This window comes from Amblyomma maculatum, chromosome 11, assembly GCF_055883805.1.
Source record: "Amblyomma maculatum isolate TAMU_Amacu chromosome 11, ASM5588380v1, whole genome shotgun sequence".
NCBI lineage: Eukaryota > Metazoa > Arthropoda > Arachnida > Ixodida > Ixodidae > Amblyomma > Amblyomma maculatum.
The window spans coordinates 15,478,796-15,550,884 of NC_139354.1; the positions used below are offsets into that span (position 1 = coordinate 15,478,796).

The following is a 72,089-nucleotide window of genomic DNA, read 5'->3' on the forward strand; positions in this document are numbered from 1 at the left end:
AAGCCCCCCTATTGCAGCAGTACAGAAAATGTTGCGGATTCCGTACGTTTTTCGCATCACACTTACAGAAAACAAGCGGATTTCATACGTTCGTTACGGAAGTCCTTGCGGAAATTACGGATTTCATGCTGCGGATGCGGATGGTCGTGTGCGGAGAGCATATAGACGTCATGCGATTGATACGGATGTTCTAATAGAGTGTACGGAGCATGTACGGCGATTGCGGACGGATGTGTGCGGAGCATACGGATTCCTCACTGACATGATGCGGTAACTACGGAGTGCGTACGGTTGATGCGGATACTCCGTTCCGCGTAAGCGGAAACCTCGCTGTACAGGCCGGCAAATGCGGAAGAAACGGACTTCACCACAGCTACTCGCTTGAGCCACGTGTCCCGAACGCAGTCGTTGCAAATAATTAATGAGGCTGTTTCGCTCACTTTTTATACATTTATTGAGAGAATCATACGTATATGTATAAGCCATGTAAAGACTAGCTATGGCTCGCGGTGACAATTAAGACGCACCAAAAAATGGCTCGCGCGGCGGTAATAGCAGTTGCAGACGCACTGCAGTCGATCGGTAGCATGAACGATCGCCACGCCTTGGCCGCTATCACTTTGCATGTTATCAGCGTTCATTGAACGCACGGATATGTACCGAAAACAACCGCGAACTTCGGAAGAAAACAATAGCACGGTACTATTCATTCTTCTCCGCAATCCGTTCGCGGGTGATTGTGTCATTGCCGATGTTTGCTTAGAAGCGTTTTTTTGGTGACGCTGCGCAATTGTGATGAGTTGCTTGAGCCTGAAAAGCTGAGTGACCGAAGGGATTTGAAAACAGTGCTACATGTGTTTTAATAGAGGTTCACAAGAATATCAGCATGCATGTGAGCCTTCTGAAAGGGTTCATCTTCTGCAATTTAATTTCATTTATTTTCCCCTGAGGGCATTACATAAGGGGGGAGCAAACTTAATATGCAATGCGAGCAAGAACGGGAAAACATTGGAACAACAAGAAAACAGAAACGAGAGAAATAGTGCATGGCCGGGTTAAACGGAACAATATGAAAAGTAAAAATAACAACATACCATAAGTAAATGATGCCGAAACTGTTATATAAATCTATGTTATATGCATGAAGTATTAAACACGCGAAAAAAGGCAAGACAATGTAAGCGCTGTCTCCTGCCCCCCACCCCCCCCGCGCGCCCACAATTCCGCCGACGTCACCATCAATGCCTTCACAAAAGTTGGTCGTTCAGTTTTACCCTGAATGATTTACAATCAGTACATGATACGATGGTGTTTGGCAGGGAGTTCCACATATTGCGTCTGGAAAAATGAAGAATTTAGTGCTAATAACGTGCAACAGTTAATACGTGCGATGCTATGATTTGGTAGCAACTTTACTGGATTAAGTGAGTGATGAGCATTTTGCATTTTGGAGGTGCTAAAATTCTTCAAAAACAAAGTCAATCTTGTTTTAAACAATACTCTGATGCCCCCCAGGTTCTTTAGCTTTTGCAAGTCAATTCACAGTTTCATCTCACGTTCATAAGTTTTTTAAAAGTTCGTTTGAAGGCAGGTTGTCTCACACCAATACAGTCAGAATGGCTCTGGATGTTATCACAAAACACAAGTCCGGCTACATAAAACAGGAATCTAACTTTCTTAAGTGAAGGGGGTTCTGAACACATACAGAGCATGAACAAACAGCAACTTTAATGATAGATGAAATGCAACTTGAAGCAAATTTTGATCGCAAAGCTGGCTTGGCTGCTATTTAGTTGTGAAGCCCTGCGAAAGCCGTCCACATATTCATGCTCCAGGGGTTCTTCAAACAGACGTACACATTCTACCTGTGGCACAACTTGATGCTAAGGTGCTGCATGACTTTCTTTGGAAGCTTATTATTGACCTGGAGGCATCTGCTTTTTGAATTAGAGCATTGATATCAGACAATAACTTCATAAATAGGAAAGCTATGTGAATCTTTGCTTAGCCTGCAAGGCAATAGCATTGTGTACCAGCATCCTGCCAATCCCTCATGCCCCCTATTTCTTCTAGTAGACCTAATTTACTTGCTTAAGTGTAGTTTTGTTTAGCTAAGTGTATAAGCTTCATTTTGCAGGCACTACTTCAAAATATCTATGGCATATTTATTGCTGGGTACAAGTAAAGAGAAAGCAGCAGCTGGTATTTAGCTACAGTTAGAAGCACCCTGTACCCTGTAGAGTATAATGACAATGTGATTTACAACATGCTCAAGAAAACAGTAACCAGCTTGAACTTTAGAGTAGTTAAATGCACCTTAATACAAAACAGCAAGACACTGAAAATATTCTGTTAGCAGCTAGCAGCAAAGTTTTGCCATCGCTGCACTCCCACGTTTATTAACAGTAGCTGCGTCTTAAAAATTGTGGGCCATACTGAGTGACATTTCATCATAATCTAGTCAGAGTGCACTGTACAAAGCATATGCTCACTATGATGGCTCAGTGCTTACAGGGCTTGATATAAACCCAAAGACGAATTCAATCCTAGCCACAGTGGTTGCTTTTCAATGGAGGTGAAAAGAATGGTGCCTGTCTACTGTACAATTCCACTGCACATTTAAAAAAAAAACCACAGATGATTGAAATTGCCATAACCATCAAGAGGGTTTCTAGTTGGGCTAGTTGGTGACTGACATGTTCAAACATTGTTGTGCTTAAGAACAACTGACGTAAAGAACGATGTGAAACACAAAAGTGCAAACTATCAACTGAAATTTTATTGCGATGAACATACATATATAGCATTACACATAACAACATCACAAAAATCGACAAGTCAGCAAAGTAGCTATTGTCTCAAGGGTGAATGTGATATCTCCTTCACAAAAAAAAAGAAAAAAAACCATTTGTCTCCTTTTCTTTATTTTCCCAAGAATTCCCTTTCTTTTTTCGATAGAGAGACCGAAGGGTCGCTTACACATGTCCCATTCCCGGATTCGATACAGTGGGCCTCCCACAGTTCCCTTGTTAGCTTGTCTTTAGATTTCAGAAGAACTGCCGTCTCATTGAAAAATGGTGCACAATCTTTGCATCTAGCGCAGTGTGGCACCAGACTTCCAGATACACTAATTTGGTTACAGTTGTACCTGTGCTCTCTGAGCCTTTATTTAAGGCATCTTCCCGTTTGCCCCACATATGCACGACCGCATGAGAGCGTGCATATTTTTTTGTGAAGGAGATATCACGTTCACTCTTGAGACGATAGCTACTTTGCTGACTTGTCGATTTTTGTGATGTTGGTATGTGTAATATGCTATATCTGTGTGTTCATCACAATAAAATTTCAGTTGATAGTTTGTGCTCTTGTCTTTCGTGTCGTTCTTTACGTCAGTGTTTCTTAAGAGCAACGATGTTTAAACATTGCCATAACCCATCATGGCAGCATCTCTCATAGACTAAGTCACTTTGGGATGTTAAACCCTATAAGCCAAACTGAGAGTACAAGCAAAGTATTAAATCTTAATCCCGCTCAATAAGGTTTGGCAAATCACATACATATATGCTGTGTCATCAGCTGGAAATTCAATGAGAAGGCATGATGCTGCAATATCATTCAATTTCAATATTGACAGAGCAGTCAGAAGAGTCAAAAAGCACTCAGTAATGTGTCTTCGCAGCCTGTGTGTACTATCAATGCAAACCAGTTTCTTACAAAGAAAAATAGTACTAGTACCATCAAAATGATGGCCTCTGCTGACAGGCTAGGTGTGCAGTTGGCATGACCAAGAAGACATGCTCCATCAATATGTGTGTAGCTGTAGCAGTAAGTGGATTAGCTAGCATGGCAATAATGAGGTCTTTCACTTATCTCTCAAAGGAATGAAGTGTTGAGCTACAGCTGTTGTAGCATTACCAGCTTCTCCACCACCTTATTTGGCACCCATTTTGCACCAGTTATCATTTTAATGAGCCTGCCACTCCCATTCTCAAAAACAAAAACACTATGTCCCCACAGATATCCAAAGTTTCTAATAGCTGTTACGAGGTGAAGCAATTGATGCAGATTGAATATCATCATTTGCCGGTTATAGAGTCTTCATCCAACAAACTCCTGTAGCAAGTGACCTGCACCACAGAAATGAACAAATAAAGCATGTATTAGCCCTGGCAAAACATTCTGTGCAATAAGCAAAACAATTGCAAAGGCAGGAAAGTTGGGTTTGTTCAGCCTGTTGTGATAGGATCTGCTGTATTTGACTGGGTGCCCATTTTATTTTCCTGGGGAATATTATTCATTTTAGCTATATGCTAAAATATGACTATAAAGCATACATTGGCATCTTCATGCACAATCTCACACATGGATTCTGGTTAGTTCAATTGTCCGACAAATATCAAATTTGATACTCTGCATGGATTAACAAATTTTTTATCCCTATTAAAATGAAGTGATACCTTGTTAACTGAAATCAGGCCTTGTAAAATGCACTGCATTATTTAATGCGCAATATCCACAATGGTAGACGTATACCAGTTAACAGCTCCGTGTCATTTCAACCCCCTGGGGTTCTTCAAAGTGCACTGGTGTCATGCAGTACACGGGTGCCTTGCTTTTCATCTCCAATGAAAAGCAGCAGTCATGTCCTGTGTTTGAACTTGCATCCTTGGGCACAGCGATCAAGTGCCCTAACCACTGATCCTTTGCAGAGGGGCAAATCCACGAAGAGTGCAAGCTCAACTGTTACTTAGTATTTGAACAGCTACTATTATTATGTTGTGACATATTATGTTGTGACATCCAGCAATTGCTTTGTCTGCGGAATGTGTAAATGACAATAGTTACAGCTCTCATTTAGTTTAATTGAAGCCAGTGATTGCAATCCCTGTACATTTTGAAATATGTCGTATGTATCTTTCTTATTAATCTCTTTTAAGTCATGCATAATTGTTAGAAAAGTGTGAACTATTAAAATATTGAAACAACATAGCTGAATAAAATTTTTCAACTTACCAGTATGCTATAGCTGTTCTTCACTCAACTCTTCTAAAAGTAGTATGAATACTGCACCAACAAGCATCATGAAATTCGGTTAGGGAAGGATGCCTGAATAGCACAGCACAGTATAAAATAGGAGCCACATCTTGCCACCAGTTGGTAGTGGCATGTACATCTCAGGTCAATAATGTGTGAGAGCATATACTACAATGATAACAGAGTTGTATAAAACAGTGTTGTTTACATATATGTATATGAACTTCAACTTGTATTATTTGCTCCCTTGCCTTGTTTCAGACAGATGTGAAAATATTGCAAGAGAAAATTTCACATCAAAAGTTGAGAAATAAATTATTGTAAATTTGACAATTTTTAATCATGCCACCCCCCCCCCCCCCTTATCATGTCCTGCATTTCACTAGTAGGAAAATGGTCACCCAGAAGTGCACTCATTTTTTTTTATTATTATTCAAAGGCTTGCAATGTGGCATAGAATGAGGCTGTCTTCTTAAAGGAAGTCATGCAGTCTATTTTCTTCAAGAAACCGGAGCAAGCTCCGGCTCTTAATATTGTCCATTAGCCACACGTATAAATGTTCCTCCCTCGTAGCCGACAGTCCAACTTCTTGTAGTTGTCTTATTCTTGACGGCTGCATTCATGGGCACGTTCATAAAAGGTGGCGAAGACCCACCTCGGCAGTTGGCCTTGTACACTTAGGGCATGTACTCTGCACTGCATCCTCTTCAGAGCCCCGTCGGCATGTCACCGATGGGGTAAGGGCCCTAATCCTTGTAAGGGACACCTCTCTCGTTATGTTATGAGAGAGGGATTAAGTATAGTAACAGGACGTATAGTAACTGCATACGTTGTTTTCCTGAGTTAATGCTGAATGCAATGAGACAAAATCGAAGTAGGAGCATTTAATGTGATGGTCATATATTTGCAGAGGAAACCCTATGGTAAAAAATGTGTGCTAATATAATCGGGCATACAGGGCTTGATATGGCTTCAAACTTTCATTTTTGTGCAGCTGTATGGTCATATATCAAGTGGTAGTCTGCAAGTCGGACTTGAACATAGCAGCATTGCATGCAAATAAAGCTATATATTAAAGGCATGAAACGCGACAACACTTCGTCTCCGGGCCTCGTTACAGTTTGCGCCATTCTAAGACCATGCTGGGGACCAACCCTTCGATTTTAGCTGTGATGGTATTGGACTGTACATTTAATGCATGGATACTGAACTTAACATATGCTGGGGCACTTAGATTTACTGCAAAATTACGCTGGTAACGACGTTAGGTCGACGTACTGTGCCACAAAAATTAAACAGTAGTATGTGGTTATTTATCATTAGATATCAAAAAGGGAGGAAAAGATGTTTGCTATCCCCGGCAGCACCTGGCTGAGGCGGCGAAAATGAAAGGATAGTAAGGAAGCGGTAGAGGAAATCAAAGAAGAGCGACAGAGAGAAAGGACAGGGTAGGCAAAAATAAGAAAATAAAGATATATACACTATATATGGTATAATGTACAGTAGAATCGCGACCGCGCCTTTCGCAGTAATGTGGTGGTCACAAAAAAAAAAAAAAAAAAAAAAAAATTAATAGCACAAAATTTGCATCACGTGATATAATAATACCGCGGTAGTATGTATGCTGCTATGAATGCACACGTTAATGAGCAACACGTCCTCCACCAAAGCGCATAGAAAATGGGGTAATGTGAACGCGCGGTTATGTTAACCTCCGTGATTATGAGAGTGTATATTTGTTTCCTTTGGCCATATGACCACGGTGGACATCAGTAATAAAATGATAATTTTCTTTATTTTAAATAGCAGCAAGTGCTTCCTATCTGTTAAAACTACATGACAAATATCTGACCTAACCGGTTTTCCTGTCTGAAGACGATAATTTACTAGCAGACGATATCACGTCGCAAAACGAACGAAGCCAGAGCCATCCAAAGCTTTAGGCATTCCTGTAGCCAAGATAGTCTGGGAGGCTGCGTTAATGGCGGTGTTTGTGCGCGGTCACGGTGTGCGATGCTCTTGTTGTACGCAAGTATTCATTGTTTCATATCTGCCAGTCACTGCCTGCAGGCAGTTTGTCGCGTGGCATGGAAGCTCCACAATAGCCTATGCGGTATGCGACGACGAGGGAAAGCTTTCGTGAACGTATCGCTTGTGAAAGCATACAAGCCACAGACTACAAAGAATGTTGCGAAGGGCAGGCTTACTGGTGTCGGCAGGCCAGGAGATGACCGCAAGAGAAGAACTTTTATCATGGAAATGGCGAAGAATTGGCAGGTAAGTGCTGTAACTATGTTTACACGGGCGTATGTACCTTTTCCCTATTCCTGTTTCTCATTGCAATGGCAGTAGGGCTAGCAGTAGCAGTATCGGCAGTTGCGCGTCACTAGAGAAACAAAACTTTATTGTCGGAAGCTGAGTTACGGGGTACCCTAGTGGAAGAGCCAAGTAGCCGTCAGCTGGGGGCTCGCTGTTTACGGCGCCTAGTTGTATGTATCGGGACGCACGTTACGTAGCACTGGGCGGCAAGTGGCCGTCAGCTGGTGGCTTGCGGCGACTTTTTCAGAGCGGTGCGCACGGCGCCCAGTTGTATGTATACCTATCGGGGTTCGTGCTAAGGCAGCAGTAGGGGGGGGGGGGGGGAGGGAGGGAGGGAGGGAGGACAGCCCACGGCATCATCAGATGTGCCACCAGTTTTGCATTTGATGCGGCCATCTTCAGTGAATAGAGGCTTTGTCTGTGTACATTCATCTTTCATGGCCTTAATATTTAAATTGCCTGCACACCTCAAAGGGCAGTGAGACATTTCCAGTAATGCTGAGGATGACGCTTAAATCAGTTGCGCAAATTCAAGCAAGGTATCAAACTATTGCAAAGATGCATTCAAAAGACTTATTGCTTCAAATAGAATACAGCCTGGTTCACTCCTGTGAATGCGTTCCGAATTTGCGTCCTGCGAGGGAAAATCAAAAGGTTCACATTCCAAAAAAAAAAAAAAAAAAAAGCACCCAGCACGCAGTTGATAAATTCCCATTTTAGTTTTTGATCAATTCCATTTGGTATGTATGGGTTCAAGTCATTGAAAAAAAACAACAGCAGCAGGATTGGCTGAAAATACATTTTATCTATGTTGCGTCAACAGACGCTTTGGCAAGAAAAAAGGAAACGCATGTCCCATAGATGTAAATACGTCAGTATTTTTTCCTAGTGACAATGAAGCAAAAAAAAAAAAGGAATGGTGCACTTGTGGTAAATTTCGCTGACCTTCCTGTGCTCCACTGTAACCTGGCGCTGACAATCCATGCATCCGATGGTAACGCAATATTATAAATATTTCAAAGGCATGTAAGCTCTCAATAAGTGTGCTCATGCGCGTTAATCTGACTGAAAACTAAGCCAACAGGCGAGAGCACAGTGAGCTGCTGCCAGGGACGTTACTCGTGATGGTGAGTTTTTGAGAAAAGAACAGCAGTGAAAACATTGCAAACTATTATGTATGAACATGGATAGGCTCCGATCGGAACGAGCCTTCACTGCTCAGCTAATGCGCACGATAGTTACTTTTTTCAATTGATGTTTTGTGTGAGTGCCTGCCACCGCCAGCACCGCGTCGCATCGTTGCCGCCGTTGCTTGTAGCCAGCGAATGCCGAATTGGTGAACCTTCTAAGGAGTTTCGAGGGCGTGCTCGAGTGAAATGTGCTGAGCACACCCGCCGCGTCAGGCTCGTGAATGCCAAGAACTTCCATCCATATTTTTTTCGCTCATTCTGAGAGGGAAATATATAAAAAAAAAAAAACATTTTTCCACTGCCTTCGCTGCTCAAGTAGCATGGTGCTGCCTAGTTTTCGTTCTCATGGCAGCGCAGAATTCAACGAGATATCACCTACGAGAAACCAGCTGTTTAGGCAAGAGTTTGCATGTGCATAGAGGGTAGCTATACTTGCCAAAGCCATTTATGTAGAGAGACGCAGAGTTCTCCGAGGCAGAACAATAGCCAGAGCCTGTAGCAATGATTACTTTTTTGTAATACTTTGGAGTAATTTGACGAAAGCAAACATGCTGGTTTTGTAGATACTATAGAAAATACAAAAATATGACAGAACATATATCTACTTATGAGCCCTTTTAGCTGTGAATTTATTGTTCGTCCAATCATCAAACCCCTACCCAGTGATAACACATCCGCTGCCAAAAACGGCCATTGTGTGCCAGCACCCTCAGTGGCCCGAACTCATTTTTCGCGACCAACTTAAAGCATTAAACGCTGGATAATACACAAAACAACCAGCAGTTATTGTGTCACTATCTACGTAACCAAAAGGCAGAACAATGTGCTTAACAAGCATTTCGAAGCTCTTTTAAGGCTTTCTCTTTGCTGTAAACAATGTTTTTCATTGTAGCTTGCATGCAAGGAGTTGTCAAATGTTGGTCACTTGTAAAAAGTGTTTAGCATTGATGCAGTGCAGTGCATGAAGGAAGCTTGCAAACATCAGCTTCTTGTTAATTACCTATAACGAGGTTGCAAACTCTACTTGACTTGTTTCTGTTTGCATGTGTTCGCAGAGAATATTGAAATGAAATTGGATACCCACCTTGCACATGGCGGAAGGGCAGGGAGAAGCAAGAGGTAAAGGCACTGAGGATTGAAACCCCTGTGTTTATCTCTGAATATTGCCTTCTGCTTTTGCTGTTATGTAAGAAGTGGTACCTGCAGCAGTCCCAAAGATGAGCTGCTTGGCAGCTGGCTAAGCCATGATGTTGTACAGCTGGAATACCTCTTTTGAAGGGCTTTTGGGGCCCCAGTGTTGAGTTTTACCTGTCTCTAAAGATTAGAAAAACATTGTTACAGGATGGGAAGCTAGTGAAGAAAGAGCATGACCTATGGTGATGGGATGGGATGGTTTTTAATAATGGGAGCAGGCCTGGATCAAGTGCTCATGCCTGTGCCACTGCTCGCTTCATCTTCATTGTCCTTAGCAATATTCAGTGTCGAAAAGAAATTGAAGATGTTGGTTACTTTCCTAAACTTGACTTGCTGCTCATTAATTAGATATCTGCACATACTCTAACAGTGAGACGCCTTGTGACAAGGCCAATGTTGGGAGCATGCCCAATCCTTCCCTTAAAGCATGCCAATTTTCATGCTTCGGGTTGTTTCTTATTGGTCGTCAAGAATGTGCTTCTAGTTTCTTGTTGCACTACTGGCACCCCGCTGACTAATTGGCATGGTCAGGCGCGTCTCATGCACTTACCCGGGAGCTTTAATGCAATTATGGTTATGCTTACCTTCAGCACTTTTAACCGCATCTTATAAAAGGCCATATTAGGAAAATAAAACAACAAATGCAGTCCTGTAAACAGCGCATTTCTAAAATGGCAATTTACTGTCTCCTTACATTTTAAGGGCCAGGTGAGAACTGTGGTCTCGATTTAGTACTTGGGATCTATATACAAGCAGAAACCATAAGTTAGTGTAACATTGAGGAGAACAATAGAAAAATTCTCTGAACATTGCACCCACATTCCTTTCCCCGCTCTCCCCTTCTGGTTGGTCTGTTTTGTCTGTTGTATTCTGTTGTATAATACCCCCGAAAAATATTTCTGGCTAGGCCACTGGTACCAAGAGTACTGTCACCAACTTGCCCAAGCTTCCTTATCTGCTAATTTGATTCAAATGTTGCAAAAAGCAGTTGTGCCTTTACGAGCCACCACACTCCATGCGTATCATATGAGTGGACACTGCCACAGTTCTCATGAATGTAGTTTTGCAATAGAGCTGCATATTAAATGATCTACCAACAAGGAAAATGGTTGGTATATTTATTGCATCAGTTAAGGGGTCGTCGCCAAACATACAGCACCTTAGAGAATTCGGCACCAGGTGTTTGCATAAGTGATAACTCATGGACAGATGCAATTGATATCTTGAGCAAGTATGAGCAATACCCACACAGCTAGTTTTCTATATTTTGTTTTTATCTACAATATTACTCTGATTCATTGGTATTGTGTATAGGTGCTCCCCAGTGCATGCTCAAGTTTGCAACATCTTGTCTGCCTGTGCAAATATAAAGAAGCAGCGACGTGCAGACCGGAACTTTTTGTAATGAATGCGTTGCATGCGGCAGTGTATTTATGCTAATACACAGTACCGAAGATGTGCATTATCACAATGGTGTGCAAGTGGCCGAGCAAGGGAACAATAGGCACCTGCTCGCACTGGTGAGTCAGCAGAATGCCACTGCTGCAACAGTGCCTTGCAGCATGCCCCTGGCAATCAATAAGCAGCTACTCAGTGACAGAAAAATAGCATGCTTGTTGGTAACGAAGGACACGCATGGTCCTAGAGCCAGTCTCGTCACCTGGTGTGTTACCATGAGTGTGTGCATGATATGCTGCTGTGGAGTGGTCCAGTAAATTTTGTCCTTGATGGCAGACTTCTGTCCATAACACTTAAGAAGCCAGAAGGTAGACATGGACAGTATCTTTGTACATAGTGTAGGCACATGAAGTAAACATTCCACTGCATGATATTTTGTGCAGTCTGCTACACATAAGCATAGGGCTTTTCCTTCACTTCCTTTTATTACCTGTTTATATAGCTTGTGGTCATGGAAGTAAAAATATTACAAAGAGTATTTTCTTTTGCATTGCACGGCCAAATAAATCAACAGAAATAGGAAATGAGAGCTTCACTTCTTAATTTCAGTTGTAAATAGCGGCTAGTGACTCTATTAGCTAAAGATGCATTGCTTAGTGTGTTATTTGAGTGGCTGATTTTTGGGGTGCTCAGCTCTTGATCTGAAGCTTTTCTAACTGCATTCAACTTTCTGGTTGGCTTTTAACTATTTGTATAACAATGTTCAAGTAACTGTGTTCTATTTGCTTCTTTTTGCACCCCAGGTTTTTATGTAACCCCCCCTCACATAATACTCCAGTTGGAGCCTGTGAGGTATGTGAGTAAAAAAAATACAGTAAACCCTCGTTAACACGGACTCGCATATCTCGAAAAATTGGTTAAGTTCAAAATTTTCCACGTCGCGCTTTCACCTCCCATAGGTACTATGTACTGACTCCCGTTTATCTCGAAGCATTTTTCGGGCATAATGCGGATATGTCGAAATTTTGACCGCAAAGATCGAAGACACAGGTCATTACCAAAAAGTGATAGGGGCTCCAAGCGAGTGCTTTGTTCTTATATTAAGTGCTGAACGCAGTCACGTTTAAAGAGCGAATACAAAATTCCCGCAGACGCAGCCGTTTTTCACCTTGGGAGCAGTCACGTAAGCACCGATCGCACGCGGGGGCTGATGGGTCTTATTGGGCGTGGTTCGGTCAGCTGCCCTCCGCATGTGCATACCGGCAAGAGCAAATTAGTGATTGTGGGGTTCTGTTTTGTCGCGCCATATTCACGAAGCGTTGACTGATTTTTGTTGTATATGTGGTGTCCACAACAAAGTTGAATGCAGCGGCGGCAACCAACGGCTTATGCGATGCGTTTAGCAGCTAGAGGACGCTTTTGTCGGGCAGAATGCCAACGCGAAGCTGGCAAGCATTACCCAGTTCTTCCTTCAAAAATCATAAGGTTGAGTTTTTCCTGAGAGTTCTTTTCCGTTAATTACAAGAGCTCCCTTAGTGCAGTGGAGCGTTGACAGGCGTGACAGGCCGAGGGACGCCAAAGCATTCCGCTCGGCGCTGTCGCGCTCAGGTTCTGGGTTTGTAGAAAATTTCGCGTATCACCCAGAAACAGCTCGCTAGGCAGCCAATCGCAGAAGGCTTTGGGCTACTCAATTTTCGTCCTGGTTCTTTTTTTTTTTTTTTGTGAGCGAAGTTGGTTTTCCTAGTCCGATTTGAGCGAAGAACCTGCAGACGCTCACTTCGTCTGATCCGTGCATATATGAGCGCATCGAGACAATTCAGTAAAAGCTTGGTAGGGTAGTAAAGGAAAATAAATATGCTAGTGTGGGTAGATATTAATTTTCTAAAGGAGCAAGAGGAAGTCATTGCTTCCATCGCAGTGTAGTAGCGCACCGCTGAGCTGTGACCTTCTTTTTTTTTTACACGCAATGCGCTACAAAACCATTCATCACTGTTTTACCATACGTCATGCTGTTTAGTGTTAAAAGCTGGATATAGCATAATTGTACTCCCCCTGACAGGCCCAATTGACCTTCATTTCCCCAGCTAGGGAACTGGAGATTGCGGACGCTTTATTAATGTGTGGAGCTATCCATGGTAGCTAAGGAGTTCAGCTCGGTTCTGCTCTCCTCGTCTGAGTTTTTCTTCCTGTTTTGACATGTAAATAATGTATATAAAACTTCTTTGCCAGCTCTACCTGCTGCTCCCCGTCCGATGTCTTGTCCACCTGATCACGCTACCCAGAAGCCTTGGCCCCGAACCTGATCGCATCAAGTGGATGGCTGCGGTGTAATGGTCTGCGCCTCCAGTCCTGACTCTGGTACAGTAAGTACATGGTCCTTCTCTTGGAACATTGCCAGGTTTTACAACTTGTAGATATTTGTAAGCTTCGGCAAATGAAGGGTGGTTTTAGAGGCAGATTGGTTTCCTCTAACCATATAGTGCAGGGACTTGCCATTGCTGCAGTAGTCATGGACTAAAAAAAGTTGCACAAACTGGAGCTGGTTTTAATCTTTGGGGAATTGGGCATTGACTGTGGGCCCATCCGCAGAAAACCAGAACTGATTAGGGCAATTGAGGACATCGGTGCGGACGCGGAGGAGATAGCAGAACGTTGGGAGCTTATTCAAGAAGAGTTAAAGAAGGCTGAGGAACAGGAGAAACTCAAAAAGGATCTTGAAGACAAGTAGAATGAAAGGGGGATCGAGAAAAAAACAGCTCGATCTGCAGTTAGCACAGGCAAAATGCACTGGGAGACACACACCAAACTCCGTTGTGAGTCAGGAAGCATCAAGTGTTAAAATAAAAAACCTCTTGCTACCATACAAACTAGGAGAAGACATAGGGTTTTTTCTCGTAAAGTTCGAGTGGGCGTGTGAAAATGTTGAGTTATCATCCGAGCTTTGGCCCCAGAAGCTGCTGACCATCCTCCCATGTGAGGCAGCCCAAGTGCTTGCTCGTCTGACAAAAGAAGGAGCAGCCGACTATGCTAAAGCAAAGGCAGCGCTTCTCAAAAAGTACCGCCTATCCCTCAGATGCGTTTTGCTGCCATTTCAGGGAAACCAGGTAACAACGTAATCAGTCGTTTCCGCATTTCACTTACAATCTGAAGGCAGACCTGACAGAATGGTAAAAGAGGAGAAGAGGCTTTCGGAACTCATGACAAAATAATAGAAGTGAATAACGGCCTGGGGGGCCAGTTGGTGCATGATGGAATTGAACGGCGGCGCAACATGGAAACGGACACAGACAAGAAGGGGACACCACATGCGCACACTACCAACTATTTATTAAACGGAAAGGTGGCATATTTATAAGTCCATCTCAAGCATCAGACTCATCGCCACAGTCCGCGTGAACGCCGAGCACCACCAACAGGAAATCAGACAAGATATTTCTAACCTCAGTAGATAAACTATCAAAAACGGGGGGAAAAAAAAGTTTTTCTTTTTTTAAAACGGAAGGTAGGCCATATTTCATAGCAAATGCAGTGTGGACCGAAAACAGCAGAGTAAGACATGAGAAGCGACCAGCCCGAACCCTAACAAATAAAAAATAAAACTATAAAACAATCGTAGCAAAAGCAGAGTCAAAACAGTTAAGCAAAAGCAGTCAGAACCCTAAGCCAACAACAAAAGACGATCGTAGCAAAAGCAGAGTCAAAACAAAAGAAGCAAAAGCAGTCAAAAAAAAAAAAAGCTAGGCCAACAACAACAAAAGACGATCGTAGCAAAAGCCGAGTCAAACAAAGGAAGCAAAAGCAGTCAAAAACCTCAACCAACACCAACATTCGTAGCTCAAGGAGAGTCAAAGAAATGAAGCAAAAGCAGTCAAACACAATCGTATACCAAAGGCATAGTCAAAAAAAGGGGGAGCAAAAACAGTCAGGAAATCGTTGTTTTAGGCTGTTGTTTTAGGTTTGACCGCTGTTGTTTCTTTTGTTTTGACTCTGCTTTTGCTACGATCGTTTTTAGTTGCTTTTAGGTTCCTGACTTTTTGCTCCCCCTTTTTTTGACTACGCCTTTGGTATACGATTGTGTTTGACTGCTTTTGCTTCATTTCTTTGACTCTGAGCTACGAATGTTGGTGTTGGTTGAGGTTTTTTGACTGCTTTTGCTTCCTTTGTTTGACTCGGCTTTTGCCATGATCGTCTTTTGTTGTTGGCCTAGTTTTTTTTTTTTACTGCTTTTGCTTCTTCTGTTTTGACTGCTTTTGCTACGATCGTCTTTTGTTGTTGGCTTAGGGTTTTGACTGCTTTTGCTTAACTGTTTTGACTCTGCTTTTGCTACGATTGTTTTATCGTTTTATTTTTTATTTGTTAGGGTTCGGGCTGGTCGCTTCTCATGTCTTACTCTGCTGTTTTCGGTCCACACTGCATTTGCTATGAGATATGGCCTGCCTTCCGTTTAAAAAAAAAAATTTTTTTTTTCTTTCCCGTTTTTGATAGTTTATCTACTGAGGTTAGAAATATCGTGTCTGATTTCCTGTTGGCGGTGCTCGGTGTTCACGTGTTGGGTTTGGAGCGGACTGTGGCGATGAGTCTGATGCTTGAGATGAACGTATAAATATGCCACCTTTCCGTTTAATAAATAGTTGGTAGTGTGCGCATGTGGTGTCCCCTTCTTGTCTGTGTCCGTTTCCGTGTTGCGCCGCCGTTCAATTCCTTAATAGAAGTGATCTGCCTGGAACAATTCTATAGCTGTCTAGGAGCATGAACGTGTGTGTGGGTGCAAGACAGGCCGGGAAATAAAAGCTTAGAACGTGCAGCAGAGCTGGCCGAAGAATTCCATGCTAGGTGGGAAACGGAGTGATCGCGTTCTCGGGGAAACCCTAAAGCAAACTAAAACGTGAACCCAGACTGGAAACCTAGCAAGCGGCACCTTGGAGCGAGACGAAAGCCACAGGGCAGAGTCGAGTAACTACCCTAAAGTGACAGCCGACAAAGGGAAGGAAACAGAAAGAAAAATCGGTCTGTTTCCGATGCAACGAGCCCGTTCACTTTGCCAACACATAGGAAGTTGAAGGTTTTGTTCTCTTCGGCAGATGCAGATGAAAAAAAAACATGCGCCTGCTAGAGCCATACCTAAAAGATGCAGGTTAATGGGAAGCATTGTCGGGTTCTGAGAGATTCCGCGGCCATCATGGACGTAATCCACCCCACATACGTGAAGGCAGCTGACTTAACGGGGGATTGTGCATGTATTAAACAGGTTCCCGTAAAGAATAGCCCATGTTTGCCGGTCGCACGTGTCAGAATAGGCCCATTTGGCATTCTGGAAATAGAGGCAGCGGTATCACGGAACCTGCCAGAGCAGTTTCCGTACCTCTTTTCGAACAGGTCAGAGCAGATGCTGCAGGAGGAAGGTCGTAGCTTCGGTGACCGAGCCGTCCAAGCGCTCACTTGATTGAAAGCCCGCGAAATTGCAGCTGAACTAAGCCGAAAGAAGAATGAGCTTTCTCTCGCGATGGGCCAGGCAGTGGCAAACCAAGGTAGTATCAGATTTTGGCAGAGTGGCTCAGGTCAGTGACAGAGAGGACTTTGAAGGCAAGGAATCGGGCACCGTGTCCCCGAATGAATCAAGGGAGATAGCGTCTATTGTAGTGCAGCCACGTGTGGAACCTTTGTTAGCTCTGGCAAAAGTCGATAGACGATAGCAGCCGAGCCGTAAAAGACATGGTAAAAATGAAGATAAATACGAAAAGCATTTGTGGCGAACACCCTTCCTCCCAAGTGTGGCAGAGCTTCACAAAGGCCAACCTAGAATGCCCCAAGCTAGGGTGGCTGCGGGAAAAAAAAAAAAGCTGCGGAGAATTGAGCGGCCGAGAAGGATAGAATGAGTATGGGAGAAGAATAGGAAATAATGAACGTACTGTATGCATGAAGTGCACGTCATAGCCATCGTACAAAAATTTTGAAACCGAAGCAGCGATCTACGTATTCTAATTCTATAGGAAACCATTTGGGAGTAGAAAAGAGCAACTTAATAAGATGTGCATGGTTCTTAAATGAACAATATGTATACAAATGGACGGTTGAATAGTTACAGTAATGGAGTGTTGTGCTAGAATTCTTTACAGCCGTGACCGCAATAAATATTACTCATATTGCTCTTAGCTTTAAGCTCTGGCATTGACAACTCTATCCAAAGAACCGACTGGTAGTGACAGGTTGTTTACAGCTGTTGATGAAAACATAGGCCATCATGATATTATTGCAAGCATATTTGCTCCTTTTTGTACTTGGTTATTACAAGCAAACTTAATTTTGGTCCCTATTCCTAGGGACGCTGCACCTCTTACAACACCCACTGTTCAGTCGCTTTCATTTAAGGTACAAACGCGCCACTGCTGCTCGGTACCTTGGATGAGGTTTTCAATGGGGTTACCTCTGATACCTAGCAATTGCTGTAATATTTATACCAACTACTGCAGTGAAAAAAAAAGTAACACTGCATCACTGTAACTGCTGCATGCACCTTTAAACGTGCCTTAATTTTATTGCCTATTCTTATGGACACATGACCTCTTGCTATTGCTTTGTTCAGTAAGCAATCGTCTTTCATTGCTTCAATTTCTATCTCTCCACCACTTTCTTGTTGCTCCGGGTGTGATCATGTGATTTCATTGTTCAAATCGTATTGTTTTATCACATGTGAAGGATTTAGCCTATACATAATGTTTTTTTTTTTTTTTTAAATGCGCATCGGGAGTGTTTTCTACATAGAAATGAATCGATTGAGTTGTATGACTAGCGCGAAAACCGACACAGTTTGGCACCCCCAAAAGATCTGTGTCCTGTGGTTGGAAGGGGAATAAAGAAGAGGATAATCAGCGGAAAAGCCTGCCTAACAAAAGGTAGCACTGCATCACTGTAACTGCTGCATGCACCTTTAAATGTGCCTTATATTTATTGCCTATTCTTATAGACAGTGGACCTCTTGCTATTATTGCAGTAGGCAACCGCCTTTCAAGCTTTAATTCCTATCTCTCCACCACTTTCTTGTTGTTTCGAGTGTGATCATTCGATTTTATTGTTCAAATCATATTATTTTATCACGGGTGAATGATTTCGCCTACACATACATGCTTTCATTTTTTTTAGGTGCGCACTGAGAGTGTTTTCTACGTAGAAATGGATCGATTGAGTTGTATCACTGGTGCGAAAACCAACACTTCGGCACCCCCAGAAGATCTGTGTCCTGTGGTTGGAAGAGGAATAAAGAGGATAATCAGTGAAAAAGCCTGCCTAAAAAGTTACAAAGATGACGCAAAACCGAAATGCTGATCAGAGTGAGTGATTACTTCTGGTATCCCACTTCACTTGCTATGTGATGTGACTGTATATGAAGCACCTTAGTATATTTTGTGGTATACTCGCTGAAAATTGTGTAAATACTAAATTTTTCCTTGTTCAATTAGTTTGAGTGACGCACAAATTGGATTAAAACGAAGTCATTCACACATCTAATGCCCATAGACATTACATACGTGGATGACCCCATAATTGTGTTCATGCAATAGTTTGTCGAATACATTAATATGTTAAAAGTCGCCTTTTTTACTGTTAACCGGAGTAATACATATGCTCCATATCATAGCATTATTTGCCTATAGTTTGTAACTGCTCTTTCTTAAATTGTATTCTACAAAGTATACGTGTGTCATCTTTTACGTCTATTTAACTCACGAACAATTTGCGATCGAATTCCTTTTGTGATGTTGTTTCAGCTACAAATAACGAATAACAGTTGTGACAATATAGGTGGCTTTAGGTATAACGCGTAGCGCAGAAATCTTTAATATATGCGATGATATTTTTATTCACCGCATTGCCTAAACGAACATGTTTAAAGAGACGAAATGAAAACAAATATGCATGTCTTCGGACACGAACAGTAATCGAGGTGCCATCACCATTTTATTTTAATTAAATTTTCCTATGTCGTGGGCTAATGTCTCGACACAAAGGAAAGACCCTTAGGTTTGCAAGATGCAGCATAGTTTTCCCGAAAAAAGAAAACAAGAACGCCTATCACTAAAGAAAACACCGTTTTTTGTCGTTTCAAAAAGTTGCACATTTGGAGGCCTGCTGCTTGCGCACTAAAATTTTGTCATCCATTGTTTTTTACTCACCAAATCAACATAACTTTTATTTGTATAAGAAGTATTAAAAGCTTGTTTCATTGATTCAGTTGATTTAGTAAAAAATCGCAAACTTTGCTTCAGGAGCAACGCGCTACAAAAATGTTAATTTTCGACCTTACATACTGGCGTAATGCGTTACGTTATTTGCACTAAAACATTGTGTTTATTACGCAGGTTATATTGTTATTTTAAGGCAGAATCTGGAGCTCTATGCTGGTATGTGTGTTCTTTGTAACACCTCCAAAATTATTATGCTGGAAAGAGATTTGCTTATGATTATAATTATAAAAAATTACACATTGAAAAATGACCTTCAAAATTATATGAAGGAAAGAAGCCAACAGTCGGCGAGGCCGAGGAAAGCGTTGGGGCTGGTACTTTTGTCTTTTTTTTTTAATGTTTACTTGGATAATCACAGAAATTATTAATGTAATCTGATTAGGGGAAAGATAATTAAACACAAAGTAGAAGAAAAAACAACGTGCCGATGGTGGGAACCGAACCCACGACCTCCGAATATTGCGTCCGGTGCTCTTCCAACTGAGCTACATTGGCCGCTGTCCCCCCTGCTACTTTCTTGGGTATTTATGTTGTCCATATACGAACCTTGAGAGTGTTCACCGGCGCCACCCTCAACCATAGCGGTGGACGTGGAACGGCCTTTGTTACCGCCAGCGTCACATAGAACGTGATCAAGAGCGAGGGCGAAAGCTGTGCTAGAACCCTGTTACGCTACCTATGGCTTCAAGACTGCCAGAACCGAGACCTCCGTATGCTACAAGCAGATCAATTAAGGGGAAATGAGGGTGCTCGTTGTAATACATGAAGGAAAGAAGCGAATAGTCGGCGAGGCCGAGGAAAGCGTTGGGGATTGTACTTTTATGTCTTTTTTTTTTAAATGTTTACTTGGATAATCACAGAAATTATTAATGTAATCTGATTAGGGGAAAGATAATTAAACACAAAGTAGAAGAAAAAACAACGTGCTGATGGTGGGAACCGAACCCACGACCTCCGAATATCGCGATTATCCAAGTAAACATTAAAAAAATAGAAGACATAAAAGTACCATCCCCAACGCTTTCCTCGGCCTCGCCGACTGTTGGCTTCTTTCCTTCATGTGTTATAACGAGCACCTTCATTCCTCCTTAATTGATCTGCTTGTAGCGTAAGAGGGTTCTAGCACAGCTTTCGCCTTCGCTCTTGATCACGTTCTATGCGACGCTGGCGGTAACAAAGGACGTTCCACGTCCGCCGCTATGGTTGAGGGTGGCGCTGGTGAACACTCTCAAGGTTCGTATACAGACAACATAAATACCCAAGAAAGTAGCAGGGGGGACAGCGGCCGATGTAGCTCAGTTGGAAGAGCACCGGACGCGATATTCGGAGGTCGTGGGTTCAGTTCCCACCATCGGCACGTTGTTTTTTCTTCTACTTTGTGTTTAATTATGTTTCCCCTAATCAGATTACATTAATAATTTCTGTGATTATCCAAGTAAACATTAAAAAAAAAGACAAAAGTACCATCCCCAACGCTTTCCTCGGCCTCGCCGACTGTTGGCTTCTTTCCTTCATGTATTATAACGAGCACCCTCATTTCCCCTTCAAAATTATAGTATTGTTAGTTATGGTCAATAATAAACTTGATTGAATACTACTGCACCTAGCAATAAAAAAAGAGTGCAGGACAGAGAAAAAGTTCAGCCTTCACTTGCGTTCTGTCATGAATTTGACAGAAATAGGGAATAATTCAATTTTAAGCTATATTAAGTCTTTGCCGACAAGCAGAAAAAGGGTTTATAAGCTCTGACAAGGCTTTAAATTTTACAAGACTGTAACTAAATTCAGCAAATACTAAATTGAAGATTTGATGCCTACTCCATGAGGTGGAGCCATATAAGCACATCTATAGAATAAAAACAGGCATTTTTATGTTTCTAATAATTCATTTTGCAGAATTGAATATATTTACTGACTCGTATTAACAAAGTAGTTTGCATTGTTTCCAGAGATTTTGATACAAATCGATGTTGTGGCAGTTTCTTCAATTCTAATCAGTTTTCCTTATTTTACCATTTTTTTTAAATTTTGCCCGATTTCAATATAATATGCAGAAAAAAACAAATCTAGAGCTTAAAATTTTTTTAGAAATAAAGAATGGAACCTTGATAATCTAGAGATAGTTTCAGTGCCACAATATTATTGGATCTTGCAAGAATGCAGACTGAATTTGGCCATTATCAGGACAAGCACTCGGTTTAATATTCAACGTTATATTTTTAAACAATATAACGCAACACATTTTAGTCCGTGATATTTTTGAGGCACTGAAGATTCTTGACCGGGATTTGAATGAAAATTGAATATGATCCTTTTTTTATTTGCAGCAAATTTACACTTTACTGCTGTTTTCGAATTTTGGGCAATTTTGATAAGTTGTGGAGAACACACCTTGCGGTCTGGAGCTCCAAAAATTGCTTGGAATTAAGAACATGCGTTAGGAAGTGAAAACATATTTAGTGCAACCAACCTAAGCATCATATTCCAGTATATAAGATTAAAAATGAATATTTTTGCAGCCCATTGCTCTTGAAGCAAAGTTTGCGATTTTTAATAACTCAACTGCAAAAACAAGACGGATTTCTAATAGTGTTTGTAAATGTAAAACCTGCATATATTTAGTGAGTAAAACATACATGACAAAATCGTGGTATCCAAACTTGCAACATTTTGAAATGACAAAAACAGCGTTTAATTTCTACCTCTAAAGATATACCGTACAATTTTTTTGTTTTCAAGGAAACTACGCCGTATCTTGCAAAGCTAAGGTTAATTCCTTTGTTTCTGATATTTGCCCATCACATACAAAAATTTAATTGGAAACTAAAGATGGTCATGGGACCTCGATTATAATTCTTATCTAAGGCACCCATATATATGCTGTGGGAAAGCTGCTATCAAGGGCTTATTTTTAAAATTACATATTTCGAACGGTTGTGCCATCTAAGAAAATTTGAAAGCTAGGCGCACCTTCGGTGTCTCCAGCCCTCACTTTCTGTTACAGCTGCATTTGCGAAGCTGAATTAATACGTTGAGTACTATATTTTAGCCACGTATATTGCACTGTTGCGTGTCAATTTTAAGAAAGGCCGCAGTGACGCGATTCTCGTAGTATTTGTAAGTGAAATCTGTAAAGCTTACAAATCTACCCATTAATATGCTCTCACGCAGATTTTATGCATGGTACATTACACCTGGTGTGTCCGATAGCTTGAGACAAGGGTTAGAAATAAACCATTGGAAACAGGCGATGGAAACCGGGGGTGCATTGCTGGCAGCCACTTCGCACAGCGCAGTACATTTTTATTTTCTGCATAGGAAAGTGAGGTTATTCTCTCCAAGTACTAAATATTCACTTTAGACAATAAATACCTTAGAGTCGGCGAGCACGTTCGGAAACCCCTGTTTCAATATTTGCGGTTAGAACCCTCATGTGTAACTTTTTATTCGTCTGCAGAAAAATTCCGGGTTATGTAAATACCGAAACCGTTACCAGCCCATTCGCGCACCTCAATTGCGCTGCTCTCAACATGATTTTGAGCGGACGAAACAACCTGCCGCTATGATGGCTGGCCCCATGCATGAGTAAGGGTGATATGCTGGCAATGGTTGCTTCACGTCGGCCCTTTGGCACACATGAAGGTGCGAGTTACAGTGAGCGCACCGAACTTTGCAATGCGGATAACGACTACAAAGCGGTAAGGATATAAATGAGTGTGAAATGGGTTTTACTGAGGGTTCAACAGAATATAGTCCTCTGTAAGCTGCACGGCGAAAGCACAGGAACACAGTCTGTCTAGGCACAAACCAGCGAGCTCGAGCAGCGCAGCGGCACTTCGTTGTTCTCTTCCTCGTGTTTCGTGACATCTGCTCTTCGTTCACTACAATTTCCCGGGAGCGAAGAGGAGCCACCCTGGCGACCTATGGTGAGGGCAAGACGAGCGGGTCGTAGTATGTTTTGAGGCGGCTCACGTGCACAGTTTCGCGGCCGCGAGGACGCATGTCCGAAGAGGGAGTGAGTGGCTCCACGATATAATTTACAGGGGAGGTTTGGTGAACGATGCGGTAGAGGCCGTGGTATTCAGTTCGAAATTTCGATGACAATCCCGGTGGGGTGCCAGGAACCCAGAGCCAAACGAGGGACCCTGTAGGGAAAACATGTGGCGTCTGATCTTTGTCGTGACGATGCTTTTGGCGGCCTTGAGATTCCGATGTTAAACTGCGGGCCAGCTGGCGACATTCCTCCGCATGCTTTACAGCGTCAGAAAGTGGAGTCCACTCGGAGGAGTCTGGACGATATGGTAATATAGTGTCCATCGTGGACAAAGCCTCACGCCCATAAAGGAGGAAGAAAGGGCGAAATCCAGTGGTTGACTGCGTGGCGGTGTTGTACGCGTACGTCACGAAAGGAAGAACAGCGTCCCAGTTAGTCTGATCGGCGGCAACGTACATCGTGAGCACATTTCCAAGAGTATGATTGAAGCGCTCAGTCAGCCCGTTAGTTTGAGGGTGATAGGCTGTGGTGGTTCGATGTATGATGCGACATTCGGCCAGTAGAGCTTCAACGACATTGGAAAGGAAGACTCGGCCTCTGTCACTGAGCAGCTCACGCGGCGCGCCGTGGCAAAGGACAAAATGATGAAACAAGAACAGGGCGACCTCACGGGCAGTAGCGGCAGGTAGGGCAGCGGTCTCCGCATATGGGGTGAGGTGGTCGATGCCGACGATAATCCAGCGGTTCCCAGAGACCGTGCAGGGAAGTGGCCCGTAAAGATCAACGCCAATGCGATCAAAAGGACGGGCCGGGCATGGAAGGGGTTGTAAGGGGCCAGAAGCACGAGGTGTGGATGGCTTGCGGCGCTGACAGGCGATGCAGGAGCGGACATATTTGCGAATATAACCGTACATTCCGCGCTAATAGTAGCGTTGAGAAATTCTTTGAAACGTCTTGACTACACCAGGATGGGCACACTGAGGGTCGGCATGGAAAGGGGCGCAAATTTCATGTCGTAAATGGCGGGGAATGACGAGAACCCACCGTCGACCATCAGTCATATCATTGTGGCGGTAGAGAAAACCATCTCGTAGGGCAAAGTGTGGTGCTTGACGGCGTAAAGTCCGAGAAGGCGCAGCGTTGGGAGAAGTGGACATGATGTCGATAAGAGATGCGAGCCACGGGTCTTTGCGCTGCTCCGCAGGCATATCGGCGATGGTTAGAGTCGACAGGACGGGATCAGCTGCCGTGGAGCAAGCAGGTTCGCTGGATAGGGGAGAACGAGACAGAGCGTCGGTGTCCATGTGTTTACGGCCAGAACGATATACAACTCGAATGCCAAATTCCTGAAGGCGGAGGGCCCATCTTGCGAGGTGGCCGGACGGGTCTTTAAGAGAGGACAGCCAACATAACGCGTGGTGGTCCGTGGCGACGTCAAACTGGCGACCGTACAAGTAGGGTCTGAATTTCGTTAGTGCCCACACAATTGCCAAACACTCCTTTTCTGCAACTGAGTAGTTGCATTCAGCTTTAGAGAGAACACGACTCGCGTAGGCGAAGACGTATTCCTGAAAGCCGTTTTTTCGTTGAGCCAAGACAGCTCCGAGGCCAATGCCACTCGCATCAGTATGGACCTCAGTGGGTGCGGTCGGGTCGTAGTGGCGAAGGATTGGTAGCGATGTCAAAAGATGGCGCAATGCGGTGAACGCTTCGTCGCACTCGGCTGACGAATCACTTAACTCACTGTTTCCCCCGAGTAGCTTCGTCAGGGGTGCAATAATAGAAGCAAAGTTCTGTATGAAGCGTCGAAAATACGAGCACAGACCTATGAAGCTTCGAAGTTGCTTGAGTGAGAACGGTTTAGGAAACTCTGCGACTGCGCGCAGCTTGGCCGGATCAGGACGAACACCTTCCTTAGAGACGATGTGACCCAAAATTGTCAACTGCTGGGCACCGAAGTGACAGTTCTTAAGATTCAATTGTAGGCCAGCGTCAGTAAGACAAACCAAGACTTGCCGCAAGCGCTCTAGGTGCGTAGCGAAGTCAGTGGAAAAGACAACAATGTCGTCCAAGTAGCAGAGGCAGATGTGCCACTTGAACTTCCGCAAGATGTTATCCATCATTCTCTCGAATGTGGCGGGCGCATTGCACAGACCGTAGGGCATCACATTAAATTCATAAAGGCCATCCGTCATCACAAATGCGGTCTTAATCTCGTTCACAGGCGGCCATTGGTACTTGCCAGTAACCGGAACGTAAATCAAGGGATGAAAAGTACTCGGCACCTTGGAAGCAATCAAGAGCATCGTCTATACGCGGAAGGGGGTAATTGTCCTTGTGGGTAATTTTGTTGAAGCGTCTGTAATCGATACAAAAGCGAAACGAACCATCTTTCTTCTTGACTAACACCACTGGTGAAGACCAGGGGCTTTGAGATGGACGGATCACACCACGTAGCATGTCCTCAACTTGCTTATTGATCACGCGGCGCTCTGCCGCTGACACACGATAGGGCGCTGTCGAAAAGGCGTTAGAGCCGGTCTGAATGTGATGCGCGACTGTGGAAGTGTGGCCGAGAGGTGTGTGGGCGGCGTCGAACGCGGAGCAAAACGTCTGTAAAAGGGCCGCAAGCTGCGTTCGGTAGGTGGAAGGAAGGGCGTCATCGATGGCGGTTCGGAAGGAGTCGTCTGGCAACGAATCAGGCGTCGAATCGGACTGCAGAGCATCAATGTAGTTACCACATTTGGTCTCGGAGGCATCCAGGTCAGAGAGAAGGTGGGCTGGTTCAATGGAACTGGGAGATTCCCCACGTAGCAAAGTAATCGGGCGCGGAGACGGATTGTAGATGAGTAGCTTCGTGAACATCGAGAACAGCAGACGACAGCGGCAGGTGCTTGCGGTGGATGAAGGATGCAGATGGTGTAAACAGAACACTAACGGCTGACACGGCAGGACACGAAAGAGGTACAAGGGCACAAGCTTCTGGAGCTACGTCGACATCTTCAGCGATGGTAAGCTTTTGAGGACACACTGAACGGTTTTCGTCGTGCAGTACGTCGCACAGTGCAGAAAATTCCACTTCAGCTCGGGCGCAATCGATCACGGCGTTATTTTTAGACGAAGCCCCATCCAAGGATCACATCGTGAGAACAAGACGACAAAACTACGAACTCGACACTGTATAAAAGACCTTCAATGACGACACGCGCTGTACCGTCTGTTGCAGAAGTTTGCGGCCCAACGCGCCGGGCAGAGGAGCAGTATCGCTCCCGAGAGGCGGCGCTGCGCCCGCCGGCGCTGCCTGGTGACGTAGCTATAAAGAGTGAGGAGGCTTGTTCTCTTCCCCTCATCCCGCGGCTGAGAGCAAAGATGTGCGATATCAACCGCGGGATAAGGAGAAGAGAACAAGCCTCCTCACTCTTTATAGCTACGTCACCAGGCAGCGCCGTCGGGCGCAGCGCCGCCTCTCGGGAGCGATACTGCTCCTCTGCCCGGCGCGTTGGGCCGCAAACTTCTGCAACAGACTGTACATGCTGCTAAAGGTGCAATCCTCTCTTCGCTGGCAGTGCGGAGCGACAAACCGTTAAATGGCGTTGTAACTTTTCGTAATCATCGGCAAAGTCGCTCATGAATCACAGACACTGCAGCACCTGTATCGACCAGCGCATGTACAGGCAGACCATCGATAGAGATTACTATAACGTTCGTGGGCAAAATATGAGGCCTTGAGCTTTTCGCAGAGCAAGCAGTTCTCGCCTCATGAACCGCGGAACTTAGTTTCCCTCATCAGCAGGGGGTGGTCGCCAGCGCATTGGTGACAGTGACCTGCGACGTGGAGAAGGAGAACGATGGGTCGTGTACGAACGCTGTTCGGCGTCGTATGCAGGTGAAGACGGAGCAGAATGAAGCAGCGGTGGGGAGTCCTCCAAAGACGCAGGCTCGGGACACGCAGCCATGTGGCGACGGCACCGACGAGCCACGTGTCCAGGGCAACCACAGTAGTAACTTGGGCGATTGTCCGAAGTGCGCTACGGGTTGTAATAGCGTGGAGTCGCAGGATGAAGCGGAGCCTTTTGAGGAAGCGGTGCATGACGTAGGACAGGCTGCACGGGTGGTAACGGCTGAGGCGGAGGCCGCGCAGCTACTGCCGCGTAGGTCAAAGGGGCTGGGACAGAAGGTTGGCTATATTGTAGTGGTCCTCCGACGTATGTCAAGGGAGCGACAGCAGGAGCTTCAGGAAGCGTGGGAAGTACTGAGACTTGTTTGCGGATGACTTGCTGCAACTTTGGAACCAAAGGAGGGGAAGCGTCAGGACGATGGGGAACGAGGGATGTATTTTCGGGGTTTCCTATTGTACTGGGGAACAAAATGCAGACGTGAGGGTTCTTTATCGCAAATAATGAAACGTGGTTTGAGCCGGTACTCTTCAAAGTAGCAACACCATTTAATGTGTAAGTCATTAATCAGTAACTTAGGTAAATAATGTCAATTAAGGATTCCAAACAAAACCTTTTCTGTGGTGCTCAAGGTAGCTTCCAGCGATATGTATTTGGTTTCCTTCCCCTGCCTCAGAAATGTCTTTTTTCCCCCTTGGATCAAATTTGCTTACACAAGCAGTATATGTGTAAAAATATATCATCCGATGACTACATCACCACTGATCCCACTGAAGGTCCTTATAAATGCTTGAGTGACAGCCTTTTATCACTTTAACAGGCTAGAAAATTCACATGAATACGGAATGAAGGCTGATATTTTCTTTCGTATATTTTCTAGGATGCCTGAGGAGAGGCAGCGTGTACCTGAGTGACGTCCTCTCCAGGAAGACCGCGGCAGCAGTCAAGCGATGGCTCGTAACGGTGAAGTAATGGGACGGCAGGCACAACGAGCAGGGAAACGTGACATCCTTAACTCAGCCTAGAAGCTGAATGCCAGAATAAATTGCTGTGAAGCCTCACAAACTTAGTAAGCTGTAAATGCCATTTTGTATTAGGAGGGCTTTGAGCCTTTCGAATATTTAAGAAAGACCAATAAAAAGTGCTGTTTAAACCTACATTTGTCGATGCACAGGCTTTTTTAAGCTACATACGTATGGGTTGCTTTTCACCTGCCCGGAGAACAGCATTGCTGATGCCACAAAGTTAGAGCCCGCTTGGAGGAGAAGATGCGCATCTCAAAATGCTGCCGCAGCACTAATTTTCAGCAACAATAGCACTGCGGACGTTTTAATGGGTAAACGATAGGCCATGGATGAGTAGATCACTAATTACACATGGATAGGCCACTGGGCAGCGTGTACTGCCGAAGTAGTTGGGCCATGTGGGTACGCCAGCGCCCATGCATGACCCTAGCGCGGCAGTAGGCTGGCCAAGTCGGCAATACTCATTGGCCCGAGGTCTACTGCCGATGGTGGATAAACCACCGGCCAGCGAGTACCACCGACGAGGTTGGGCCATGTGTGGATAAGCCATGGCCCATGCATGACCCAAGTGCGGCAGTAGGCTGGCCAAGTCGGCAAGCCATGGCCCATGCATGACCCTAGCGTGGCGGTAGGCTGGCCAAGTCGGCCATACTCGTTGGCCCAAGCTCGATTGCCAATGATTGGCCATTCTTAGGCCATTGTCAATCCCCGACCTTGGGCTGAGGTTGGTCGCCTAGGTTGGCCCGGTGAGTTTCAGTCGGCCATATTGCCAAGGTCCGAGCGCGGGCCGACCATAGGCTTGCCGCTTGGGGTACGCACAGTGTTTAACGTTGACGGATAACCCGAACAATTTGGCCTCTGGGAATGCAGTTCACTATTTCGTTGTGCTCTATAATAAGGCAATCTCGCTAACGACACGTGAATGACTGAAGATTCTAGAAAAATAAATTCCCAGAGAAGTAATAGCGCCGGGATTCCTCTCTCCATCACTACGACCGTTCAGCTCCCTGCTATCTCTGAGGCTCCTAAGACTCAGGTAAGAAGGGAAGAACGAACCCGCAGCCGAAATAAGGAATGAGACATAGGTGAGGGTAATTACATACCGAGCTATGATATGTGCCCACATGGGTATGAACCGAGCACCGCAAATCTGAGACTTGGCTGCTACAGATAGAGAATTGATTGAAAGGAAGAGTTCGAGGCAAATGACCGCTGCCAAGGGCAACTCTGGCGCCAACCAACAGCATTTTGTCCACCGAGAACAATACGCTGTTGATGGCCAGTGGCAGCGGTGTCATCATCAAAAACTGTATCCTGAATGTTACGTTCACTGAACCTACTGCAAAACAAAGGCCGCCATTTTCATCATTATTAAGAGTCGTGTCTTTATGTGCCTGCTAGTAACCGATTTACCGTGAATTTTCTAAGATTACTTGATACCTTACCTGTATATCTGACAATTACTGCTGTTGCGGACTCTAGGAAGTCTCCCTGTTTCACCGCAATACTTAACATGTTCGTATCCAAGGGTGTAAACAGTTGCTGTGCTTTCATAGGTGTTAACATTGACATTAAGATAGACAAAAATTATCAAGTCAAGCGTAATCGTATTCTACTGGTTAGAATCGGAAAGCTACGCGTGTGCGTGCGGGCTTATTCCGGGTGTCACTCTGTTTTTGAGGGACGTTTCGATAACGTCAAGATGGGGGTATGCGGCGCGTTCACAAATTAATTTTGCGTGCTTATACTTGTGAAAATGTTCTGTCCTAACCATTGCTGGACATGGGAATTTTTACAAAAAGTATGCCTTTTAAAAGGTACTTTCTACGCGCAGTTCGAGAGAACACAATAGCATCTGGTTTCAACGTTATCTTATAGGCGAATAAAAAAAAAAGTAGCCAAATTTTAGGTAGGTAACTTACGCTAAAAGTGAGAAGTTATTCATGATTGAAGTCATTCTGCTCTTTTGCCATTGCTGAAAAATACCTCATTTTTATATTTCCAGTTACAACTATCCTATACATGCAGGTGTTTGTTACTTAACTTGTCCCTGCACACTCTAGCAATAACCACACTGGCATCGGCGTCCACACAAACAGGGTGCAGAATAATATTTTGCCTGTCCACGGCTTTCCTTGCACACGGATGGCACTTGATGACGGAATGACAGGAAAAAAAAAGCATGTTATCTTGATTTCTTAGTAGTAATTGAATTAAACGACTGGAACAAACAAACATGGAGGGGAGAGGCAGCGTTGAAACTGTTGGTTGTATATTTGGCATTAAGCACCACATGTTCAGCATATTTTTCATCTATGCATAATTTTTACCACACGCTGGGCGATGAATATTTCGAAAAGACCAAGTCTTAAGGAAGAAATGTCATCCGCTCATGTAAATAACAAATGCGGCTAAATTATTCTCTCCTCGAAGATTCAGAATAAATGTGAGGCAAAACAGCCTACTATCTGCACACGGATCTGTTGTTCCGTTACTGTAAGCCGAACGCCGGAATGCTACTTGAATACATCTAAGCCTGTGGTTCACAGCCATGGATGGGATGAGGACCCTTTGTGGACAAGTGGAGGTCATGGGGGACCCTTTGAAATCCGGGAGAAGAGACGATTTTGTGCAGTGTCTCTGTTCAGACAGCTTCATCAGTTCCGGAAGCGAGTCGCGGAATTGCGCTTGAGCGTAAAATAAACCGGCCTCTGTCAGGCAAGCATTTGATAAGCCACTGTGCCACATCCTGCAGAGGACGTGAGGAAGAAGCGACGCGTTGGCGCCGGCATGCATGCCGCTTGAAGGCATTCGATTCCTGTCAACAACGCGCCGTTCATTCGTCGGACACCTCAAATGCTTTGCATAGCAGTCGATCCGAAAGCGCAGGCAGAGCTCTAGTTTTACTAACGCTGGCATCAGCAAACTGGGTAGACGCTCTCTGTCTCTCTCTCTCTCTCGTGCGCGTTCTCAGTTTCTGCGCTCCTCTCTCGACTCTTTCGCTTTGAAAAACTAAATTCGTCTTTCAACATCCGCGCATGTAACCCTGCAAAATTGCGTTTTGCCAGTCCATGGCTATCGCGTGTCCATTATTTTTTAAGTGTGTGAGTTTCGGTTTCGCAATATAATAAAACTGCTTCTTGGGCACCCTTTGGTCGGGAACTCCAATTTGAGAAGCACTGGATTTGAATGTTCTCCTTAGTTTGCTGAGCGCCTTGAGCGAATCTGCCAGCGTCAAAGCACAGTACCAAAGAAATCAGAAACTAATGACGGCCTTGGTTTTGAACGGTGGCAAGAAATTCAACTTTGTAATGCTGCTCTTCACTAACTTAGAATGAGCGATTCATATGGCAAAAGAGTCTTTTTAGATTTTTTTTTTTTACCCAACCGACGCACGTGCTGGAAATATGCGCCCAGATTTAACAGACGCTTTTTACCTATGAATCGGCTCATTCTAAGTTTGTGAAGCACAGCATTGGAGAGTTGTGTTTCTTGAATGCATTAAATAAGATTTACCTTCATGTAATGCAGCAAAGCCTGGCAGAGCAGGTTGAACGGCTATGACGTTCTGGGTTTCCACCCTCGGTTTGCTGGCGGTGGTGGAGTCCTTGGGGAAGAAACTTAAGTTATCTTCAAAGGCTGCAGCCCAAGAAGTAAACAGAAGAAAGGTTGAAGTCGGCCCTTACTTCCACAAATCACATAGACTGAAGAAAGTTGATCAGAAGTTCGGTGTCGCTGTTATTTTCTGCTCTCTGCAAACTGTCAGGATTATGCGCAAAAATCTCTGGAGACCTGCGGAAAACTGGTGTTTTTAAAACAAAACACCAGACTGTGTTCACTGCATGCGCTTTGGGCGTGGTTTATTCAATGGCCGTTGTCATGCGGAAAAATCTATATAGGCCAAACCGGAGAATGCCGAAATGAGCGCCTGAGGAACATTGAACTACTTCGGGCTCTGGCACAGCAAGCAATTTTGCTTTACATGTCAAAGTCTGCAAATCTTCACCTCGTGTTTACACCGCTGGCATTATTAGTCGGCGGGTCAGGGGAAATCGAGACGTGAGCGTGAGTGACTAGAAGCATTCCTGATCAAAATGTATAAAAAGAAATGCATCGGTGATTCGTCTGTGATCATCACCGATAAAGGAGTGCAAGTTACTATCATCACAAATGCCAATTCATCACGCGGTGCGCGGAGTACGCAGTCTGTAGGGTTGTGTGCACTGAATTCTTTAAAATCTGCATTTCTTGTTCGGAATGAATAAGTTACTAGTCCAATCTTCTTTGCACTTGTCCTGTGTCTGTATTCACTGGTTTCCTTTCTATGCAGGTAGTACTGCATCACTAAAAGCAAGATGACGCTGATGAACTGACAGTTTGATGACAAAGTAACTGTAAAATATTCAACATTCACCATGACTAGCAATGGTTAGCTTTCTTCTATATCATGTGGTTTAAAACTAGACGCTGGACTGTTTGTTTGAAACCAAATTCAGTTTTTTTTTTTTAACGGCTAACTATTCTTGACATGAAATGCACAACTAACTGAATATTCAGTGGAAATTGAGGTGCAGTAAGCAGCTAATATTTAACAAAGGAAGGCAGTGCTGTTAATTAGTCACCTAAATTTCTCAACTACATGTAGGGCGCAGGTGAGCCGTGAATGGGCTCCAAAAAAAAATATATCCAGATTACCATGTCGATTGAGATGCTCCATATATGCCACCGTGACATTCTTGCTCAATATCCACGCGGCAACTAAGACATTAATTATAACACTTTATTTTACAAGCAAAGCTGCAAGAGTTAATATATTCACCTTGATTGCCGGGAAATAAACACTCCACGTTAGTATACTTTTAGGATACAGGGAGAATTTGCCCATTACTTCGCTGAAAAAAGCCGGTAACGTATCCATCGAAAATAAGCATTCCTTGGAAGGTAATATAACTAGTATGGTCCTAGTACCTAAACCGTACTTTAAAGCTTTTGCGCAGAGATGGATGTTGATGAAGACGGCGATGCACAATGCAGAGTGCGAGAGTGTATTGCACAGTGCAACGGGGCCATAGGCTGTAGCAACAGCTACGACGTTGCGTACTTTCTTCCCCTCCAAATATTTAGGCTTCACGTCTACTCTACTGAGACAGCTGTTTTTTTAAATTATAAGCTTGAAAGCGCTACAAGCAGATGACAGGCGTTAGACCATTTTGCTAGGCTGAATACGGGGTTTGACCTTTTCAGATCTATCATACCGAGCGAAAACACTGAATTACCCGCCCCGGGTCAAATGGACTGGGGCGTGACGGTTTGGCGGCCCAATCAGGAGTGAGGCACAGGTAAAATTGTTCCCTGGCTCTGACAACCGAATCACTGCTTTACGCTAAAAATGAGTTTTCTGTTCTGTAATAAACAAAGAAAAAGAAGTTAGCCAGAACTGCGAAAACAAAATTCGAAAATGTTACCTTCTGTTATATAACCTTGTCAGTCTACCTGTCTGGCGGTGTCATAACTGATGTAGAAAAAAAAAATTCCTTGAAAGCGGTTAGGTAACTCTACTTCTGCCCATAAATTTCGGAATTCATTTCATCGCCATTTTTGTGAAGACATGCCATCAGTCTTCGTCAAGTAAAAGCTGGTGCGCCGCTTGGCACATAACTAGGCCTTCTATGAAGCGGCACCTTTGTGCAGAGGTTGGCCAGGTAAAGCTCAAGACAGCACTTGGTGGAAAAAGGGCCCTGCATATTTCTTGATCTCTGAGCATAAACATTTGGGTGGTTGTTTCTCTCGTACGGCCTAAGGATGCCGGCACGTGAACTGAAAAAAAAAAAAAAATCATCGATGACAAATCAAAAATATACAGGAGATATCAAACAATTTCTAATAAAGACATGCATCAAAAGTTCTTCCAATCTGAGAACAAACGACACTAGGCGCCTTACATCAAATCAACGCATCAGCATAGAGTTAGGTGATGTGTTCTTGCTGGTCTGTGCGACCCTTCAGAACTTTCTTGCACAGCGAAGGTCGCAATTTTGACATTCCACAAAACACTAGGCACTGGAACAAGACAAGAAAGCCGCGAGAATAGGAGATAGATACGTAGGCGCTAGAGCACATTTATTTCTTCAGCCCTAATAACACAGCAAGGAAATGTACAACTTGACTAGGCATTCAGTATTTAAATTAGTTAAATAAACTAGGCACTGGCGATCAAGGTTTTCCAGAGACGTGCTCCCCTGATTTTCATGGCAAAGGCAATGTTGGTCGCAATCGAGTGGCTTGTTTCCAGCATTTTCGTGCGAAAATGCACAAATAGGCTATGCAAAACTCACGATACGCTTTCAACGGCTCAACGCTAATTGACAGCAGCAAAGCCCTCGTTCGGTGTAGAAAAATTGCAACAGAGTTTAATAGGTTTTATTCAGCGGTTAAGAATCCCGGAAGCTGCACTCGTTTCTGTCGGCCCTCAAAATTGCTATATGAGTCAAGTTTGAACTTTTGTTACAGACAACGGCTCAAGTAAGTTCTCTAGAAAAGTGGCGATGGCGGACACTGTGCTATATATCGGCCATGTGTTCTTGTTCGAACAAAGCGTGGGCTAACGTTTTAGTGTACAATGAGGAAAATGGAACACAGAGAATGTGCGATATGCGAGCCTTGTATTCCTGAAGTAAATAATTTGTATGATCCAGTTTTTTCAGGATCTTTCTGGACTACATGAAGCCAACTGTAGCCCTGAGAATTATTTTTGTACCTTCTTTTTCGAGGAGCCCACTAAAACCCAATTGTCGAGCCATGTAAATGAAATGTAAAATGTTAACCTCAACAAAGGAAGAAGGCGTAGAATTATGCAATATGGCATATTGTCGTGGTACAAAAAAGAGTTCTTATATGTAGGCGTACGTATTCTTTGAGAGCATCGCACAGACATATAAAGTGGTCGAGTGAAAGCGATTAATACTGCTGCTACACAAAGTCATTCAGAGTCAATGATGATGTAAACACGGTACTCAACATATGCATATCTAGTATGTGCACTTAAACTGCGCTGACACGGAACGAGCGAGCGCAAAGAAAACTGGCTCGGAAATGTTCGTCTAACCATATGAAGTAATCGTTGCATTAAAGCATACTCAGGACAGGCCGTTGCCTGAGTTCCTGCGCACTGTCCATCAACGCATATTTTACAAAACTACGCAAGTGACGAATGCCCTGGTACTTGCCGACAGCAGATTTCTACATGTGCGCTTATGCTCCCTTCAGTGCTAAACAGTGAATGTAGATTTGTTGCGGAACAAAACGTTCGTCGATGGTTCACACGGTATGAAGGAGCACTGAACAAGGATAAATGAGGTACGCCTCAGTTCGCAGGTCGAGCCAACGTTTCAACAAGTGGACTTGTCTTCGTCTGGGCTTAACGTTTTAAAGTGCACATCTTGTGCTAATTAGTATCCCTCATTAGGAAAATTGAGAGGGAACGAGTAAGAAAAATCCAGTATAGAAATAAATGAATTGGCGCAAGCAAGCAGTCCGTTTTCTCCCTAGCAAGCCGTCTAGCAAGCCTTCTGGGTGATATTTATGAAGTGTGAGAATTTTGCAGTGTTTAGGAAAACAGACAACAAACACAGTGTGAAAACAAGGACTTGACAAAACAACACAGCGCCTATGTTTTCATGCACTTGTTATGGCGTCGTTTTTGTCCCCATTTTTCCTTCACCAACTATCTCACCAGAATGATTTGTAGGGAAACAAATTCATTGAGCTTTGTGTTGCACCAAGCGCTTTAAGATATCAAAGTTGTCCATATTTCACTGCTTTCTAGTATCTTGCCTGTCTACATAGTCAATTGATAAAATTTGGAAGCTACTCACTACAGTCCTGTCTGCTTTAACAAATTTTGAACCTTTTTTCTGTGAATGATTATGAATATTAAAGCAGGAGCAAACCTTTAATTTTTGAGCAATTTGGTACACGTTCCTTAAGATTGTTTCTGTATACCGGTGCACTAGCTCTATCATAGGGCAAAAAGGTCAGAGTGTGATTTAAAATTAAGAAGAGGGCTTTGTCGGGCTTGTTGGTTCATGTTGAACGAAAGGAAGAAACAGCTCAAACAGACGGGACGGGTAGAAAGGCGAGACAGACACATGAGCTGACTAACAACCAAATGGTTTATTGCTACACTAGGAGCAGTATAAAGCACAGAGCCAAAGCACATAAGAAAAATCAATTGCGACATAATCATGGTCTTGACATACACACAGCATCTATCAGAACCGTCCCCGATTGAGAAAGGTCAGCTCACGTGGGAATAGAGCAACGGATGGTGGACACATGTGTCACGAAATCCTTTCTTGCTCCTATTCTTTGCTCCTTCTTCGCAGTTATTCGACATGGCGTGCTATTTCTGTGGCAATTCTGCAATGTTGTTGAAAATGGTGTGTGATTTTAGTTTTTCTTGATTGTAGCATTTACTTGCAAAAGCGAAGTGCGTGCTGTGCGCGCCTGTATCGTCTTGCTGAGGACGATCCAGACGCGCACAGAATGCCCTTCACTGACAGCAAATTTGTGCATTTAAAGATTGCAGATTTTCCTAAAGACTACGTCCCCTAAAACTAATTCAAAAACACGTGTCGACGTTGGTGCCATCGTAGAAGAATTAGGGAGCTCTCATTACGGATCCGGAACTTGGGGCAGCGACCCAGCGAAGCGTATAATAGTCGACACCAATGGAGGGACTAACGGTGCTGATGACAATCCAGACGCGCACAGCACACACTGACTGACCGCAAATTTGCGCATATAAAGGTGTGTTACCTTTTTGCTATGTCGTGTATCTTTCTATTGCGTGCCTGGGTAATCCATAAGCAATGAGGGATTATGAATCGGATGCTACTCTGTCGAAGCAGCCCGAAACAGGGAAGATGTTTGAAAAGCAGCCTACCACTGTCAGGGAAATACCAGCATTACTCGTCAAACTCAACAGCAGCGTAGAAGCGGACACAAATATAATAAGCACTGAAGTTGTCTTTTATGAACGAAGGCTTTGAACAATTTAAAGTGGCTACCGTGGAACCCGAGAAGGAAATATCCCTGCTTAAGGGTGAGCAAAAGCCTCTGGAGAGAGAAAATCTATTCCTTCAGAAGGAACTTACAAAAGCTAGAGCTGAGCTAACAGAAATTCAACAAAACGCATTCCTCAAGATCCGCTGCACGTTCAACGTGTATACCCGGCCTTTACATCCAGCTTGCAGCAGTTTTGGTTTGGTGTTTCACCAAAACCAGGAACTGCTTCACCGCATAGCACAAAAGAAGAGGCTGTTTCCGCCTGCAGTTTTTTTTTTTTTTTTTTTTTTTTTTTTATGCAGCTGAAGAATGGCGCTGCACAGATAGCGCTCCACACAGTGTTCCTGGGCCGTTGATCTTCAAAATGTACCTTCTAAATATGTTTGTTAATAATGCATTTTTAGATAATGTGCCTTTTCTATTCTATATTTATGAACTTGCTACAAAAATGGCAATTTTTCGACGTTGTGTCTGTTCCTTAATAAAGTTTTTGATTTGTAACTTATGTTTTTGGAAAGAGCTTTCTATTATGTGCATTTGTGTATGCTGCAACGTGTGCAGCAGTATTATGTGTGCTGGCAAAAACGAAACACAATCTTCCGACACCTATGAAGAACGGCCATTTTCTCGCGGTAACGAAAGAGCTAGTGTAATAATTTATGCAATGAATCGCCATCGCCATGCCGCTAACCGTCACAGAGCTTTTAGAGTACCCTAAGATACCAGAAACGTACCAGCTCCTTCAGTGGTAAAGGATTGGCGTCCAGTTCCATGCAGAAATATGCGTGCAATTTTAGGGAACAAAATGTCAGACCGATAAATTGCACGGGCTCCAAAATAATTACACTAGAATTCTAAAGGTTTCACTTGATGAAGGTTATGTAAAAGTTTTTGTTCCCGAAAACGACTTTGTCGGAAAACATAGCCCTGAAGCACTGAGAATTGCATAAGTTTCGTTTAGCTGGTTTATAGGACTTAACGTCCTAAAGCAACTCAGAATTGGGCGTCCTCTTTTGCATTTCTGCGTCTTACGCTGCTTTGATAAAATCTGGTCGATGTTTATTAGCATGAGCGGAAGCTGTCTTGTGAAGTGGTGAATCGTCGAAAGTGTTCTCTTCGCGTCCTCTTTTCTCTGCTGAATCTTCTTGCTTATATTTGCTTCCTGGTATTTTCTTTTATTAATACAATAACGCTGTGCGTCCGAGAAAGAAAGGCTTGTGGAGACGGCACATTCCACAGATATAAATAATGGTACAGCGCAAGTAATCAAACATCTGCTGGTCGCATTATTAATGCGATCGTGTGCGCAGCCCTCCCTAGTGCAAGACAACAGAAAGGCATTGAACTCATGTGACACTCAAGAACGTTTTCAAGCCGAACTGGAGGCTTTACTTTTTTTTATCGGTCTACATATATATATAGGCGTTTTGAAGTACCTGTAGCGCATGGAAAAAAGATACGGAGCGAGCAGTGCGCAATAAGAAAAATACACTCAAATGTCCTAATATATTGTAACGAGTACAAGGCAGCGAACACTGATCGGATCCTTTGTCCTCGGTTCAGAGGAAAAAGAGGCACGCGGCAATATTAAAGTACATAAGTGAGGAGTGTATTATTTGTCTATTTCCATTTGTAGAAAGCGCATAGTAATAGAGCAACAAGAATGAATGAAGCCGTTATTTGAATGAAGGGATGGCTCTCGGCCGCTTTTTGGGTAATTAGGGAGTTAGGAGGGACGGGAGTGTACCTTCTCGCTTTTTCACGGTTCTTCAAGCTGTTTCTCGCTGCTTGCCATGCTTCCTCTCTGTCTCCCATTTCTCTTACATTACTCGAAGCAGGCCGCTCTCACTGCAATAGATGGCAATGGAATGTTGTATTGCTATGCTTGATAGAATCTGATCTGCTAGGGTGGGCATGTCGTCGTGTGGAATATGCGTAATTTTGTTTCTTCCTCGTGAAAACGATGCGCGTTATCATATATGATGCTTGAGGTCTGCTGCACTGTTCCTGACAGTGGGTGCATATGTTGTGTTTGAGTGTTCCGTGTCAGCTAAGAAACCACTTGTCAAGTATGTGTGGTGTGTAGGCTGCGTTTGTTATTACTTTGTAGAGAAATATCTCTTGTGGTCGAGTGAAAAGAAAACCAAACACCAGGTGATCGAGCTAGGCGCTTAAAGCGTGTCCACTCGTTACCTGTATGCCGGTTTATCACAATGTTGACGGTGCAGTATTGCCTCGCGCTTAAATGTATCTCAGCCAGACTCAACGTCGACGTTCTTTGTTTCAATCGAGATGCATCGATCAGAGTGTGGAGCTTTTCCATGGACGCTTTACCCGCGTGCACCAGAGCCGCGCCGTAAGGGAATGCGACAAGGTTGGAGTGAAAGCGGAAAGAGAGAAACAGTAGCCGTAGTGGAAGGCAACAGAGTAAATGCGGCTACAAGGGGATCTTTAACGTGCACCGACATCGCACAGCACATGGACGCCTCTTCGTTTCGCTTCCATCGAAACGCAGCATCGGGCGACAGTTTGAATTGTGGTGCTGGCGAAGACTCTTGAGAGTTCCTTAGACTGCCAGAAGACCAAATCAATCGATATTGTCGACCATAAACCCTGACTGCTCATTGGAGGGTCAAATTCTAAAGTTAAAGCTCAGCTACTTTGGTCATCTGATGAGAAGAGAGGAGTCGCTGGAGAAAGGTTTGATGTTGGGAAAGGTTGAGGGTCGCCGGAGAAGGGGTAGACAACGAATGCGATGGTTAGATGGCATCCTCGAGGCACTGCAGATGAACTTATGTGATGTTAGGAAGATAGTGAGAGACCGGAAAGCGTGGCGTGATATGGTACCTAGGGTCATGAAGAGTCGGACACGACTGAACGCCTGAACTGAACTGATCAAAATCATATCCGAGGAATTCCTCCATTACATGAAAATTTACAGGCATAGTAGGCCGCAGCTTAACCACTCCGCCATAGTCACCATTACCGTGATCAACGAACCATCTGCCCTCCTCCTCATAAATCTCTGACGAAGCCACAACCGGTGACGTGGCGCCAGCTTCAGTTCCGTACATTCCCATCCCCTGATTTCTTAGCTTTGATCCATCCAGTACAGTTCTCTCCGCAGTGCATCCTGTATGGGGCACCTAAAGCTGATTTTGAACACATTATGACCAAATGGTGGTGGTGTAGCCATCTTATCAAAAATAGCATATCTGCCTTTCTGTTGGAAGATATCCCTGACATTGAATGTTGGCGCGTCAAGGTAAACTCTTGGGTACGCAAATTTATTGTTTACGCTTTCTACAGACCACCGGATGCTTCTGGCGAGTATTTGCGGAAACTGAAGGTTGAAATGGTCAGACATGTGCACAATAAGATCGTATTAATGGGAGACTTTATTCTGCCAAATATTGATTGGGACCGCCTTAATGCTTGGAATGTGTACAACAAAAACATCAGCCTTGTCTTCAACATTATGCTGCGTTATAACCAAGCGCAGGTGGTACATGAACCAACTCGTGTGCAGGAAACATGCAGTTCAATTCTTGATTTGGTTTTTCTTAGTCGGAATTTCTCGGAATATTTTGTTGGTACAGAAGAAGGACTGTCTCATCACTGCTTGGTGAGCATGCATTACCGTTCCACTCGCGCAAATCATGCAAAACCATTCTTCAGTGCTTTACTACAAAGATTATTCTCATGCTGATGACATTTCTATTATAGATTACATAGAAAATTGTCTTGTTGATTTTAACAGCGCAAATGTCTGTTCTCTTTGGAATACTTTTAAAACTATGTGTCAGCACTGCTTAGAAAAATTATTACCTATTAGGAGAAAAAAAGTTCAAAAGCGTACACCCTGAATGACACGCGACGTGATTCATGCTAAACGAAAGGTAAAAAGGTTGAAGAAAATGCATATCAATCCAAATAAAATAAAAGAAGCCCAGGGTGGGCTTGAACAGTAGGTAAACGCACCTAAACATTATTAATATAATACTTCGCTGCCTAACTTCATTAAAAATAATCCTGATAAATTCTGGAAACACATGAAGGAGAAAAAGAAACTAATTTCGCAACTAGCAGTGGATGGCACGCTGGTAACTGATGACAAAGCCACAGCGCAGCACTTTAATGAATATTTCCGAAGTGTCTTTTCAGTATCAAATGTTATAAGTACGTTTTCCGATTATTTGATGCCAGTTTTGATTCTTATGCTGGCATTGTCAATATGCTGGTAAACCTCAAAACCAAAGTTTCATGTGGCCCTGACAGAATACCAAACATCTTCCTAAAGCGGTATCCTGAACACGTTTCGAAATTCCTTGTTAATTGTTTTCTCTTTCGCTTTCATCGGGAGAACTACCGGATGACTGGAAGGTGGCCCGAGTTGTACCGGTATTTAAAAAGGGAGATCGAAAATTACTGCAAAATTATCGCCCCATTTCGTTAACATCTCAATGCTGTAAGCTCTTGGAACACGTTGTGGCAAACTGTATCAATGAATTATTGGCTAAAAACAATGTACTTAAAGAGTTTCAGCATGGCTTCAGAAAGGGGTATTCCACATTAACACTACTGGTATTAGTGATTCCTAATTTTGCGTTATTCCTGGACAGTAACGTACAAATTGATGTAATATTTTTAGATTTCACCAAAGCGTTTGATAAGGTTCCGCACGACAAATTAATATTCAGACTAAGAAAGATTGACATACCTGACATATTTGTAAACTGTATTGTGTTCTTACCTTACTAAACGAACACAGTAAGTTAAAATTTGCGACAGCAGCTCGGTCATTTTTCCAGTCACATCAGGAGTGCCCCAGGGTAGTATTCTGGGTCCCCTATTCTTCCTCATGTGTATGAATGACATCGTGAGTGTTGTGAGTACGGGTGTGCAAAAAGACTGTTTGCTGATCATTGTGTTTGGTATAGAGATGTGACGATTCTACATGATCATATTGTCCTTCAAACAGATTTAAACAACATATTGAATTGGTGCAGTGAATGGGGGATGTTGATAAACGCTGACAAATCAGTATTCCTTCGTATTACACTTAAAAAAGCCTCGCTAAGTTTTTCTTACTCCTTAGGCACTTCACCACTGCGTGGTACTAACAGCTACAAATACTTGGGTGTTATCTTAACTTCTACTCTGTCCTGGAACTTGCATATGAATACAATCTGCTCCTCTGCCTTCCGCAAACTCTATTTCCTGAGACACCAATTCAAAAACGCCCCTTCTTCTGTAAAATTGCTCTCTTACTTCTCATTTATTAGGCCTTAATTAGAGCATGCATGTATATCATGGGGTCCTCATACTAAGTCAAATATCAACCGCCTTGAAAAAATACAAAGGAAGGCAGTTCGGTTCATATTTAATACATTTGCTAGGTTTCACTCACTTTCTCAAGCAATGATAGAAAATTCTATTGCCACACTCGAGTCCCGCAGAAAACAGCTGAGGCTTGAATTCGTTTCTCTTCCGATAAATAAGAAACCTGCAATACACGAGTGCCCTCATATATCTCCTGTATTAACACGGCACACAAGGAATCATCATCCTGACTCACTGACAGCTTATTATTCCCGAACTGACACGTTTAAGTTTTTCTTTTTCCCAAGGACGATTTCAGACTGGAACAATATCTTATAGATGGCTATGCAGTGCGACTAATATTGTGTAAATTTGTATCAGTTTTTGCTGTTGTTGTTTGCTGTTGTTCATGTGCATCTATGCCCCCCTGCGTGGAACCAACGGTCTGCAGTATGTATTAAAAAATAATAAATAAATAGAATAAAAAAATGCTGGGAATTTCACCCTCCAGCCACTTGCTAACTCTGCGACATCGAGCGATGGGAGGCTGCGGTGTCCATCTCTGATCCGGCCGTTCAAAAGCGCCTGACGGACTGGGCTTTGGGATTCGCTGGGAAGCACCAGCTTCCGGCCACAACACGTAGTCAAAAACCTACCCATCATTAGGATGCAATCGCACAAGGCTCCCAACATTCCATAAAGTTTCACCACAACCACCACCAAGGCGGACCTTATAGTTTTGTCCAAATTCGTTTCGTTTTCTAGGAAAGGAAGGTGCGATATCTCACATCTGAGTGAAGAATTACACTTCTCAGAGGTGCATACGCCGTCGGCTTGAATGCCTATCGCAAACTAGGCGCCGACTTCACTTGATGATGGTTGATAAATTAGAAGAGAAATTGTTTGACATTACCCTGAACACCACACACAGCGCAGTTTCGTCACCATATTGATAAGAATTCACCTCCTTATTTTCTTGGACACATTCTTTCTCGATTTAAGTTGCGGCTACAGGTAAGGCTTTCTAAACGAACAAGCTTTATACTTTTCTCGACAGCTCAGTGAATGAAAATAAGACTGCTCATTTTGGCAAAGCGCTTTGTCCTGTGTCTCTCTCACGTCCTTTATTTTGCGATGTTTTTTGCCTCAGGGCATAAGAAGAATGTTATGAAGGATGAAGGGTATGGTCAAAGAAATAAAAAAGAAACGGCTGGCTGGTGTAATGAAGTCGAGGTGTGAACAATGATCCGGTCCCTGCGTCCAAACGGCATATGACGATGGATTATGGGGGAAGAGGTAAGCTGCCACCAGGTGACGGATCCGCGTCGGCTTCAGCGTTGGATATTTCTACAGCAGGTGGTGGATGTCAGCTTCAGTATTTCTGGACTTGCAAGCTTGCTTCGCCAAAATGGGAAAATTACACCAACTGGCCCAAGAAGCAGCCTTGCTGAAAAATATTATTTGGCGATGAAACAAAATTGATGAGAGCGCGGTGCATCCGTGAGATATATGGGGTCATATTGTTCAACTGCAGTTCCAGTGTTTCCAGGTGACGAATTCTCTTTGGCTTTTGTGCCGGACAAACCGAAAATAGCGGAATTGTGGCGGCCTCTGCATCCCTGGTATTGCAGACATGACACAGGGGTTGCGATGTACTACGCAAGAAAACCAAAGCAGCTCTGTTTCTTTCGCATGAGGGCAAATGGTATATCTCTTCCGTTCTTCTACAGCGCTGAGCAAAATCATAGAGAACTCGTCTCTTGTATTCTGGCAAGGTATTCGGAAGCAGGCTGTATGCTGCATGCTTTATATGACGTATGCATAACATTTCAACAAAACGTGAAACTTTTGAGATAGGCGTACTTCAACATAGGCACACCTTTCCAAAAATATAGCCACGTTGTGAACAGTGTCTCGTCTACCGTCTGCAGATGGTTTCAAGAAACCTTCAAGTTTGTGATGTGTGGTTCTCCTAACCTTCTCAGACTATGCAACGCTCTTTCCTTCATGGCGTTTCGTGTTATAACATGTTAGAACGTGAGTAAAAGTTTGGAAGCTCGTGCTGTTTAGCTATGCTAACGTCGCCCTACTCGCTAAAGAAACTTTCCTGACGTTGTCTTTAATATACATCTGCTTTGTGTTATAGCAGCAATACTGAATTCTCCGCACGTAAAACTTAGCGTGTACCGGCGAACGTATTGAAAGGTTTAAAGTGAGCGTTCTCTTTGCTATTTAATTCACATCCACACCATAGTAATATATTCGACGGCAGACAAGAAGCTTCTGAAATATCTTGGATATGAAGGGCCATATCGTTTCTGGGCAGGATGTTCAGCTATGCCGCACTACATTTAATGTTTAGTTTTTCATTCCGCAGAGAATATGAGAATAAACATTGATAGTTCTGAACAGTTTTTTTTTTTTTTTACATTAGCGGGAGCACCAAATGCAAGCACTATGAACAAATGTGCGAACAGCGTATGGTTCTCGTCCTCATTTGCTACGTGTACTTTTCAAGGGAAACGTGTACGGATTCTATTTGCACATCAAGGGCTATAAGTGTGGAAGCTGCAGGTGTTCGAAAGCATCTTAAATGCGCTGTTCATCCGGAACGTCCATTGTACCGCCTTCACACCAGTATTCATTTAAGTATGCCTAAGTCCATCCAATTTTTCCCTATTGACCTAATTTGCAAGAGTGCGCGAGCGGCTTTTACCGAAAACATAACTAAGTGAAATTCATAGGCGCTGACTACCACTCACGTGACAAGTTAGGTGTTTGCAATGTACTTTGGACGTGTACGCTTACAGCGCCTTAAAGGCCCACTGTCCACCCTCCGGTAGAAAATATTTTCTTCCCCGGTGACTATGACACTTCGCCCCTAGAACGCAAGACCACAAAATGTTTTTGAAAAGAGTAACTAATAACGCAGTATACAGCCACCGCAATCACCCGATTCTCTCATGCTTCCCTCCTTCCGTTCCCTCTCTAAGGTTTTTCACTCTCCTGCCCGAGGTCGTCTAGCCTCCGCAAGACAAATTCCCCTTCCTCCACCGCGGTGGGCGGGAGGTGGGGCGTGGCACTCCGCGAGCGTGAAAGAAAAAAAAGACGGCCGAGAGAGCACGCGCCGCTGGATTCAGTCTGGCCGTGGCGAGGGAAAAGCGCGTAGCAAGCGGTAGACACCCATCCTTCTCCCGTCAATCAGCGACACGGACCAATGGACGTCGTTCGCGGTACCTACGTCATTCCTGTGGCCCGTCGGGCCAGCGAAGAAACGGGGAAGCTGGCTTCCCAAAGGAGAGCATGAGAGAGCTTTGAATTGTATTTTCGATGCTTTGCGGCGCGCGTGTCACTGTAGCATTTTGCACAGACTATCTCCGGTACCTGATTGAAACACTGGGCTCCTTTGCCTTAAAGGGCCTTCCCTGGACAGTGGCCCTTTAAAGGAAACTGGCAAGCAATAAAGGTTAAAGGCCTCGCCTTCAAAAAAAAAAACGGGTCCGCGAGCCATGGTCTCACCCGACGAGTGACAAATCCAGTCTCTTAAAAAACACCGGTTTATTCCGGATAAACAAAAAAAAAGAGAAACAAAGAAACATAAGGCGCTACTGCGCTGAGAACAGGCTGTTCATGCGCGCGACAATAGAACACCAACAGAAAGCGGGAAGAATGTCAGGGCTCTACCGCGGCGAAACAAAACACACTGCGGAGCGAATAAAACGAGCAATGGGGCCAAAGCGCTAACGGCGACACAATAAAGATTGCTCCTCGCGGGACAGCGACTCACAGGAACACGCCTAGGCTGTTCCTGCAGGCACTGCTTCAATCTTCGTGTCGGCGATCTTTCAGTCGTCCGTGCACACCTTGCTGGCCCATGACGCTCGCCGGTTGCCCCGCGCCGGCCTCTCCGCCGGGACAAAAAAGCCCCGCACCTCGCTTCCGACGCGCTTATCTACCCTCGTCTGTCGCCGCTAACATCACGCCCCCCAAGATTATCTGCTTGCTCATGCGGACTCGCCCTGCCCGTGCAAACACAATACAAATAGAAAGACGCGCGCGCGGTTTAAAACACCTAAAGGGGCTGCGGAGCTCCACACTCCCCCCCTCTCAAGACGGAACACCTCCCGAGATGTCAAAGAACGAAACAAAGAAGGGCACTGGGAGAAGTACAAAAACAATGCTGGTTCTGACGAGCTGCCCGCTTGAAGGAATCCGCGGGATTGGTGGCATTCTTCAGACGATGGTCCAGGTGGTTCACATCTGGTAGACCCGAGTGCCATTACGTACTTTCTGGCCGCTCGTAGTACTTTCTCAGGCCGGCGACGTTGACTGGTCCGGTCTGCCGGCCACCCTGCACATGACGAAGCATGTAAGCGAGCCGCGAAAGACCCTTTATTACTACAAAACGACCAGTCCACCGAGGAGCGAGAGAGGCGGCAAATCCTTTTGTGGCATCACTTAGCGGGTACGAGCGGCGGAGTACTTCATCCCCAACGTCTAACTGCAAAGGACGCCTGCCCTTGTTGTACTGGCCGCAGTGCTCCAGGCGGGCGAGGTCCAAGTTCTCCCTGGCCTCCTTTAGAGTTCCAGCGGGACGACTGGAGAGATCCTGGGTGAACCTGGAATAACTGGGAGCCTGTAAATCAGTCATGGCAAAGGCATGTTCAATGGGAAATCGAAGCTCACGGCCAAAAAGAATAGCTGCCGGCGTAAAACCAGTCGACCGGTTACATTGGTTCTTGTGGCAAAATCCATCTCCTGCACTTGCAAATCCGTCTTTGTGACGTTCCGTGAAAGCCACGAGCATGTTTTTAAGGTTTCTGTTGACCCACTCTGTGATGTTGGCCTGAGGATGGCAGGGCCTAGTCTTTTTGTGCTGCACGCCAAGAGCTTTGCAGGTGTCAGCAAGTATCCTGCCCGTGAAATGCGTCGCATTATCAGTGATTAGCTGCGCCGGGAAGCCGAACACGAGGGTTTGCTCGAGTTTTTGCGCAGTTTTCAAGAGCTGCATTAGCGGGCAGATCCTGGAGCTCCGCAACCAGAGAAGGTGGCTCATGCCATACATCGGTGCCATCCGAGGTACCAGCCATACCTCCGGCGCCGCCAGTTCATGGACTTCGAGGATATGGCCAGGAAGGCCTCCCGCATCGAGGCATCTTTTCTGGCGGAGCTCAACTACAAGCCACCTCCCCCAGCGGAGACATGCCTCGAGCCGTCCTGTGCATGGCTCGGATCATTGGCAGCCCGCAGCGTGATGACCCCCAGCTGCCGTATGGGGGCAGGCGACTTCCACGAGGTAGCAATCCCTGGTGAGCCTCCTCCGGTGACTGGCCGACTGCAGGGGGTGGCAGGCCGGACTGGGCCTCCTCCGTGACTGGCCGACTGCAATGGGTGGCAGGCCGGACTGGGCCTCCTCCGGTGACTGGCCGACTGCAGGGGGTGGCAGGCCGGACTGGGCCTCCTCCAGTGACTGACCGACTGCGGGGGGTGGCAGGCCGGACTGGGCCTCCTCCGCTGATTGACCGACTGCAAGGGGTGGCAGGCCGGACTGGGCCTCCTCCGCTGACTGACCGACTGCAGGCGGTGGCAGGCCGGACTGGGCCTACTCCGCTGACTGACCGACTGCAGGGGGTGGCAGGCCGGACCGGGCCTCCTCCGGTGAGTGGCCGAGCGCAAGGGGTGGCAGGCCGGACCGGGCCTCCTCCGGTGAGTGGCCCAGCGCAAGGGGTGGCAGGCCGGACCGGGCTTCCTCCGGTGAGTGGCCGAGTGCAAGGGGTGGCAGGCCGGACGGGCCTCCTCCGGTGAGTGGCCGAGCGCCAGGGGTGGCAGGCCGGACCGGGCCTCCTCCGGTGAGTGACCGAGCGCAACGGGTGGCAGACCGGATCGGGCCTCCTCCGGTGAATGACCGAGCGCAAGGGGTGGCAGGCCGGACCGGGCCTCCTTCGGTGAGTGGCCGAGCGCAAGGGGTGGCAGGCCGGACCGGGCCTCCTCCGGTGACTGGCCGAGTGCAAGGAGTCGCAGGCCGGACTGGGCCTGTTCCTGCAGGCACTGCTTCCATCTTCGTGTCGGCGATCTTCTTTCAGTCGTCCGTGCACACCCTGCTGGCCCATGACGCTCGCCGGTTGCCCCGCGCCGGCCTCTCCGCCGGGGCAAAAAAGTCCCGCGCCTCGCTTCCGACGTGCTTATCTACCCTCGTCTGTCGCCGCTAACATCACGCCTCCCAAGATTATCTGCTTGCTCATGCGCACTCGCGCTGCCCGTGCAAACACAATACAAATAGAAAGACGCGCGCGCAGTTTAAAACACCTAAAGGGGCTGCGGAGCCCCACAAAGTGTAAATATGAAATATTTTTATTTGTCTACATACTCAGCCCATTGTTGACTAAAGGAGCGACTAATTTGATCATTACAAATTATCTGCTGTACGCGAACCTTTGTTTAGATTTTTGGGTTTTGTTGACCTAGAGTATTGACCATTTCTTCCAATCTTCCTTGCAAAAAAAATACGGGGGACTTTAGCGACTAGAGTAGTGAAAGGCGAAAACCTGAGAGCCGCATTCTGCTACACAAATGGCACAAATTAGGAAGGAATTTATTTCTTTAATCAATAGATGAGTGTTTGTTACTTTATTAATTGAATAATTAGTCATTTTGAGGTAATCGATGATTCTCCTAATTAGTTATGTATTAGTATTACTTATTTAGTCATTAATTAGTAATTGATAATTTATTGGCACATGGCCATATAATGCGCGCACCTGTGCATACTGTGGTGGCGCTCTGTGATTGATCAAGACCTCTATGACGTCATCCCGCCTCGGCCATTCAGAGCAGCTGCACAAGCGGGACACATTTTGTCCACGACAGTATGATCCATTAAAAGCTTTCGCCTTAAAAAAATTTAACGCCGATTTTCCTCTATCCATTATGCCGCACTTTAAGCATGGAAGTTGGATCTTCCTTGTTCCAATCGCAATTTAGAGGATGACAGGTTTCCCCAATTTCACTATAAGATGACATGCTCTTCTTCAAAACTACAACGCCACGTTTTAATCAAAGAACCAACCAAATTTACTGTAACACTAATTTCGAGTATGGTTAACGCGAGAGTGACCTCCAAATTTGGATGGGCCACCCCCAAAATATGGTCAAAATGCTGACGGCTCGAAATTCTGCCCAATCAGAGTTTGAACACTACTGGTGGCTAATCCAATATAAGTATGACCGTTTTAGTTGTGACCGCCAACTTTAAATCGGCCACCCAAAATGTTTGGCTTCCCCGAAACTGATAATTTACGTAGTCCGTATTTGACCAAATCTGGGGTTCAACCTAAACTGAGTATTGCCCACTTATTTATGACTTGCAACTGTTAGACGGCTCACGTACAAAGTTTCTTTACTGGAACGCCGAAATTTGGCTTCATCCGAATTCGACCAATTGAAGCGGCAACTAAGCAACGGTACTAACGAACGGAACGATGAACTAATTATGGAACTAGGCACGGAACTTGCAATGCTTTCAAATTTCAGCGCAAGAGCAGAATTAAATACACCTTCTACCTTTTCTATTCTTGTCACCTTTCATGGAATAAAATTTCAATGCGACAAAATTATGTTAGAGTTAAAACGGTTTCTATTACAAGGCCGTCAGTGGCTGTCAGCCCCTGACATGTCTCCATGAGTGAAGACAGCAGCAACTAAAAAGTGAGTGTGGAAACGTGCACTTGCTTTTCTTCCTTCCGTTGGTGTCGCCGCTTCTTTGGTTAGCGACGTTGGTCTTTATTGCCAAGCCTGTGCACAACGTTTAAAGAAAGCCTCGAACAAACAACGAAAAGACTGCTCCGTATCTATATTGTCTTAAAATAGGTTGTATTGCAATAAAATGCTCCGCCGGAGGAGCTTCCTCAAATTTCCCTCCATCCGTTATTGTACAAGCTTAACAACTACACTGTGGTGGATGAAATGCAGCAGGATGGCTAACGAAGTGGCATTGCGCCTTACATGTTATACATGTTACTGTATCACCTCAAACATTGCTGCACACGTTCGGTAATAAACACAAAAATTAGCTTCATATTCAACCTATTAACATATTCAAAATGTTCAAGGAGTCGCAAGACGTGCTTATTGACGCATATATATTATTTAGGAAAATCACTGTCTCGCCGTTATGTGCTAGAAAAAAAAAGTGCTTCACAAATACTTTCTGACAACCTCTAAGTTCCAGAAGCGCTGGAAAGCTCGAAGACACTTCTTTTATAGTCATCCCTTACGTTATTCCTCCCCTTACCTATACAAATGCGTTTTCAGCAGGTTCTGAGATATTAAGACATTACTTTCAATATTTAGGCCGGTTTCCTAGTGAACGTAGCTCTCAGTGAGCCTGCTACCAGTGTTTTACCCTACAATATTATGCTGTCTATCTCCATTTTGAAAGGCTCCAAATACATCATTCCTAGTGGCATGGGTCGTTCCTTGCAAATGCAGACTTTGAACATCTAAAGTTTTATTGGAATGTATGGTATCGCAGCTCGAAGGAATGGAATATCTCTATGAGGCTTTTGCGTTGCAGAATTGCTTTCATTTTTACGTGCCGAAAAGTGTCTCGCGCTTTGTCGCTTCGACCATACAGGTTCAAAATATTTCAGTTTATTTGAGAAGTATATAGTGTTTGATATGTTTATTCATTTGTGAATTTATATTTAGATTTGTAGTATTTTACCAGGATTCATATAATGGGTTTCTTCATGAAATGAAACGTCTAGACGATAGGACAGTTTTTCTTCCCTCCTTTCCTCTGCCTCAAAACCTCTACGTTCGCCTCCTAATTGCCTGAAAAAGTAATACTTCTTTGTATATTCCTTCAATACATTGAATATCCTCTTTCAAATATATTTGTAGAACTATGACCGCACCACGATAAGGACGCTAGTACAGACAGTATTCCTGAGTGACGAGCGGCTATTTTTGAATCGGCTCTGGACTGGTGCAAATGAAAAGGGCGGACATTCGCCTGGTGCGTTGCTCTGGATTGAATGACGTCATAGATTTCGAGCTGACCCCTCGAAAACGACCCATATAACAATTTATAACAATGGAATGCCACAAACGGACAGATAATGTAGCAAATATATTGCGCAACTAAGAATTATTTCAATCTAATAAGACGGCAGCCACCCTTGCATGTAACTTGTCTATCAAACGGCTTTTCCAAGCATTATGCCCCACTAATGGGAGACATTAATATCAAAGGCGAGTACGTTTTTAAGGTGCTTCACTCCGGATCATATATACATCGATGAACGAAGAGAGTACAAAATGATTTTGATGCAAAAAAAAAATATCATTAGTTTGGCTTTTTGGATAGTTTGTGCTGGATAAAAAAATTTTGTCCCCATTTTTCAAGATAATCAACTTTCCGAAAACCTCGGCGAGATCCACCCAGCCAATCGCACTTTTTTCGAGAGACTCCAGGCTTATAAATAATACCCTTTTCATTAAAGCCCGATATGGGCTTCTAGCTGAAATTTTCAAAGCCGGTGCCGGCGAAGACCTAAATGGAAGTCAAGCGTTGTCTTGACGAATTCGAAATGGACCTAGCAAAAAAAGGGTGTGAATCAATAATTCTCATTAAATGTAACACTGGCGGCAAACTTCATTGTCTAAAAGTATGGATTTTCAATTGAGTCAGCTATTGCTAACACCGTAAAAGGTACGAAGGTACGCTATGGAATGGCAATGCACTGCCGGTGTGTGCAAACGAGAAGATTCAGTGGGGATCTCTTATACCTGCCGCAAGTGTAGCCAACCATCTGTAGGTGTGCTCGAGAAAATGTTGTTCTTAAAGCATGCTTAAGTCTCTTTGTGTAGTGCTGACCTGACTGAACTGCTTCAAGTATGCAAAAATAGCATCCAATTTGAGAGACGTTAACACGAACGAAACTCTTTACCTTAATAGGCTACTGTTACTGTTGACTTTGTTTGCATTTTACTAAAATAGTTAACTCTTCATATCTCAACGCCGTCGAGATGAATAGGTTAGTGGATGCAACAAACATATCAGCATATGCAGTTGACGCGTGTGACACTGGAGAGTAGTGCATATCTGCGCAACAGTCATCTGCGAGCACGATCAGAACATATGAAGAACAGTTTACGCTGTAACCAGTTAATAATAAATAATGCCATCACTTAGCAAATTGATCATAACACCTGCAAACATGCTGGCTTGCAGAAGCAGTTCCGTTATAAACATTGTCACAAATACCCTTCAAATTATGGGACGTATCTGCGAAACAGATAAGCGAGCAGGAATGTGCGGCCAGAGAAAGGCTTCAGCTAACGCATACATCATTTCGCTCCATCAACATGAAGAAAAATATTCTAGGCAGCAATTTAGAACTCGCAAGTACGGTAAGGCGAAAGCATTTCGAGCTAAGTGTACTGTAGTACTTATATAACACACGCCTCACGTTGCCATATAGACAACAGGAAAGTAGACAAGGAGAATAAAGGTGTATTTCTCATTTTCCTTATTTAGTCTAAAGAACTCTAGCTGGCCTCCCTACTGCGGGGTGTGCAAAAAAAAGAAAGTGTCGAAACCCAGGTCACTATTCCCATGCAGTATTGTAAATGCGTTATCTCCCCCGCCTTCGAGTCCCCGCGCTTTTAGAATCCCTTTCTCCTTCTCCCACTACGAACAACCCCTCTTGACGACGCACCCCTCCTCACGCCTTGGAACATTAGAGAGGGTTGGGAGAGGACGGGCGGGGGGAGAAGGAGGGAGGGTAAGGAGAGCGTGCTACTCTTTTTTGCTTTTTGTTAGTGCTGGTTAGTTCGTGTTCGGCCATGCGGCCGTAGAGCGCTCGCGGGGGAGAGCTGGGAGCGCCCATTCTTGCGGCTGTATGATGGCCTGGTGTCCATGTCACTCAAGAAAGCGGTAGCTACTTTTCAAAAGCGCTTTAATCCATTGTTCGAGGAATGTTAATCGTCAAATATGCGATTCGTATATAATTGTCATTTCCTAAGATACACAGTTTTGTTACCAAGCAAAAGTGTTCGCAAAGCAGGTTGTCTGTAATTTTAAAGCGCGAAGAAAAGCAAGGAAAAAAAATAGAAATACCCTACTAAGAACGCATTTGTTTTTCCCGAAAAGTGCCAAATCTGGGCACCGAATTAGGTGAAGTTCAGCTGCAATTTTTAGTTTGCTCAAAGATCTTCAAAGCTGTCACTTATAGCCTTCCAATGTGTTGCTGTGGATAAAAAAAATAAAACTGCATTTTGCTTTCTTTCCGCCAAGGTGCATTTGGCTCTTTTCGAAACAAAGAAGAAACCTCCTTATTGGTTTCAAGATAGCTTCTATGCATTGCAGCGGACAGTGCTGCTAAGATTAGACAAAAACCTTGAGCTTTGCTATTTTGTTTTTTATCCAGTTGCACTCTCTCTAAAAAAAAAAAAAAGGCATGTTGAACTTTGACACGCCGGGAGGCTTATTAGACACCTGTAGTAGCCGTATGACATGTTCACGTATCTTCTGTTACAGTGTTCACACGCCATGGACCGCCACTACTTATGTGCACTTAGTCGGTTAACAACCACCAGCTGCTGTTTTCGACATAGAAAAAAATGTCAAAATCAAAGGCTTTGCTGTTTCTTAAGCATAGAAATTATTTGTACAACGCTGGAAGAAAGAATGGGGAAGGAAAGGCCATTTTCCTCCTTTTCGCATAACCCAGTTGCGCCCTTCACAAAAAGAAAGAAGGAAACGCGCACAAGCTCGTCGCCAAGACACCCGCTAAAAACCATTAACTTCTGTGGGAGGCGTTAGGGCACTGACCCCTGCTTTCTGGCTTTTTTCGACTGCTGACAAGATGGGTGGGGTGAGAGGGGATTGTGAGCAGGGGGAGCCGACACACGGGGAAACACACGCGTGGCACTTACTTCACGGGATTTCGGCACTGCGGGGAGATGGCCCATTGCCTCCGACACGCGAAAACCGCCACACGGGGAAGCGTGCTACACCCCCTACTGCAGTCAGAGTTGACCTCTGTTGCACGTACTGACATTCACTAATATTATTTACACTCTAGCACAGCTGTAAGTAGCGCGAGCCACGCTGACATGAGCGCGTTTGCCCCGAAGAAATGCGGAGCGATGCGCTTAATTTGCAGCGTAGAACACCGTTTGAACACTCTATAGACAAGTGTGATCGACTCTGTGCTCACTGTGGGCATTAGGTTGAGAAGGGCTAAGATGTGTTCGCTTTGTCTCCACAAGCTTTTTTCTTCTAGTGTAGAAATATTGCTACCTATTCGGTTCTCATCGCGCGACTATTCGTAATTATTATTTCGGATCTCTCAGCTTCTAGGCTGTGTATTTTTAGAAGTAAGGATAGTAAGGCGCTACTGCATGTTTTAATGCGTTAGTCCTAAAGTCTCAGTCGTGTAGAGTAAGCTGTTGCTTGTATGCTTGTCTGAAGCTAGTTAAACACAAGGAAACAAATAAAATACACGTGGCAAAACAGGACTTAAACCAATGGTGGGGCAAACGAACCCGCTTCGCTGACCACTGCATAAGAGTTCTATGCCTCCGGAGAATTTTAAGACGAGATCGTTAAAGGGAACGTTGCGGCGAGAATCCGGCGTCAGCCTCGGCGCTGGTGTCGGTATCTGCCGGTGTCTGAAGTCGGTGCAGACGCAGTCGCTCTTCCTAAAGCTGTGGGGTTTAGAGATACCGGTGTGCGGGTGAATGAACAGGCGGTGGAAGCTAGCAAAAAACGATTGGAAGATTGCTGGCAGTGAAGGGACATAATGTTAGTAATGCAAAAGCAAAAATTCAATAAATATAATGATGGTATAGTTAACCGATATAAAATATAAATAAGATATAGGGGGGAAAATAAGCATGTATAGCAACTGCTACCACCCCGTTTCAAAGGGGACGCTCCTATATTCTATACATCCATCCAGCCTCGCCTTTGACGTCGGCGTTATGAGCTACAAATCACTAGCATGGCGCTGGAATGTGGTAGCTGGCAAATGGCATGACTGGGAGCTGATTTTTTGATGGTTCCCGCAACCTAAAGAGACCAATAGCATCAGAAACTTTGGAGGAGCGGTCAACTCTGGTTGCTCGCTTGAGGTGGCAAGGCGGAGTAAGAATCAATCTTCCAGTAACCTTGAATGCCGACTCATGCACGCTACTCCTAGACCAGGCAAGCACGTTCAAAGGGGTTGGTTAATTGGGGTTACATAAGTCGGGTGGTCGCCTACGTTATCGCATCATATTCGTATCGGCGAAGCCAAACAGTCCACCCATATTTTTTTTCTTTAAAGAACAGGAATACGGCGAAAATGAAAACTCTGTAATATAAACCACAGTTTCCTATCGCCGGAGCATATCACCCCGCATTTTATTTTCCACTGTCTCGTGTAGTGCGCTGCACGTTATTGTTTTAAACAGCTTCAACCATCCGCTATGAAATCAGGGTACACTGCTATAGCTTTCCATGCTTGAATACGTTAAGCGGTCGAATATTTTAATACTGCGCAGCCACTACAACGCCCAATCGCTGCGTGGTCTTTTTACCTTAACGCTATGTTTGAAACACTAATAACTGAAGTAAAGAAAAGTGTAACTTGACCAATGTATAGACTTAAAATTCTTTTTAATTAAGCTAAAATGGCTGCTGTTTTTAAAGTGCCAAGATCCATGCGCGAAGGAGAAATACTTTAGAAAATAAACCTTTTATTCCATCCTGCATGCTTTGTGTTCCAAAGGAAGCTAGCTGGTATTTTCAGACTCGCATTTGGTTTCGGAAGCAACCACATTGCGCAAGCGTATGGAGCAACGAAAGCCAGATTACTGCACCTTTAAGCGACTAGCTGCGCAAATACTTAGCCTCATCTCTTTCACTCATTTTTTTCTCCGCCGCATGCCATTGCAGTTTTTTGCAACAGCTAGCTATTATCTGTATTTTAAATCCTGAAATTGCGTCAAGCAGTGCTGAGCTGTGCTTTAGGGATGCGCATGTTGTTGTACATAGGGATCACACGTAAAAAAGGATAACCGGAACTGAGAGAGCTGCGCTTGGCCTCATAGCAATAAAATATTTTGGGCTGGAAAGCATTTGCCGCCGAAGGGCATGGAGTGGTGGAGGAACACTATCTAGGCCAGCAGCGCAGACATCACGCATTGCTCGATATCACGGCTTCTACAAAAACGACGCAGAGTAGCGCAAAAAGGCGTTAGCGTTTGCGGCATGGCACGCCTGCGCAAGCAAATGCGCCCATGCGTAAAAAAATCTGGTTTACACATGCAACTACCTCAGCTTATTTTATTCACAGTGACAATTGCCAACGAATGGCAGTCGATGAAGACGGCAACGCACTGCCCGATAAATTGGCAGTTCAAAAACGCCCATGTCTTTCATCGGCAATTGCTCAGTCGCCTAATGCAGCGGGCAGGGATGCTTACAAATGCGCTTCGCAGTGAATTGGAACTATGTTTCGCAAGCACATGCTATTCATCTGCTATTTATTTCGTTCATTACGCGCAACCAAGTGTAGCGTGACGTCAGTTTGCGGTGACATCAAAAATTGGCCGTGGCTTAGCTCAGCCAAGCCAGAATATGTAGGGAAAGCATATGTGCCTGGCGCTGGGCTGCCTACTCCTCTCCAATCCTGTCTAATCCAAACCAGTCTATTTTAATTCAATTCAAACCAATCCAGTCTAATCAAATCTAGTCCAATCAAGTACAGTTCATTCCGTAAAATACAAGCCAACCAATTATGTACAATTAAATTCAAACCAGTCCAATCAAGCCCAATCTAGTCCTGTCCAATGCTGAGTACACGCTCACCCAAAATGCGCCGCTGACTAGCCTATCATCATCACTGCTATCATCTTTATGCTAGAGAAGGAGAATTAAGATGCACTACTCACTATGTGTAGCTATGTTGTATTAAAAACGAGACATCTTCTTCTTCTGGTTGGTTCTTGATTGCCAGATGGTGCGGCGAGGTCGCGGCGAGTGGGCGGCGTCCGCCAGCTCCGGCGGTTGCTAGGGAACAGCTCTGTGTCTTCCGCCAGGCGAAATTTGTCGTTTGTGGCCGATATAGCTTTCGCTACAAAAATATTTCGATGCTTTAGAGGTTCCAGCCTCACATTTGCTGGCGCACCATCTTTCTTTCTGGGCATGCGTGGAAGTTAGATTATTTGGGCGAACGAATAGAACATGAACCCCATTCCATTTCACTTGATTCATTTTATTTTTCAGTGATTGTTACGACAAACAACGGTAGACGGGCCTACGCAAAAGAACTGCAAGTTGATACACAATGCCGTCGCGCATAAATAGACGATATACACGCCGGAAAATGTTATGTGGGCTTCGATACCTCAGTGTTTCACTGGTTGCCCTAGGAGGGTACCTCATCATTACAATATGCAGCTCCCACAGACATTGAGGTCATGGAGGCGATAACATTCACTGATGAGGCCATTCTGGAAAAGAAAAAAACCCCGAAGTCAGTTAGGCTATGCTTAAGGCAGCAGGTTTTCATGGAAATGTTACTCAGCAAAAACCGGCTATGTTCAAGACGACACTCAAACAACCTCTCATCCTCAGTCGTGTCTCTGCCCGCGCTCTTGCTCTGGTTGATCTTTGTAAACACATCATTATCGTCGTCATCAGCCGCACTATGCCCACTGCCGGGCGAAGGCTTCTCCCATATTCGTCCAACTAACCAGGTCCTGTGCTAGCTGCATCCATTTGACCCATGCTAGTTTCTGACCCTTATTCGCAACATTCTGCCGCCCTCTGCAACTCTTTTCTTCTCTTGGAATCGAGTTTGTCACCATGAGCGACCACATATAATCCTCTCTTCGCACTACGTGCCCTGCCCATGCCAATTTCTTCTTCTCTATTTCCACTACAATGTCATTAACTTGAGTTAGATCTCTGACCCAATCTGCACGCTTCTTACCTCTTAACATTACCCTTCCATTTTTCTTTCCATAACCCTCTGCGTTGTCCTCAACATGTAGAACCCTTCTCGTTAGCCTCCACGTTTCAGCCCCATAGGTGTGCACAGGTAAGATACAACTGTACCACACTTTCTTCTTGAACGATGCCGGTAAGCTGCAGGTCATAATTAGTGAGTACTTGCCAAATGTGCTCCTTTTTAATATTAATCTCCTAGTTATTTCCCTTTCATGGTCCGGATCTGCGGTTAGTTCCTGCCCTAAGTAGACATATTCTCCTACCATTTCGAGTGCTTCGCTACCTAACGTGAACTGCTGTTCCTTCCCGAGGCTGTTGAAGTCTCCTGTATATTTATTTTCAAGCCTACCTTTCTGGTTTTCCTGTCTAGGTCAGCAATACCATTCTTGGCAGTTCATCCTCTGAGTTACTTAGCAAGACAATGTCCTCAGCGAATAGCAAAGTACTGTGGTATTCTCCATCTAGCCTTATCCCTAACGGCTCCAATTTCAAGTCTCTGAGTACTTCCTCTAAGCAAGTTGTGAATAAAGCTGGGGAGATCGTGTATCCTTGCCTAAAACTTTTCTTTATAGGAATGTTTTTACTTTCTTTGTGCAGAACTATGGTTGCTGTGCAGCCACTATATATATATCTTCCAGTACAGTCACATATGGCTCGTCTATACACTGATTTCTGAACACACATGCAGAGAAATAAGGGCGGAAGTCCGCAGCAAAAGGCGCAGAGTTAACTTCGTTTCCTTCCGTGACAGTGTTCGTCTATCTTTCCATTGCAGCCGCGTTCTTCCTGATGTGTTGGAATACGTTTGTTTTCTTGTCACACGCTTTGATTCGTTTTTCGTCGAAGGGAAGCCTCCTGGCTACCCTACACGCGCTCCAGGGTGAATCCAGCTGCTTCCATAGCGATCTCGGAAAGTGAGAATGAAGTTTGCGACAACAAAAAAGAAACAAAACGAAGGATCTCTGGCAGATAGCAGTTTATTTTAGAAGGCTGTTATTTTTTCATGAAGGTTAAAATTAAAAAAAAAAACTTCGTTTTCAATGGAACTTCTGACAGGAAGACAAATTTGCAGTCTATACGTGTTTACCGAAGAAACCCTGCACAAGAAGAAAGAGGCTTAATACGGAAGACTTACAAAAAGAGTTCGAAAGCCCGTCCATTGCACAGTACTCTAGAGCGATGTGATGGTTGTGGAAAGATTATTTTCATCGAGCCATTTGGGCCGCACAGAGTAAAAACAAGATTGAGGTTCTCGGGCTCCAGAAAAAGCCAGTACAAAGTGAAAACTAGACTTAGTTCTCGGATTTCAGACAAAGGAAAAAAAATAAAAAAATTGCGATGACCACCTTGGTTGAAGTATAAGGAAATTTTGTTTTGAGTGAAGAATGTGCCAATTTCTATTCGAGCGTGGCTTTGGAATTAAATCGGAGGCGCGAGCATGAGTATAGAATTGAGTGAGTAAAACACACCATGCAACCGAGAACTCCCGTAGACCTCAGGTTGTGACAGTGACCTATAAGAGATCAGACTCATCATTTAGCCAGCGTCAAGATGCAGAATGTAAACTTTTTGCTCGCTTGCTAGCCTAAATATTACCCTTCACCTTTGTACATTTAAGCCGTAAAAGTGTTTTACCACCTCGATAATAGGTGGGTGCGCAAAACTTTTCTCTTTATTCTCTTTATTTTCACGCACTCAAGGTTGTTAGTGTAAATTGACAACGCAATGTAGACTTTGAACTTCCGCGCTTTGCAACATACACCGTCTTACTTATCGTCTTTCCCGGGCACAAGAACACGATGCTATCACTGAACGCGATCACATCTCTTTCGCTGCGCATTCAACATCATCGTCTCCATGAAGTTTCATATCCGCCACTCCTTCATTTATCCTGGGTTATACGACGTACACATGCGCCATCTCGCTAAAGACATGGACCGCAGACGTACTGGACATCCTACCGAGACCAACGAACTACGAGAAGCCAGACTAGCTCATACACCAACCGCTAAGATCAAAGCGGCCGCAGAGACCGCGGCTGCCGCCAACGGCTGACACACGTGAGACCTTCTCGTGACACATTGCTCTCTCTTGGAACGTTTTCGCCGGAATCATTTTGCCTTGTTGTCCTTTGCGGCCGCTTGGTAGAACGTAGGCACTCGGTGCGTTGAGTTAGGGGTTCCATGGATGTTTTTGGCTTACTAAATACGAAGACAGATGGCAATGATGTCTGACGCAGTAACTGCACGTCACTGGCCACACTTATCCAAAAGTCTGAATTAACAAAATTGTTTGAGCAGACCTAGGTTGCCTTTGACCCCTTGAAAAGTTCGTCTTCATCCTGCTTGATGGGCACTACCCACCGTTTCTTCATTCCTTCATCAGCAGGAAACCTCTGGAATGAAAACTGCAGCTTGGCCACAACATACTGAAAATTTCTAAAGGCCAAATAAAAGAAAAACAACAGTGCCAGCCGAGCATCTTTCGCAAGTCCTCAAGACACTTTTTTAGGGAGTCGAACATCCGAATGCGATTCGGGCTGAGAGACGCTGTAGTGAAGGACTCCGAAAATTTCGACCACCTAGGGTTCTTTAACGTGCACTGACATCGCTCAGCACATGGGCACCTTGCTTTTAACCTCCATCGAAAAGCAGCTGTCGCAGCTGAGATTGGATCCCGCATCCCCAGGCACAATAGTCGAGCGCCCTAACCACTGCACCACCACGGCGGGGCTTCACAAGGCGTTCGTATAGTAGTAGCTAAACAATCGACGAGAATGGCAATGTGAGAACACGTCCTATAGCCCTAGTGGAGAAAATTTTAGATCGTAGGGGTTTAAAATGAAACCCTGGCCTCGCTAGAAAAAGTTGGGACCCAAAAACATCTCTGCACTACCGTTGAACATATCGATAGGCTGAGTACACGGGCTCGAATCCGGCGGTGAGCGCCGTGTTTCATCGGAGGCAAAACGCTCAAGGCCCCCGTGTGCCTCGAAATGTCGGTGTACATTGTGCAACTCCGGGTAGTCTAAATGATGCAGAGCTCTCCACTACGACATATAGTAAACCCTCAGTTGCGTAAGGACGTTAAACCCCACGTACTGGTCTCTAACTTGAAGCTAGGAAGCATCGACAACGCTAATATCGCTCGGCAAATCTAAAAGGTGGTCGGCACAGGCGAGAAACACAGCTTTCTAAGCCATGCAGACTCTCCATGTACGACAATGTGGCCGCGGAGACGATTACGGATTGTTTATTTCATGCTAAAAGCGTAAAAAACAACCCTTTTTCAAGCACTGTGTGTATGCATACACATTCCTTATTCCCGGCTTCGTCAAGATACCCGGACTGGTTGCATAAGGGCACACAATAGTAGGCAGGCATATTCAGTCTGTCAGAGAAGCATGAAGCGGCAACAAAAAAATAGCGGCCGAAGCGTTCAGAATGATGCAAAGCTGGTTCCAAGGAGACGACTTAACGCGAGCAAATGCGAGCTTTCTGTCGCCAACTCTTTACAATTGCGCCGGCGAACGGCTACGCACAGGGTTGACTGAGGTTTTGAAAAGACTCTATAGTATTATTTTTTATACATATTAACGTTCCTAATGGATGCAGTTAACTCCAAAAACGCACAGATGTTATTGAGTTAACATTAGGATTTTCTGGAATACAATGTTGAAGTGTGGCGAGAATTTCCTAGCCTCAAGGTTGTTCTGTGCGACCTTTGTTTTGAAGTCTGCATTGCAAAGAAAATTACTCTTAATATTTTATAGTCAAACTCGGAGCGTAGACATACGCGGTGATGTGTTACTGCCGACACTCTTTATCAATCAATATTTGACACTTGCATCGAATACTGTTAGCTCCAACTTCATTCTTTATAACCAGAAATATTTAGACTGTTCCACGGATCCATTTCTGCTTCAGGCTTCATTTAGTTTTGCTCCCAATGCCCGTCTGACCTTAAATATGCTTTCGGGGCTGCTTCATTTACAATTATCCTGTCCATCTCTAAGGCGAGTGCCATACAATACCTTGAATATCATCAGCATTGCTGTCGTGATGAAGCATGGAGAGAAAGAAAACAAGCCTTTAGCCACTAGGAACCTTTGTGGAGCGGTAGCAGGTGATACCCTATATAAGCTATTAATAATTCATTCCAGCTTATAATTGCTTTTTTTATCGACCAGAGCTTGGTACCTTCCATTAGCGCTTTTTCTCTTCGTTAAAGCGTAACAGATGTCAAATTTATCTTAGCAGTCAAGCTCTCTCAGTTTACCCCTTTTTCACGAAACTACGCAGTATTTATTCTTCTTTGGACCTGTCCACGTGTTTTATGACCGTAAATACCGTTGTTGCACACGAACTTTTCCGTGCGCCTGAGAGAAATAACATCAACTTGTCCTGCATTTTGTTACCGCTAATTGTCTGCGGTAGCCCGACATTCGATACGGCTCGCTTCCTCACCCAATAGAGCTCTTTTCAATTGCATTAGCGGAAATAAAGCAGGCATGTGACCTGCGACATGTGTACAAAGTCGCACGCACATGTAGAAGAGGTAATTTTTGCTTGAGAAGAATGCTGCCCGAACTACGAGCATCCCATATCTCGATCATCGTTCCCCTGCAGTGCTGTCTTATAAAACCGAAATGCAAAAAACCTGGCAGTGTGACTATAAATTTAGAAACTTCGCTGAAAAATAAAATGATTAAGCATATCTTACCCGTCCTGAGAGGTTGACAAGTAGACTGCTGCTGAAATTTATCGATAACTTGCGTGGGGAGCTCCCAGAAAAAATATATTTGTTTTCATTTTCTCTTTGTATTGCAGACCCCATATCTATTAGAAAGACGACATCGCTTAAATACAAAGAAGACACCTGACCGCAGTACTGGTTCTCTGAAACCCCCTCCTTTGTTCATGCTACGGGACGCGCTTGCCTCGTTCAATGGTTTACTGACCCTTGCTGCATTCTTTGCTCGTTTCACCCCTCTCATTGTCTGCTAACGAGCCCCTATCACGCGCTCGTGCACGCCGCAGCCATCTTAAATAATGGGCGGGGGAACACGGGTGCACTTTTACGACCCAAGACTTTCTTCTTTGAGCCCAGCGAATTTTTTACGTTCCACCAATACGCTTATCAGCACTAGCTGCGAAATGCGGGAGTACATTTTTTGGTTCTATTTTAAATGTTACATTTTGTATCCACATTCATGGCCTGAAATTTTGCGTGCTGCAGAATTCAATACAAAAACATGACCCTGCTTTGTATCCCAGGCTTCATTTCAGCAGATTAAAGTCTAATTTCTAATTATTTAGTTGTGCTTTTCATTGGGCTCATTGCCTGATCCCTCAGAAACATGTTTTTCTTTCTTGAAAATCCTGAGCATATCATAACGATTTTTCTTGCTTGTATGCATAGATATGCTCTTAAGCTGAAGTAGGTAAAATTTTCCACCGCAAGGGCCTTTATACATATTTGCTTCTTTTACCTCTTTGTGCTCCACGCTTTTGTACACCATGGCTGAGAGGCCGCAAACAAAAGCGACCGATCTTATGTTAACATGCTGTAGTTATCCTTTTTTTATTTGCATCATTACCATAAAGGTCTTCGCTAACCATGGTCGACAGAGTTATGTTTGCCTCAATTTTATTGCCAAAATTAGTTCTCTATTTTCTGCGCACAAGTGTATTGTTTGCATGTAAATTTGCATTCATAACAATTGTCCTTAGCGCCAAAAATACACAAATTTTATTGAGTGAACATTACAAATTTCTGGAATAAAATGCTGTAGTGTGGCGAGAATTTCCCAGCCTCCAGGCTGTTCTGTGCGATCTTTGTTTTGAGGTCTGCTTTGCAAAAGAAAGTTACTCTTCCTATTCTATTCAGACTAGGAGCGTACAAATAAGCGGTGATGTGTTACTGCCGACACTCTCTATCAATCAATATTTGTTACGTGCATCGAATGCTGTTAGCTCCAAATTTATTTTTTATCCACTGAAATAGTTATTCTGATCAGTTTCTGCGTGATAGTTTCATTTCTTTTTGCTCTCAATGCCCATCTAATCTCACGTTCTGCTTTCAGCATCAGCAACATTTGCAATTATGCTGTCCATCTCTCCTGGACTGCCATACAATACCTTGAGTATAATCAGCATCGCTGTCATGATGAAGTATGTAGAGAAGAACAGGAAGGTTTTAGCCACTTGGTAGCTGTGTGGAGCAGTAGCAGGTGATGCTTTTTTATAAGCTAGTCATACTTCACTTCAGCTTAGAACAGGTGTGCCTTCTTTTTTTCAATGTCCAGAGCTTAATTAGTACCTTCCATTAGCGCTTTTTCTCTTTAAAGCGTAACAGGGGTTCAATGCCTCTTAGCAGTCAAGCTGTCTCGGTGTACTCCTTTTCCATGAAACTAATCAATATTTATCCTTGCTGGAACTCATCACGTGCTTTTTGACCGTAAATACCGCTGGTGCACACGAACGCTAACACGCGTCTAAAAGAAATTATGTCAGCAGATTCGGCATTTTGTCATCGCTAATTGTCCGCGGCTGCCGGACGTTCGAAACCACTCGTTCTCTAGCAGGAAATTAAAGCGCTCTGCTTCTCAATTACATTAGCGAAGATAAGGCAGACGTGTAGCCTGCGACATGTTTATTAAAATTGCATGAGCATGATTTTCATACGCGACAAAAGAGGTCATTTCTTCAAGAAAGGAACAGCATTGATGCTTACCCACTACGAGCTTCTCATACTTCGATTATTGGTTTCATGCAGTGTAGGCTTATAAAGGTAAAAAGCAAAAAAAGAAAAAGAAAACTAGTAGTGTGTTTAAATCTTAAAAACTTCGCTCAAATTGAAAATGATTGGGCTTATATTACACGTACTGGAAAGTTAAAGTTGCGACAGTTAGAGTGCTTCCTCTGATGGAGCTATGACATAAGATAACCACGCATAGAGAGCTCCGAAGAAAGTACATTTAGTTTGATTTTCCTTTTGTTTCTGCAGATCAATTACAGTTTGCAAGGACGACATTGACCTGGCTGAAATGCAGGTGTTCATCATCAGATGGATTCCAGGAGCAATCGACCGCGGTAGAGGCTGAAGGAGACATGTGACTGAGTTTTCTCAGCCGGCATCTGGATCTATGCATCGTGTTGTTGGTGGTGGTGGTAGTGGTTATTTTATTTATATAAAAAAGAAAGGAAAAGATGTTTGCCAGCCCCGATATCTGCTACCTGATACCTGAAGCACCTGAACTGGGGCGGTGGAAATAAAGGGATAGCGAGGAAGCATCGTGTTGGCCCCTCGCGCTGCTCTTGGACAATACCGGCACCGCCTTTCGGAAACCCCACACTCACCAACGACCTAAATACAGATGCTGCTTCTCCTACATCGCCACTGGGCCTTCCAATGAGCCTCGCACCGGTCACTTCTGCACCGTATCTTACTCAAACCTCTGCGCCATATGCGCGCTCTAATTATTTCTTCACATGATTATTTCGTTTGCAAAAAAAAAAAAAAAGCACCTGCACATCACAATAACACGCACATGACAAGCTTGGCCACAGTGCCGCTCCCGTGTTTTTTTTTTGCCTACCGTGGGATCGAACACGACTTCAGTGCAATCCTGACAACCTTATTTGTTCTTAAAATTGGAACAGGTCTATACCCCACAAAACCTCTATTGCTGGGTAATCCTGCTTCCCATTTTTATTTTTCCTTTTTGCGGCCTCACGCCTTTCGATTTTTTGGCTCCGAGCACGACAGTAATGTGCTGTCCTTTTTTGTGAGCCCTTATTTGTTCTGTTTGCTGCACTGAACCTGAGGAGATGCACATATGCATAGTCAACTCAATATCTAATCAGTCTAGAAACTAACAGTTACCTCATTCTTTCCTGGTCAATTGCTGCTCCACTTGCAGCCAGACGGTTCAAAGTACTGGTGTCTTTGACTCAGGACGCAAAGAATATTCCTTTATTTTTTTTCAAGTCCACAGTCTTGAAATACGTCTAAGGATTAGTATTGGAGTCAAATTTCGCTCTGCCTGAAGAAATCATGAAACAGTGTTATGGCTCTCGCTTAGCAGTTTCCCTTCAAAGTTCTTCTTTCGTGTGTACACATTGATAACCAAAAAAGCTCTAATCGCTTGATTTAAGCATCTATATCTTGCATAAACTCGTCAGCATGGACTAGCAGGTTACCAGATTCTGGAAATGGTGACCCTAAATATATATAGCCCACTGTTTTACCACAGTGGGCTATATATATTTAGCGTCACCATTTCTAGAATCTGGTAACCTGCTAGTCCATGCTGACGAGTTTATGCAAGATATAGATGCTTAAATCAAGTGATTAAGGCTTTTTGGTTAGCAATGTGTGTCCACACGAAAGAAGGACTTTGACGGGAAACTACTAAGCGGGTCTGGACGAGTCTTCAGCTGGAGTGAAGATTGCTGGAAAACGTATCAACAACCTTAGATGTGCGGATGATACCACTTTAATGGCAGAAAGTGAAGTGGAACTCAAGAGACTTCTGATGCGCGTACAAGAAGAGAGTGAGAAGTTTGGGCTTAATCTGAACATTAAAAAGACGAAGATCATGGCGTCTTGCCCTATCAAGTCCTGGAGCATCATTGGACAAGAAGTGTAAGCTGTGACAGATTTTCTGTTCTTGGGCTCCAAGATTACCTCGGAAGGAGACTGCAGCCATGAAATTAGGAGACGCCTGCTTCTGGGAAAGAGAGCAATGGTTAGCCTTGACCGCCTAGTAAAGAGCAGAGACATTAGTCTGCCAACCAAGATCCGTATAACGAGTGCTGTGGTCTTTCCAGTTGTGATGTATGGATGCGAGAGTTGGACTGTGAAAAAGTCTGACCGCCGAAGAATTGCGCGCGTTTGAATTGTGGTGCTGGCGAAGACTCTTGAGAGTTCCGTGGACTGCCAGAAGATCAAATCAGTCGATATTGTCGACCATAAACCCTGACTGCTCATTGGAGGGTCAAATTCTGAAGTTAAAGCTCAGCTACTTTGGTCATCTGATGAGAAGAGAGGAGTCGCTGGAGAAAGATTTGATGTTCGGAAAAGTTGGGGGTCGCCGGAGAAGAAGTAGGCAGCGAACGCGATGGTTAGATGGCATCCTCGAGGCACTGCAGATGAAGTTATGTGATGTTAGGAAGATAGTGAGAGACCGGAAAGCGTGGCGTGACATGGTCCATAGGGTCACGAAGAGTCGGACACGACTGAACGACTGAACTGAACTGACTTTAACCAAGTTGTACAAAAATGCTGTGTCAGTTCGGCATGGCGTAGCATCCTGATTCGGTATCGCATGGACCCTAAGAATTCCATTCCCATCTCTCCCTATCATCTCACATGAGCTACCTGGTTTGATTGGACTGTATTTTATTTCATGTACTCATGACAATATGAGGGATGAGAGAAAAAGCTGCATTTAAACAGCTTGGCAAGGCCCACCGCCTGCCAAATCAGCATATCAGGTAGTTTTGTGGGGCCAAACAGGCCGCTGAGTAATCAGAAGCTAGTTGCACAAGGGCCAATTAGCTCTTGCCAGGTTATTTCTAGTAAACGTCGTACTGCCAACTAGCCCTGCAGAACAGGGCGTTTAACGCTTTTCTGTTAATATATTCAGAGGCGGTCGTAAATCAAGTGCGTGTTTGTGGTACAGAAACAGCATGTAATTATCGTGCAAAACTCAATTGCCATGGTATGACGAAATGTGGGTGCGTTGACTTCGCAGCGGCTAGCGTAACCATTTGTAAGTGCGACCCGCAGTAGATGTGCTTTATGGACGTTTTTTCTTTCATGTCAACTTTATTGTTGCTCTCTAGGAGTCCAGGGCTGGTTAAGATCTTTTTGTTGTTCTTTAGAAAAAAAAAATGTTTGACTCCAAACACCCGAAACCTTGTCTAAATAAAAACATCGTCTGTACGTGTTCTTCTGAAAATATCAGGGGTAGGTGGTTCGAACACCCTGGGTGAAAGGAGGGAGTAAAAATGTAAAATGTCTTGCATTATCACATATCTTTCGGGTTCGCGGTTTAACTCACGAGCACTCTTTTCAAACTTGCACATTTTTGTCGCAGTTATCGCCAAGCTCGAATTTCTATATAAACATAATGGCAGGAAGCGTGAATTTGAAAACATATTGCTGCAATTCATGTTCAAAAGAAATTATGGAGGCGAAATGGACGTTGGCATGATGTACAACGTTAACGTAAGTATCCTGTTTTTAGTAAGACATCCCAATCCATCTAAAGGGAGTAATGTCATTTGATGAGTCACACGTTAGGCCAAGAAACGTACGGAGCAACATTTTTTGAGTGTATGTGACAGGGTATGGCGCCAAAGAAGGTTGAGCACACGACAGAGACACAGCTCTCAACTCGGAGCTGGACGCAGCCTAATTAATAGTGAGCGAAAATGATGAGAACACTGTTGGAAAAGTAGCTTTAGAGTCACACTCACAATATCTTAATTTATTGGAAGGTGCCGAAAGAACGTATAGGTGTCACGAACAACACTAAGTTAGATTCGGCATATTGCGCGCCGCAAGCTTTGAACATCTTTAAACTAACTTTACTAACAAAGGCGTCAGTAGTTTTGATGGTGATCGCACACTGCTGCGCGATTCCGGCGCTATTCATTTCTGGGAAAGGCTCACTTGAAAATGTCATAGTTTTCTTCTTTCAGGCCATATTATTTTATTTAATCTCATGGGGGCTTTAAAATGCTGCTAAAACGGCATGTGCCTTAATGTAAGAGCTGCATCTACACTGCGCTCCACCCCATTCTTAATGCTTTTCTTGGATGTGTTTTTATTATTATGAGTGCAAGACCACTGGCTGTGAGGTTTTATATTTAATCCACAAAATAAACGGTACTGCAAATCCTGAACCACTGCTCCTGGTAATCTCAGCACCCGTGAAATATGAGCGCATGTCCAATCCTCAGTCCGATGGCTTTTCCGACACTTGCATGAGCCTCCGAACAGAGTTCTACTCGACGACGCCGAGTGTGTACTGAGTTGTTGTTTTTTTTTTTTATCTTATGTTTTGCATTTTGTACTTTTGCGACAAGTACTGGCTCCAGGAACCTTGCTCTGGCGGACTCACTGCCAATCCAATCCAGACCTCCCCGCCAAATGCGCGGAAGAAGATAAGCAATGCAGTGTTACAAAACACACGAAAAATTGCACGATGAACTGATTCAAGCGCTTGCACAAGAGGATCCATATAATCCTCGCTAACAAATACTGACTGGTGTAATCTCGCAATCCTCAGACAGAGAAAGTACAAAAGTAGCAACTGGTGAACAGAACGACCGAATGGCATATATCAGTAGGGAAGCAAGGAACCATCAAAATAGGTACACTCAAAATGCAGTGTAAATTTCCCAGACAGTAATTCGGCGGCGTCCAGCAAGCTTTCCGCTCGATGAAACACATCGAAACGGTAAAGTGAAGCGGCAAGCAAGGTCCCCCTTCGGCGAAGGAAACGTTCAATATACTAATGCGTTCAGCCGCGCACGATGACAGAACGCCCATAGGTGTTCGTCGGCTCGCCATTAGAATGAAGTTTGAAAAACCACCTGTGGAGGGCGTGCTCGCTCAATTCACAATAGTCAAACTTACTGTGTTCGATGCAATTCCAGTGGCCGTCGAATAGCCAGAGGTGCCGGCACATCGTGACATTTTATGCCCCCTACGCATAGGACACGAACCTCATATATAACTTTGCAAGCACAAAGAAAGGCAAACCCAGGTTCGAGGAGTACGGAGACTGAGAGCTAACAGCAAGACATAGTCTACTCTCATGCAGAAAACTTCAAATATAAAAATAGCATTTCAAGCTATTCTACAAAGAGCATATTTCTTTCCATTCAGCATTCTTATTATTCGAGAATACTCATACTGACCAGTCCTGCATTATTAAATTTTTAAAAGAACCGACCGTTCTTCACACAGCATAGGTTATAGGAATTACAAACCAAAATACAAGATATATGTAATCTTATGTTTGGCCAATAATAGCCTCAGTTGCCTATGATCCACTAAACACAGCTACAAACATCTGATCCCAATCATTGTGGTTCGGACCAACTTGGCCGATTAATTGAGTGAATGACTAAGGGGCTAATTGATCAAGCGCTTCTTTGATCAAGCGTTCTTTGAACACCGCGCACATTGCCTGAAACTATTAAGCGTATACGCACATGGCTACAGTCTTGAGGACCAACGCTTTTTAACTAACAATGCAAGAGCGTAGCAGAAGTAGCAGGTGCAGTAGCCGTCGTGTTCCCTATTCCGCTTGTGTTTCTGGTGCATCTGTTCGCGCAACGCATTCTTGAAGAGCTCTAAACCACGCCCTTTCCCTGAATCCGAAGGGTTCGCGCGGCCGGCTGTCTTCGCTTGAGTCGGGCACATTCCCAAATACGACGCCACAGCTTTTTCTGTCTCCGAGATGTGCCCCGCCGCACCGGACGCGCACAAGGGGGACAGAGTCACCGAGCTAAAGGCGGTAGGGGGAGGGGAGGTGGCAAGGAGCAACCCAAGAGACCTAACCTAACACATATGCTTTTACACATCTAACCCGAGGAAATGCGAAAGTTTATCGCGCTTAGCCTTTGAGCACTATTGTTGCATTTTATGAGCTTTAACTCGAGCCCACATGGGAAGAGGGTAAGATGATTCATCTTCACAAGCTAATTTATTACAGAAGCCGTGGTGTTCGGATTCGCTATCAACTTTACACCACTTATGAAAGCCGGGCGCTTCGTCTGTAGCCGTCATCGTTGTCCGGCGATCGATTTTAAATCAAACACCAACGCTCGTTTATGTGTATGAAAAGTAAAATGCTCATTTGAAAGTTCCTTTATAAAGGGCCACTTTCTGTCGGTCTTGGCGGGTTGCTTATTGACTGGAATTTGTCCAATTAATGAAAAGACTTCACAATGTGCAAGTAAGAAATAGCGCGCCAATTACTGCTAGCAAACTTGAAAGCTGGGCAAGTTACATTTCTGATTTCAAATTGGTTTGCGTCTTAAATATCGAGGTCATCTATGGCAGATTTCGATCAATTGTAAAAAACAATAGACTACGTTTGCTGAAGGTAGGTGGTACAAGCACGCTTTAGACGTTTTTTCCACAACCGCTAAAAAATTGCAACATGCTGTGAATAGTGAAAAAGAGCCAATCCTGAATCAGACATTAAACGGTAAGGTATTATCTCCAACTTGAGGTCCACGCAAGGAATCAATAAAAAGCAGTAGGTGTTAACAAGCGATAGAGCATAAGACGCCTTTCGCAGCAAGAAATCGCGGCAAAAAATAATGAGGACAACGTACAAATTAAGCACTGCTACGTCATGCTCTCAACATCAATATTT

The 72,089-nt window shown here is 44.3% G+C and overlaps 1 long non-coding RNA gene and 1 other non-coding gene across 3 annotated transcripts; one reads left to right on the forward strand and one right to left on the reverse strand.

Annotated features, from left to right (window-relative positions):
• The first annotated feature begins 6,987 nt into the window (after positions 1 to 6,987).
• Positions 6,988 to 28,425, forward strand: LOC146172922 (uncharacterized). 2 transcript variants are annotated; one of them, XR_014702015.1, is made up of 5 exons: positions 6,988 to 7,311; positions 9,599 to 9,662; positions 13,365 to 13,498; positions 18,276 to 18,463; positions 28,149 to 28,425. It is a non-coding gene; the product is annotated as an uncharacterized LOC146172922 (long non-coding RNA). The 2 variants fall into 2 exon arrangements; XR_014702016.1 differs by having other exon boundaries at positions 13,365 to 13,493.
• On the reverse strand, positions 19,801 to 19,873 carry TRNAL-CAA (transfer RNA leucine (anticodon CAA)). The gene has a single exon. It is a non-coding gene; the product is annotated as a tRNA-Leu (tRNA).
• Positions 28,426 to 72,089: the final 43,664 nt, after the last annotated feature.